The following is a 60,948-nucleotide window of genomic DNA, read 5'->3' on the forward strand; positions in this document are numbered from 1 at the left end:
GTTGGGACGTGGTAATGCCTCTTTGATACACCCAGGCGACTGTCGGGGCTTCTGTGGGGACGACAGGGGTGTGTTGTCGTCTTCAAATGTGACCCAGTTGGAGTGATTAGTAGAGCACATGGCTGATGGCACTTCAAACCAACAGCTGCTGCTTTGTTGTGTCAACACTGAAACCTTGTCTCATCTGCAAGGAAACAAAGGCGAAGAATTACAAAATAAATAATCAAGCCATCAAGCCAACGACAACATTAAAAATAACAAACTATCTTAAAATCCTGGTTTAGGAGGCAAGCACAATGCAATGTATTCTTTTAGGAGAACACGTGGGAGAGAACTCCTTGGGGATAAAAACACAACATATGTTTCCTTATTTATGAGAAAATGAACTTGAAAGGTATATAAAGGCAGATGATGATATATTCTGGGGCTCACCTGTCAAAGCTGTAACAGGGAAAGTATTAACCAAATGTGTCAAGCTCAGTTGCAAAACAGCAGCCAATAACCGAGACAAGTCTGGGGTTACTACACTGTTGTACTGTGATGTCTGCCAGTGAGGTGATGACTGTTGAAATTAAATAAGCCCTAGTAATATATATAGGTATGTTTGTCCACCAGGTTTTATTAATGTTGATTCCGAAATTGATCATCCATGAGTGAGATCCACCGATGCTAATACTGATAATGATCACATGTATTTGCTGTAAATGTATTTATGGGGGATGGTATTGACGGTTAAACTATATCAACAATATTTAAAATAGTTTAATTACTTTTATTACATACAATTGTTTGAGCACAATAACTAAACAAAATCAAAAACAATTATCAATCATTTAAATCTATTTGCCCTCAAAGTCCTCCTGTGTTTAGGGAATCTTTCCGTGATTTTGTAAACAACACGAAATTTATCCCCCAAATTTTTTTTAGAAAATTAAAATATCGACCTAATTAGTATCACTCATATATTGATTGTTATATTATCTTGTCTCAAAATTAGTTGTATATGTATTTATTAATTTCCTGTTAAAAGCTGCTTACTTTCTGCTGTAACGGGGTTCCATCTACACTTTTTAAACTTTACTAAGCACTCGGGATAAAAATTGTTACAATTACCAATACCAATATCAATATTTCTAATCAATATCGGTATTCACCGTTACTCTTATTTGTACGATAAGTAATTTATGGAAACAATTTTTATAAGCATTTGTATTAGCATTGTGTTTCTATTCATTACAATTACACTCTGGATATGTATCCATACATTTTTTCTACCACTTGTCCCTATAGCTACATTTAAATCAATAATTATAAAATAATAAATATTAAAGTAAAATAAGATTAATGTATCGTATTTATATTCAGTCACAGACTTAAAACATGATATATCATTTCAAATATATATAATGAATCAATACAATAAATTAGCATGTTAGTGTCAGTGGGTGTGCATTTTGTAGCAATACGAATTAATATCCGTGTTGTGGAAGTTAATTTTGTGTCTTTATTGCTAAATCTTTCTTTTTACACTGAATTTATGTACAGTGGGGCAAAAAAAGTATTTAGTCAGCCACTGATTGTGCAAGTTCTCCCACTTAAAATGATGACAGAGGTCTGTAATTTTCATCATAGGTACACTTCAACTGTGAGAGACAGAATGTGAAAAAAAAATCCAGGAATTCACATTGTAGGAATTTTAAAGAATTTATTTGTAAATTATGGTGGAAAATAAGTGGTTGTTGGTGCCTATCTCAGCTACAATCGGGCAGAAGGCGAGGTACACCCTGGACAAGTTGCCACCTCATCGCAGGGCCAACACAGATACAGACAACATTCACACTCACATTCACACACTAGGGCCAATTTAGTGTTGCCAATCAACCTATCCCCAAGTGCATGTCTTTGAAGGTGGGAGGAAGCCCACGCAGTCACGGGGAGAACATGCAAACTCCACACAAAAAGATCCCGAGCCCGGGATTGAACCCAGGACTACTCAGGACCTTCGTATTGTGAGGCAGGCGCACTAACCCCTCGTTTACCGTGCTGCGGAGTTGCTTCCTTATATGTTATTATTATCAATCACCTACCTGTGCGTAGTAGAGGAACTTGTACTGAATGTGACAGAGTGTCATGATTACGAGTCAGCTGGATAAAAAAAAAATACTGATCATTACATCACATCAGTATCATTAATCCAAAATTTTATCGGCCTTCCTGGACCGACCTAATTAGCATCCATTACCAAAAATTACCGGTACACGGCATACATCTCTACTAGGCACTTATTTATTCCTCTTTTTTTTTTAAGCTAGCTTAGCAGTTAGCTTAGCTAGTAGCATGCATGTTCATGGTTTGCTTTCTGTGTGTGATAATGATACTTGAAAATGATACTTAAGATTAGAGGTGGGAATCTTTGGTCAACTCACGATTTCGATTACGATTCGATTAAAAATCGATTATTGATGAATCTATAATTTATTAATATTATTGCGGATTTACATTTCTTTTCTAATCACTGAATAAGCGTCTATCAAAACTTGAAAAAAAGAATAATTTGAAATTAGAAACAGTCAATTAATTCCCACAACTGGACTTAAAGCGTCATGATTAATAAAAGGAGCTGGTCTGATCTCCCGGTGAAGTGGCTCACTATCCATCCATCCATCTTCTACCGCTTATTCCCTTTCGGGGTCGCGGGGGGCGCTGGCGCCTATCTCAGCTACAATCACTACAATCTGCCAAATTTCATAACTGTCTGCATTACTTTATTTACAATAAATAAACCGATTATTTTACAATCGTCATTGCGATGCATCTAAAAAGCGATTATTTCCCCCACCTCTACTTAAGATACTAACAAATGCAGTTTATTTGCTGTAATGGAAATTAATATTATGGAGACACATAATTAGCATTTAGCTTCTTCTCATTCAGGGGACTAAAACGTAATTCAGTGACATCCAGAGGGGATCGGCATGTGCAATCAGCATTAAAAGGCATTAATTGGCAATGGCGATCACATACTTTTTCATGAAAATCATCTGATAGTGATTTAAGGGCAATCTATTGACACATCTCTAAATATGTTTACTGGAAATGGTACGTAGTAAAAAAGTTGGTACCAGTAATTTAGACATTTTTCAAGATAAATTACCACTTTTATGTAATCACTTTGTGGCCAAATTGGCAGCAATAAGTCTACAATAATTTTATACCTCCCCTTTCTGGAACATGAAGGGAACAGCCCCAGCCTCATAATTTTAAAACCCTTGTTTTAAAAGAATTGTCATAGTTGTTGTAGACAATACTTCACTTCTGATTTGTTAAAGTTAAAGGCAATGTCAGCTAGATGAATATTGGGATTTCCACTGAATGACTGAAGACTAAAGTCCACTCAAGAACCACTACAAAAATGTAAACATGCTACAGTCTTTGTTCTGTCAATCAGCATACATTTGAGTTTCAGAGTAGGGCTGGGCGATTATATGATCGTGAGCGTTGATCGTGATTAGATTGAGTTTGATCACGGTGATCAGCTGTTAGCATATTTCCTTGATCAAACATGGAAATGTCTGTTAGACGATACTGCAGTAGTAAACAGTAGGGAAGCAACGATACTTGGTGTAATCCTGCACGCAACAATCTCACAAGTACACAAACTCACAATCTCTATGAGTTGGTGTGCTTTGGCGTGTGTTTCGGTGAAAATGTTTGTGTTGGTGTGTGCGCGACAATCCCGTTCCACAGTCGCAAAAGTCAGTCTTATCATGAGGTAATTAATGTTCAATCTGTGCCGCTTTCCCCTTACACAGCTGAAAGTGCAGCCCAAAAGAACAAAATAAAGAAATATTACTAACACTAGCAAAGAAGTTCAAACACAACATTGATTGCAGACTTGTAGGCATTCACAAAACATATGCGTGACTGTATTGGTCCAGACTTGGAGAATCAACACACCCACTAATTTAATCAGCAAAGACATACCAAAATATTTTTGATCAAACCAAATCAAAATTCCACTCCTCTGACATAAAATGTACTTTAAAAAAAACTTTGCAGAGGTGTGTTATTGTTTAGGGATAGAAAAAAAGAATTTCTTTAAATAATCATTTAACGTGTTTTATGTGTTGGCACACATTATTTAACAGTACCTTAAATTCAAACTGCACTTTAATATATTTCCATTCAATATAAGATACAGAATTTGAGGTTTAAAAACTTCACAATTTGGGTCACCACTTAGTAGTTTGCCACTGGTGAGAATCACTGATGTATACAAGTAATCAAAGAATGCAAACAACAATTTACCATTTAAAAGTGTTGTATAGTAAATATTAACTTGAAATAAAAGTCTTATAGTGGTTGATAGATACTTTGCTTACTGCAGAATGTTTCTGATAAGCAAAAAAAAAAAAAAATCATTTTGAGAAGAAAATATTGTTCTCTTTACCCCCACAAAACGTACCGAAAAAGCAAAACCTTGTCCCTAAAACCAGGTACAGACTGTTGTGTAGGTTACCTGTATTATTGCACCACTATTAAGCACAATTGTATTTCTGAACACAATGACAATTGTCAGCTGTTAGCATGTATTATTACCTCAATCAAGTATGCTGCAGTAGTAAACAGTAAGAATGCGGCGCTCGGTATAACCCTGCATGGGACAATCCACTTTAATAATAATAATAAAAAGTTGTGATATTAATCAAGATCGGATGATTCAAAAAACTAAATAAAATTTGGATAATTTATTTTGCCATATTGCCCAGCCCTATTTCAGAGGCTACAGGAAAGCCAGATTGAATTTCTTGTATCGTCCTTAACTTAAAAGCAGCAAGCCTTAATTACAGCCTGCGTTCTTAAGGAGACTTACAGTGGGTACATCCATTCAGCGATAAACAAACGAGAAAGTCAAAGTTCAGATCTAGACACTTCCTCAGTCAAACTCTGGAATATATCAGACTAATGGGAGGATGTTGTCAAAAGTGCACACATTCTCCTCCCCATGGAATGGAACGTCTCTCTGTTGTGTGATATAAAGGAACATAGACTAACATGAGTCTTGATGGAAAGGTTTGCTGAAAAATCCCTGATTATGTTTTTTCCAGGCAGAACTTCTGCTCACGAGGCGGCACAAAAATGAGAAGCTGCTAAATCAGTGGCGGACAAAATAATAAATTCCACACATTCCTCTGGGACAACCAGTTTTGCCACACAGGAAATAGTATTATGCTCGTATTTATCTGAAGCCACAACAAGTATTGTTCAAATCATTGGTTCTCAAAAGTACCACCTCAGAAAAACTTGGCCCAAGTACCACCACATTGATCAACATTAAAATACAGTAGCATGGTAGGCCTAAGTACTCATTAAAAAGAGGGCAGAGGTTTTATTAAACATGTTAGGGCATTGTAACATTACCCACAGTTTGATCAGTAACACTGTGTTTAAATATAGGAAAATAAAACATGGTATTTTAATCAATTGATTCTTTGGAATACCACAGTTTGAGAATCACTGGTCTAAATCAGGTTTGATCAAGTGAGAAAAAAAATCTCCACAGTGTTCCATGCAAAAAAGTTATACAGGCAGTATTTTTGTAAAATAATGTGCCAAATATGCAGGAACACATAATAATAGAGTGCGGGGTCGGACTGAGTCAAAGTGGGTCATAATATGGCGCCAACGTGTTTTTAACTCAGCCAGATTGTTTTTTGACATGCGAGTCATTAAAGCTACTTTGTAAAAACGGAGCATGAGAACGTCATGCGCTGACCGCAAAATGCTAAATCATGTGGCGGGTTAAAACAAGCCGCTCAAAATAACGCCAAGTTCAATTGAAGCGCGTAAGTGGAGCAGTAATTGCGCGCCAAAACAAAGAAAAGGCTGCGACAAAACAACCCAATCAGACTTGATTGCCTTTGGCGCATGTCGGCGTGACCACAGTGGCTATAATCAAGTGCAACGCTTTAGAATGCGATGACCCATTTCCAGAGGCAAATTGTCGACTCATCAAACAGAGAGCAGAAGAGAAACTGCTACTCAGCACACACAGGACGCACATCACTAGCTAGCAGACATTGTTTTTGTTAGTCAGCACAAACCAATGGGAAAAAAAGGCAATCATTGAGGCTAGTTGTACCCTTTAAACACATCATTTTAAAAAAGCTTTTTTAACTCACAAAATTCTGGCAATATTTTTGTACCATTCAGGGTTATATTTTCAAACCATTTTGGCTGTTTTGAATGAATATAAGTGCCAGAGGATATACATTTTATAAAACATTTTCGAACAACCATCTTTGTTACTTAAATTTACCTAAAATAGTAAACCACACATTAGTTTCTTGCAACAAAAAAAACATTTCCCATTGAAAATGACATTTTAGATTCCACATTTATCTTAACAGAATTCTATTTGGAATAGTTTCTTTCAGTTTGTCCACCAGATGGCGCCACATTTTTAGATTAAAAGCATGCAGCAAAATGTCTGATCTTTTACTGTTCTTAATCCATATTTGTAATGGTGTGTATGTTAAAAAACAAAAAGTGTGTTTTACTATTGGATTTTTTCTTTTCATTAAAAAAAAAACAGTGGAGTTACATAAATGTGAATAGTTACATTGTTTATACAATAAAAAAATGTACTTGTAAAATACATTTGATATGTAAATTAGGGCTGTGGTAGATTTAATAGACTTCCATCCATCCATCCATCCATTTTCTACCGCTTATTCCCTTTCGGGGTTGCGGGGGGCGCTGGCGCCTATCTCAGCTACAATCGGGCGTAAGGCGGGGTACACCCTGGACAAGTCGCCACCTCATCGCAGGGCCAACACAGATAGACAGACAACATTCACACTCACATTCACACACTAGGGCCAATAAACTAACACACAAAATATATTTTAAATTATATATTTGTTCAACAGTTTTATCATAGCTGACATTTCTGTCGTCAGTATGGTTATCTGTCTTGGTTGGTTCCCCCCTTCTGTGCGTATGGGACAGTGCCGAGGGAGTGGCAGACTGGGGTGGTGGTTCTCATATTCAAAAATGGGGACCAGAGGGTGTGTGCTAATTACAGGGGTATCACACTACTCGGCCTCCCTGGGAAAGTTTACGCCAAGGTGCTGGAAAGGAGGGTCCAGCCAATAGTCTAACCTCCGATTCAAGAGGAGCAATGTGGATTCCGTCCTGGTCGTGGAACAACTGACCAGCTCTTTACTCTTGCGGGAATCCTGGAGAAGGCCTGGGAGTATGCCTATCCAGTCTACATGAGTTTTGGGGATTTGGAGAAGGCGTATGACTGTGTCCCCCGGGAGATCTTGTGGGAGGTGTTGATGGAGTACGGAATGAATAGAACCCTGCTGAGGGCCATCCAATCTCTGTACAACCAAAGTGAGAGTTGTGTCCGGGTGCTTGGATGTAAGTCGGATCCATTTCCAGTGGGGGTTGGTCTCCGCCAGGGCTGCGCTCTGTCACCTATCCTGTTTGTGACTTTGGCAGAGTCGTGACCATGGCGGAGAGGGTATACGTCTCGGAGGGCTAAAGGTTGCGTCACTGCTTTTTGCAGATGATGTGGTCCTGATGGCACCTTCGGTTCGTGACCTTCAGCTCTCACTGGATCGGTTCGCAGCCGAGTGTTCAGAGGCTGGAATGAGGATCAGCATCTCCAAATCTGAGGCCATGGTTCTCAGCAGGAAACCGATAGTTTGTACAGTCAAGGTAAAGAACGAGACTCTGTTCCAGTTGGAGGAGTTTAAGTATCTCAAGGTCTTGTTCACGAGTGAGGGAAAGATGGAAAAGGAAATCACCTGGAGAATCGGAGCAGCTGGGGCAGTATTGCAGTCTCTCTGCCGCACTGTTGTGACGAAAGGAGAGCTGAGCCAGAAGGCAAAGCTCTCGGCCTACCGAGTTATCTACATTCCTACTCTCACCTATGGTCATGAAATGTGCGTCATGACCGAAAGAGTAAGATCGCGAATACAAGCGGCCAAAATTAGTTTTCTCAGAAGGGTGGCTGGCATCTCCTTTAGAGATAGGGTGAGAAGTTCAGTCACCCGAGAGAGACTCGGAGTAGAGCCGCTGCTCCTTCGCTTGGAAAGGAGCTAGCTTAGGTGGTTCGGGCATCTCGTGCGGATGTCTCACGAGCGTCTCTCTAGGGAGGTCCTCGTCGCACGTCCCACTGAGAGAAGACCCTGCGGCAGGCCAAGGACCAGATGGGGGGATTACATCTCCTCTCTGGCCTGGGAACGCTTCGGGAACCCCCAGGAGCAAGTTGCTAATGTTGCTCTGGAGAGGGAAGTCTGGGGGTCTCTGCTGGAGCTGTTGTCCCCAAGACCCGATTCCGGATAAGCGGTTGAAGATGGATGGATGGAGTATTGTCATCCCAATCCCAGAATTTCAGCAGTCGATACCAATAATTAGATTCTCTATACTTAGTCAATACAACAATGGAAAAAAACTGAACCAATGTACTTATAAATCCACTAATTTATTGAATACGGTTTTAAAATGTCAATGTGCTTTAACATATTTTTGTATGGAAGTTAAATTACAGTAGCAGCTGCCAAGAGCTAACGTACATTCAAAAAGAACTGCATTGGACTATAGTCTTCCAGTAGATCAAAACAACAATGTGCTGATGAACATGGTCATAAATACCAACAATAATTAACTATTTTACATTCTAGAAAGAACAGCAGTGGAGAGGAAAAGCTAAACATACTGTAGAGGATAAAATAAGTTATGCTAATTACTAACAACAAGCTTGAGCTCTTGAACAAAATGGGTGGATCGATACAAATATTGACTGCAACGATGCCTAGTACAAGAGATATTGTCAATACTACAATGATTAAATTGATATTTTTATCATCAAAAAATCTTTTGTCATTTTTGCTATTGTTTAACCACTTAGGAAAAAATTTCCCGGACACAGGACTTTAAGGGCAGAAATCAAGGGATTTAAACCAGAGCTAATAGTAGGAAATAATTTCAAGTAGGGAAAAAATGTATATTATTACACCGCCATGCTGTGTTTTTGTCTAATTATAATTTTGATCAAAAATGTAATCACTCAATTCCGCCTAGCCCCAATAACGAGTACTGATATGATGAATACTGTCCCTGAAACTACTTGGTATTGGATCGATACCCAAAAATGTAGTATCCAAACAACAGAAGAATAAGTACCTATTACATTATAACACTGTAGATAGAACCATGTTACAACAAAGTAACTATACTAATTATACATTAAATAATAGTTTTCAGAAAATTATACAACCAGAAATGACGCAACATGTTACCGCATACGTTAGCAGTCAAATTAGCCGTTCTGATATAATTAAATCAAAATTTACGTACCAAATAGTATATTGTGATATACATCGTTAACGCAGGAGGCTGCAATATGTATTGCAATATAGATTTTAGGCCATATCGCCTATCCCTATTGGCAAACTATGCCTGTTTAAGGTGAGTCGTGAAGCAGAGTTACGCCACACTACAACAGTTCCATTATAATTTGTTTACGCACGAGCGTGAACAGGAAGCATCAAATCCCCATTTGTGGCAGGCCTCCACGAATAAGTAAATACAGTGTATCCGGAAAGTATTCCAAGCACTTAGCTTTTTCCACATTTTGTTATGACACAGTCTTATTCCAAAATGGAATATATTCATTTTTGTCCTCAAAGTTTTACACACAACACCCCATATTGACAATGTGAAAAGTTTTTGTTTTTAATTTTGAAAAATGTATTAAAAATAGAAAACTAAAAAAATCAATTGCACCTATGTATTCAGGCTTTGTTTTTTGGGGAGTTTTGCCCATTCCTCTTTGCAGCACCTCTCAAGCTCCATGAGGTTGCATGCAGCTTTGGTTTCCATCCATTATGTATGTAGTATGTACATTGCTGCATTCATGCAAAAGAGTTCAATCTTTTTCTCATCAGATCAAATAATTTTGTTTCTCATTATCTGAGTGTCTTTCAGGTGCATTTTGGCAAACCTTTTACTAAGAAAAGGCTTCCATCTGGCCACTATACCATACAGGCCTGATTGGTGGATTGCCGTAGAGATGGTTGTCCTTCTGGAAGGTTCTTCTCTCCACAGAGGAATGCTGTAGCTCTGACAGAGTGACCCTCGGGTTCTTGGTCACCTCCCTGACTAGACTAAGATGAATGCAGCAATGTACAAAGACATCCTGGATTAAAACTGATGCTTCCCATCTAACCTGATGGTGAGGTGCTGCAAAGAGAAATGAGTAAACATGCCCAAAGCTAGGTGTGTCAAGCTTGTGGCATCGTGTTAAACAAAAATGTGCATCTGTAATTGCTGTCAAACATGCATCAGCAAAGTATTCAGCAAAGGCTGTGAATTTTTTTAATAGTATATTTTTAGTAAGTTTGCAAAATAAAAATAAACCAATGTTATTACGGAGTTATGTGTGTAGAATTTAAAGGAGAAAATTGAATGTCTTTCATTTTAGAATATGGCTGAAACATTACAAAATTTGGAATAAGTGAAGCCTTGTAAATACATTCCGGACACACTGTAAAGAAACACTGGTTAATTTTTTTTAAGACAAAAGGTGTTGTTTTTGAGAGCTGACTCAGCATTTACGCTCAGAATTGAACTCTAACTTAAAATAATAATAATTCACCCCTATACTATATCATGCCCTAATACCCTACTGTGCAATACTACACTTTGAGTGCAATACGTCTGACACTGATTGTTATTTATTACTTCGGTACTCGTCTTGTTCTGTATATTGTACAGTATTTTGTATTTTGTACTTCTATAATGTTTTGTATATTGTACAGGATTGCATATTATTTTTAATGGATAGTAGTCTGTTGATTTCAATTGTTAGTTTTTCCTTTTTACCTCTTATGTCATTTATTTCACCCCATATTTGTTCCCACTACCGCACCTTAAATTGGAGTCTTTAATCTCGTTATATGCAAATATAATGACAATAAAGTTCATTCTATTCTAATATTGACACAGCTCACCGAGGAAAAATTGTGGCAGAGTAGGCCTGGGCGATATGGCCTTTTTTTCACATCGCAATATTTTTAGGCCATATCGCGATATACGATATATATCTCGGTATTTTGCCTTAGCCTTGAATGAACACTTAATACATATCATCACAGCAGGATGATGATTCTGTGTGTCTACATTAAAACATTCTTGTTCATACTGCATTATTATATGCTCATTTTAAACTTTAATGCAGAGAGGGAAATCACAACTAAATCAATTTACCAAAATTTATTTATTAAAGTGACTTTTCAAATGATGCTACATATTAGCAGTAATGCTACTTTTGGTAGCAACGCATGTGCCCCACACATGACAAATTAAAGTTGTCTATTCGACATATTCCCGCTTGAATCCGAACCACTGCAAGACGATGGACCCCGTGCTGTTTTTCTTGGGAATTAATTCTTCCTTCATTTGTTACAAGATTCGCATATTCTTTCGCACCTTCGCGACACTCCGCTAGCATCACGGCTAACGTTAGCCACGCTGCTACTTCTCTGCTGGGCGAGGGCGTATACGTATGTGACGTATGACGTGACAGCATGTGACGTGTGTAACAACCTGCGCTTACACTCTGTGAGAAGGAGACACAAGAAGGAGTGGGAAGAGCCTGTAGTGTAATGCCCACAGCTAAAAACAACTGCGTGAGAACATATACTCGAATATTACGATAAAGTCATTTTCTATATCGCACAGAGACCAACCCGCGATATATCGCATATATCGATATATCACCCAGCCCTATTGCAGAGTATTCGGTACTGACAAGAGAGAAAAAAGCAGGTATCTATGTAGATTATGCATGTTGATATTGACCTATTACCAACGTATAAATACGTTTGGCAAACCTTGGGGTAAGAGTTAAATGTTTTAGTGTATTTCAAGGACTTTGCTATTGTTTTTTTTAAATCATACACTCAGACAACATACACAAACAACAACAGTTTGTGTATGTTGTCTGAGTGTATGTTGTTTGTGCTTACGCACCAAACAGCAGTTCAGAATACCCACCCTTTTTGGGTACACTCGAGGGAGTACTGGAAAGTGCTCCTCCGGGTGATTCCCTTGTCCTACTGGGAGACTTCAACGCTCATGTTGGCAACGACAGTGAAACCTGGAGAGGCGTGATTGGGAAGAATGGTCGCCCGGATCTAAACCCGAGTGGTGTTTTGTTATTGGACTTTTGTGCTCGTCACAGTTTGTCGATAACAGACACCATGTTCAAACATAAGGGTGTCCATATGTGCACTTGGCACCAGGACACCCTAGGCCGCAGTTCCATGATCGACTTTGTAGTTGTGTCATCGGATTTGCGGCCTTATGTTTTGGACACTCGGGTGAAGAGAGGGGCGGAGCTTTCTACCGATCACCACCTGGTGGTGAGTTGGCTGCGATGGTGGGGGAGGATGCCGGACAGACCTGGCAGGCCCAAGCGCATTGTGAGGGTCTGCTGGGAACGTTTGGCAGAGTCTCCTGTCAGAGTTTCAATTCACACCTCCGGGAGAACTTTGAACATGTCACGAGGGAGGTGCGGGACATTGAGTCCGAGTGGACCATGTTCCGAACCTCTATTGTCGAGGCGGCTGATTGGAGCTGTGGCCGCAAGGTTGTTGGTGCCTGTCGTGGCGGTAATCCCAGAACCCGTTGGTGGACACCAGCAGTGAGGGATGCCGTCAAGCTGAAGAAGGAGTCCTATCGGGTTCTTTTGGCTCATAGGACTCCGGAGGCAGTGGACGGGTACCGACGGGCCAAGCGGTGTGCAGCTTTAGCGGTCGCGGAGGCAAAAACTCGGACATGGGAAGAGTTCGGGGAAGCCATGGAAAACGACTTCCGGACGGCTTCGAAGCGATTCTGGACCACCATACGGCGCCTCAGGAAGGGGAAGCAGTGCACTATCAACACCGTGTATGGTGCGGATGGTGTTCTGCTGACTTCGACTGCGGATGTTGTGGATCGGTGCAGGGAATACTTCGAAGACCTCCTCAATCCCACCAACACGTCTTTCTTTGAGGAAGCGGTGCCTGGGGAATCTGTAGTGGACTCTCCTATTTCTGGGGCTGAGGTCGCTGAGGTAGTTAAAAAGCTCCTCGGCGGCAAGGCCCCGGGGGTGGATGAGATCCGCCCGGAGTTCCTTAAGGCTCTGGATGCTGTGGGGCTGTCTTGGTTGACAAGACTCTGCAGCATCGCGTGGACATCGGGGGGGGACATCTGGATTGGCAGACCGGGGTGGTGGTCCCTCTCTTTAAGAAGGGGGACCGGAGGGTGTGTTCCAACTATCGTGGGATCACACTCCTCAGCCTTCCCGGTAAGGTTTATTCAGGTGTACTGGAGAGGATGCTTCGCCGGATAGTCGAACCTCGGATTCAGGAGGAACAGTGTGGTTTTCGTCCTGGTCGTGGAACTGTGGACCAGCTCTATACTCTCGGCAGGGTTCTTGAGGGTGCATTGGAGTTTGCCCAACCAGTCTACATGTGCTTTGTGGACTTGGAGAAGGCATTCGACCGTGGCCACGGGATTAGGTCTCTGCTTTTTGCAGATGATGTAGTCCTGATGGCTTCATCTGGCCGGGATCTTCAGCTCTCACTGGATCGGTTCGCAGCCGAGTGTGAAGCGACCGGAATGAGAATCAGCACCTCCAAGTCCGAGTCCATGGTTCTCGCCCGGAAAAGGGTGGAGTGCCATCTCCGGGTTGGGGAGGAGACCCTGCCCCAAGTGGAGGAGTTCAAGTACCTAGGAGTCTTGTTCACGAGTGGGGGAAGAGGGGATCGTGAGATCGACAGGCGGATCGGTGCGGCGTCTTCAGTAATGCGGACGTTGTATCGATCCGCATTACTGAAGCTGAGCCGGAAGGCAAAGCTCTCAATTTACCGGTCGATCTACGTTCCCATCCTCACCTATGGTCATGAGCTTTGGGTCATGACCGAAAGGATAAGATCACGGGTACAAGCGGCCGAAATGAGTTTCCTCCGCCGGGTGGCGGGGCTCTCCCTTAGAGATAGGGTGAGAAGCTCTGCCATCCGGGAGGAGCTCAACGTAAAGCCGCTGCTCCTCCACATCGAGAGGAGCCAGATGAGGTGGTTCGGGCATCTGGTCAGGATGCCACCCGAACGCCTCCCTAGGGATGTGTTTAGGGCACGTCCAGCTGGTAGGAGGCCACGGGGAAGACCCAGGACACGTTGGAAAGACTATGTCTCCCGGCTGGCCTGGGAACGCCTCGGGATCCCCCGGGAAGAGCTAGACGAAGTGGCTGGAGATAGGGAAGTCTGGGCTTCCCTGCTTAGGCTGCTGCCCCCGCGACCCGACCTCGGATAAGCGGAAGATGATGGATGGATGGATGGATGGACAACATACACCTGCACAATTTAATCATCTTAATGAATAGTGATAATTATGTCTATCTATTTAAATTTTATTATGAAACATTCCAACTATGGCTGTGTTTTAAATCACACTACTGACTGTCAGATTTTGACAGTGTAGTGTGGTCCCAAATCGATTGCTGTCGTTGCGCACTTACCGTAAATGATGATTGCAAAACTTACCATTATAAGTAAAAGTACCAATGATTGTCAAACACACACTAGGTATGGCGAAATGAATTGTCTGCATTTGACCCATCACCCTTGATCACCCCTAGGAGGTGAAGGGAAGCAGTGGGCATATATATATATATATATATATATATATATATATATATATATATATATATATATATATATATACATACATATATATAAATGCATACACACGTACACAATTAGTTGGAAGGAGCCGTAAAAAGAATTAAGCATGGTTGGTTCCATGAACAAAAGTTTCTTGGGTGAATAATGTAAACTCACCACACCGGTATGTTTTAGCGTTTTCATGGAGACTTTACTGACATATATAAGTATGAACTTTACACTACTTTATATTAGAAATTGCAACATCGGAGGATGAATGTCTCATAAGAATATAGAGAAATCGACTACGGGTTGGCGCGGACTACAAAGGCGGACGAGTACATTTTTTCAGGATTCATGCAGATCCCAAATACAGATCAGCAAGTATTACAAGGTAAGAAAAGTGAAACAAACCGCCAGATAATATGTCTTACTGTATATACACACCATATTAATACATGTATGTTTAATGCGCCATAACGAGTCATCCAGTTTTTCATTCTTCTACATGTACAGACGCTTGTGGAAATCACACATGAATACCTTAAGAGAAAGCGATTGCAGCTATTTGGGATACAACACTTCTCAGACGGCAAGAGAACTTTCCAATGTCCAGGTCAGCTGTGATTCTACTTACGGAAAAACTTCATCCATTTTTCGAAGGAGAGACAACGAAAATGTGGGCTCCCGTGGATGTGATAAAAAAGGTAGCGTGTGGTTTGTATTACCTGGCCGCCGAGGGAAGACTACGGAAAACATCGAATGCATTTGGACTGGCAAAGCAGACTGCATCAGTTAGTGTTCGCTATGTATGTCGCGGACTTAACGTCTAGGTCCAGAGTATATGAAGTCACCAAAAATTAATGGACAATGAAGGTGAAGGCAAAAGAGTGAGTATTGCCTGACCAGATATCTAGATCCCTAGTTTGATTGTTGTAAAATGTTCTTTATCACATTGTTTATGTGTCTAATAAAGATGTGATTAATTTATGATGGCTTAGGTTTGTTTCACTGCAATAGGGCCCCACAGTACACTGAATTCTTGTTGAATCATTGTTTACCTGTATCTCAGCTTTTTAGTAAGGGACGCCAGAAGTTAGCAGACCCGTCACCGATCCTGTTCTGTCTCCCTGTAATGTTTGTCTGATTTTGAATGGGATTGTGCTGAAAATTTTAATTTCCCCTCGGGGATTAATAAAGTTTTTCAGATTCTGATTCTGGTTCATTAAAATACCACAACACTGGATATTGTTCAGATAAGTACAATTTTATTTAAGAATTTGCACACAAAGCAACACTGGAGGTGACTATGACGTGCGTATTTTCCACACACGCATAGTAGGTCGCGTTGGGGATGGAGAGAGGGAGGGGGTCTTAAACGACCATTGTGTGGGTGTGGACAAGGATAAGGTTAGGTTGGATTTACCCTGGATAACCTTAACCCGGCTTAATGTAAACGGGGCCTCTGGTTTCTCCTTATTCACATTTTCACAATTGGCACTGTTTTGTTACAATTCGATTGATTGATTGAAACTTGTATTAATAGATTGCACAGTACAGTTAGGGCTGGGCGATATATCGATATAATGCGGGTTTGACTCTGTGTAATAAAGAAAATGACTATCGTGATATTTGAGTATACGTTCTCACGCAGTTGCTTTTAGCTGCGGGCAATACATTACAGGCCCTTCCCACTCTTTGTTGTCTCTCTTTCTCACAGACAACAAACGCATCTTCTTACATACGTCACATATGTATACGCCCTCGCGGAGCAGAGAGGGAACAGCCTGCGTAACGTTAGCTGTGATGCTAGCGAAGTCGTGCGAGTGGTAATACGAGAGAGAGAAAGTGCAAATCTGGTAACAAATGAAGGAAGAATTAATTCCCAAGAAAAACAGCAGGGGGTCCATCGTCTGGCGGTGGTTCGGCCTCAAGCGAGAATTTGTCGGATAGACAACTTTAATTTGTCAAGTGCGGGGCACAAGCGTTGCTACCAAAAGTAGCATTACTGCTGATATGTAGCATCATTTGAAAAGTCACCTGCTAGAGAATGAAGAGTGCTTACTCCGCATTTCAACATCTTCATTCAGTGCCAAACGCCCACACCATCAGAATGCCGAGGCAGACATTTCCACATCAACACCGTATGAAAAAAACAGTCAACAACAAAAGGACATAATATCCACAGTAAACTACCACATTGCAGAGGACATACACTATTTGATTTCCTATTATGCAGCTCATTTTTATTTGGCACTTATTGAAATATCTTGAGTGACATCATGCACAAAAGTGCACTATGTTTTAAACTATTGTAGTGACGTTCTGTACAAAAAGTGCACTTTTAATTCAGTGTTGTTTTGATATGTCATCTTTGTGACATCATGCACTAATGTTCACCAATAGCTTGTTTTAAAATGTCTCTGACAATCTTGCACTTTCAGTTTTGGAAATGACATGAATGTTTATGCTACTGCTTGATAACTGTTTAATAAATACAGTTTTGGTCAATTGACTTAGTTGTGATTTCCTTCTCTGCATGAAAGTCTAAAATGAGTATATAATAATGCAGTATGAACAAGAATGTTTTAATGTAGACACATAGAATCATCATACTGCTGTGATTATATGCATCAAGTGTTAATTCAAGGCTATGGCAAAACATCAAGATTAGGGCTGGGCAACGATTACAAATTTTAATCGAAGTTAATCGCACTATTTCTCCGATTAATCGCGATTAACTGCATTGTATACGCAAAGCCCACTAATGAATTCAAAAGTAGTGTGTAATGCACCTTTATTGGAATATTCTCCCACATGAACAAAAGCACCAAAACATTAGTTGTGCAAACACAATTTAAATCTGTCCTTGTTAAACAGTAGCAGTTAAATAGCATATTTTATGAAAATTAACTCAAAAAATGTAAATACAAACATTTAAGCTTATTGCCACTGCCAGGGTATTTAAGTTATCCTGTTTGTTATGGAAAATAAATATAATCTACATACAAATCTCTGAGCCACAATCATAACATCTGAACAGGCAATTTCTGAGGTAACAGCAGAAACATTTTTTTTTATCAGGGATCTTATGTTTAAAAATCCTATTTTAGGTAGTGGGCTGTTTTAGGGAATTTTTGATCAAGTTATCTGTAGTAGCAATATTAATAATGTTGTGTTTATTCTGCGTAGTGCACTTAAAATAATTATGACCATATCTAGGAATTGATATGATGGGAATTTTCCGATTGTTTGCTTGGTGCTTTGATAAACTGAACGCATCATATACATGGTACTATATTGTGATGTTATGAGCCAGGGAAATAAAGAACTACCCTACCCAGCATGAAACAGGAGTGACGAGCATGCGCGGTAGCCCGGTATAGGTTGTGTCGCCATGACGGCATCTTGTATGTTGTGATATGCATTCTCTGAAAGCAAACGTTAAGAACTCAGCCAAAACTCCTCGTCTGCATTATTCATAAATAGACAGACAACACATATACTCCGCTGCTTCACAGGCCGCTGGATGTAGCCGGCAAAGTATTCCCATGCTAGCTAGCCGGTCTAGCAAGCACGCGTCATTCAGTCCAAAACGGCCCGATCTATCCACATTCAGAATTGCCTGGCGGTCGTAAGTGACCCCGGAGTGACCACGCTGTAAGCCAGACATGAAATTTGTAGAATTGTCCGGTATTTTTGCCAAATGTTGCATCTCTACCAAGAGCTCCTCGATGCCGAAGCCCATCCGGGCGACGCCATCTTGTTAAGAAAAGGCGTTAACAAAATAAAAGCATGTGAACAACGTACGCAAATGCGCTTTAAAATAATTGTCGGCGTTAATAGATTGATGAATTAACTCGTAATTAACGCATTAATTTGCCCACCCCTAATGAAGATATATATTGTGTATTGCGATATGGCCTAGGGCTGAGCGATATTGCCTTTTTTTAATACCGTGATATTTTTAGGCCACATCGCGATACACGATATATTTCTCGGTGTTTTGCCTTAGCCTTGAATGAACACTGGATACATATAATCACAGCAGTATGAGGATTCTATGTGTCTACATTAAAACATTCTCGTTCATACTGCATTAATATATGCTACTTTTAAACTTTCATGCAGAGAAGGAAATCACAACTAAGTCAAATTAACAAAACTGTATTTATTAAACTTATTAGCAGGTGACATTTCAAATGATGCTACATATTAGCAGTAATGCTACTTTTGGTAGCAACGCATGGGCCCCACACATGACAAATTAAAGTTGTCTATTCGACATATTCCTACTTGAAGCCGAACCACTGCAAGACGATTGACCCCGTGCTGTTTTTCTTGGGAATTAATTCTTCCTTCATTTGTTACGAGATTCGCACCTTCTTTCTCTCGCAACGACCCGCTAGCATCACAGCTAACGTTAGCCACGCCGCTACCTCTCTGCTGGGCGAGGGCGTATACGTATGTGACGTATGACGTGACAGCATGTGACGTGTGTAAGAAGGTGCACTTGCTGTCTGTGAGAAGGAGACACGGGAAAGAGCGAGGAGAGCCTGTAGTGTAATGCCCGCAGCTAAAAACAACTGCGTGAGAACGTCCACTCAAATATTACGTTAGTCATTTTCTATATCGCACAGAGACAAACCCGTGAAATATTGCGTATATCGCCCAGCCCTAATATGGCCCAAAAATATCGAGATATTAAAAAAAGGCCATATCGCCCAGCCCTATGTACAGTGAATATTCTGTACAATTGACCACTAAATGGTAACGCCTAAATAAGTTTTTCAACTTGCTTAGTTAATCATTTCAATTTCAATTTAACTTACATATTCCTTATTTTTGCACCTTCATTGAAAGAGGTTGTTGTTAAGTGTTTATTGTGATTTTAGATGTTTCCATATGAGTTGGGAAGTTGTATTAGATGTAAATATAAATGTAATACAATGATTTGCAAATCATTTTCAACCCATATTCAGTTGAATATGCTACAAAGACAACATATTTGATGTTCAAACTGATAAACATTTTTTTTTTGCAAATAATCATTAACTTTAGAATTGGATGCCAGCAACACGTGACAAAGAAGTTGGGAAAGGTGGAAATAAATACTGATAAAGTTGGGGAATGTTCATCAAATACTTATATGGAATATCCCACAGGTGAACAGGCTAATTAGGAACAGGTTGGTGCCATGATTGGGTATAAAAGCAGCTTCCATGAAATGCTAAGTAATTCACAAACAAGGATGGGGCGAGGGTCACCAATTTGTAAGCAAATTGTTGAACAGTTTTAGAACAACATTTCTCAATGAGCTATTGCAAGGAATTTAAGGATTTTACCATCCACGGTCCGTAAAATCATCAAAAGGTTCGGAGAATCTGGAAAAAAATCACTGCACGTAAGCAATGATATTACGGACCTTTGATCCCTCAAGCAGTACTGCACCAAAGACCGAAATCAGTGTGTAAAGGATATCACCACATGGGCTCAGGAACACTTCGGAAAACCACTGTCAATAAATACAGTTGTTCGCTACATCTGTAAGTGCAAGTTAAAACTCTACTATGCAATGCCAAACCCATTTATCAACAACACCCTGATGGACTGATGCAAAGTGGAAAAGTGTTCTGTGGTCTGACGAGTCCACATTTCAAATTATATTTGGAAACAGAGGACGTGGTGTCCTCCAGAACAAAGAGGAAAATAACCATTCGGATTGTTATAGGCGCAAAGTTCAAAAGCCAGCATCTGTGATGGTATGGGGGTGTATTAGTGCCCAAGGCAGGGGTAACTTACACATCGGTGAAGGCACCATTAATGCTGAAAGGTCCATACAGGTTTTGGAGCAACATATGTTGTCATCCAACCAACGTTATCATGGACGCCCCTGCTTATTTCAGCAAGACAATGCCAAGCCACGTGTTACAACAGCGTGGCTTCGTAGTACAAGAGTGCAGGTACTTTCCTGGCCCGCCTGCAGTCCAGACCTGCCTCCCATCGAAAATGTGTGACGCATTATGAAGCGTAAAATACGACAACGGAGACCCCGGACTGTTGTACGACTGAAGCTCTACTGCAGTTTCTTTTCTTTTTCTCCTATGTCCCACTCTCCCTTGTGGAGGGGGTCCGGTCCGATGGCCATGGATGAAGTACTGGCTGTCCAGAGTCAGGACCCAGGATGGACCGCTCGTCTAGAGTCGGGACCCAGGATGGACCGCTCGCCTGTGTATCGGCTGGGACATCTCTGTGCTGCTGATCCGCCTCCGCTTGGGATGGTTTCCTGCTGGCTCCGCTGTGGACGGGACTTTCGCTGCTGTGTTGGATCAGCTATGGATTGAACTTTCACAGTATCATGTTAGATTCGCTCAACGTCCATTGCTTTCGGTCCCCTATTGGGAGGGGTTGCCCACATATGTGGTCCTCTCCAAGGTTCTCATAGTCATCATTGTCACCGACGTCCCACTGGGTGTGTGTTCCTTGCCCTTATGTGGGCCTACCGAGGACGTTGTAGTGGTTTGTGTTGTAGTTTGTGCATCCCTTTGAGACACTAGTGATTTAGGGCTATATAAATGAACATTGATTGATTGATGATTGATAAAACAAGAATGGGAAAGAATTCCACTTTCAGAGCTTCAACAATTAGTTTCCTCCATTCCCAAACGTTTATTGAGTGTTGTTAAAAGAAAAGGTGATGTAACACAGTGGTGAACATGCCCTTTCCCAACTACTTAGACATGTGTTGCAGCCATGAAATTCTAAGTTACTTATTATTTGCAAAAAAAATAAGTTTATGAGTTTGAACATCAAATATCTTGTATTTGCAGTGCATTCAATTGAATATGGGTTGAAAAGGATTTGCAAATCTTTGTATTCCGTTTCTATTTACATCTAACACAATTTCCAAAATCATATGGAAACGGGGTTTGTACATTAATTGGGTGATTTCCATGGTTGCCTTGACATTTCCTGTCCTTCCTGCTTTAATAGCTGAGTGGATTACAATCAAAGGAAGATTGCATTAGAAATTAAACTGTTAACACTTAACATATTGGTCTATATTTTACATAAGTCTTGCAAAATATCAACTATTGCCAATATAGACCAATATAAAAACGTGTATGGTGATACAGTTTTCAGCCATAGATTGACCCCAGTCAACAGTGGTGAGATTGTGCAGGTGTACCTATTGTTGTGGCCGGCATTAGTGTTTGCACTGTAAAGTTGAGTAAATATTGAAGTTGTGCTCCGAAACATTGAGTACAGTAAATCCATTTTCTACAGCTTGTCCCTTTCGGGGTCAGGACAATAATAAAATCACATTCTGTATTGTCAACATTAGCGGGGCTCCAGCGTGTGGACAAGGCGACACACTTCAAACAGAGGCCGCTCGCAGCGCTAGTTTACGCCGATGTTTTGACGGCGGCGACCGGCGTGGACTTTTCCGCGTGTTCCAGCAAAGTCTCGCCGTTTTCACGCCATTCACGGCCCACGGACGCCAATTGACTCAATCACGGCAACACACTTTGTCCAACTTCGACACGCGAGAAAGAGACTTTTTGCTGCTCTGTGGCGTCACGCAAACTACCGAAACTCGACTGTCGTGTGCGCGGACCGAAGGCTGACATACTTACGGGTTCACCGAGAGAGTGCATCGCTCGTGGACATCGCTTCAAGTTTGACGGACGCGGATGTTCAAAATGGCAGAGAGTGAATCCCGGGAGTGTTCCACTGTCCTCGGACGGGACACTGCAGGAAGGAACACCGCTGCGGTGCGTTCGTGTCTATCGGAAATCGTGCTACTCGGGGATAAACACGCACGCCTGTTCGTTACTTTAACCGTTAATAAAATAACGGTTGAAAAGTGACTTTGTTAGCTAAGCGCTTTACCACTATAAACAAGTGAATATATCACAAATGATATGTGTACAATATACGGAAACAGTTTAGAGAAGGCAATTTTACTGCACAAAGTGAGGGCCGTAAATGCACCGTTTGATGAGTTGGGTGTGGAAGAACTTGGAAAATGTATCAGCAAAGGTGTGCAGAGTAGCCAAAAATCTAACTTAAAGGCCTACCGAAATGAGATTTTCTTATTTAAACGGGGATAGCAGGTCCATTCTATGTGTCATACTTGATCATTTTGCGATATTGCCATATTTTTGCTGAAAGGATTTAGTAGAGAACATCGACGATAAAGTTCGCAACTTTTGGTAGCTAAGAAAAAAAGCCTTGCCTGTACCGGAAGTAGCAGACGATGTGCGCGTGACGTCACGGGTTGTCGAGCTCCTCACATCCTCACATTGTTTACAATTATAGCCACCAGCAGCTGGAGCGATTCGGACCGAGAAAGCGACAATTTCCCCATTAATTTGAGCGCGGATGAAAGATTCGTGGATGAGGATAGTGAGAGTGAAGGACCAAAAAAAAAGTTAAAAAAAAAAGTTTTAAAAAAAGGCGAGGGCAGTGAGAGCGATTCAGATGTTCCATCCATCCATCCATTTTCTACCGCTTATTCCCTTTTGGGGTCACGGGAGGCGCTGGCGCCTATCTCAGCTATGATTCAGATATTATTAGACACATTTACTAGGATAATTCTGGAAAATCCCTTATCTACTTATTGTCCATCCATCATCTTCCGCTTATCCGAGGTCGGGTCGCGGGGGCAGCAGCCTAAGCAGGGAAGCCCAGACTTCCCTATCTCCAGCCACTTCGTCCAGCTCTTCCCGGGGGATCCCGAGGAGTTCCCAGGCCAGCCGGGAGACATAGTCTTCCCAACGTGTCCTGGGTCTTCCCCGTGGCCTCCTACCAGCTGGACGTGCCCTAAACACATCCCTAGGGAGGCGTTCGGGTGGCATCCTGACCAGATGCCCGAACCACCTCATCTGGCTCCTCTCGATGTGGAGGAGCAGCGGCTTTACGTTGAGTTCCTCCCGGATTGCAGAGCTTCTCACCCTATCTCTAAGGGAGAGCCCCGCCACACGGCGGAGGAAACTCATTTCGGCCGCTTGTACCCGTGATCTTATCCTTTCGGTCATGACCCAAAGCTCATGACCATAGGTGAGGATGGGAATGTAGATCGACCGGTAAATTGAGAGCTTTGCCTTCCGGCTCAGCTCCTTCTTCACCACAACGAATCGATACAACGTCCGCATTACTGAAGACGCCGCACCGATCCGCCTGTCGATCTCACGATCCACTCTTCCCCCACTCGTGAACAAGACTCCTGGGTACTTGAACTCCTCCACTTGGGGCAGGGTCTCCTCCCCAACCCGGAGATGGCACTCCACCCTTTTCCGGGCGAGAACCATGGACTCGGACTTGGAGGTACTGATTCTCATTCCGGTCGCTTCACACTCGGCTGCGAACCGATCCAGTGAGAGCTGAAGATCCCGGCCAGATGAAGCCATCAGGACTACATCATCTGCAAAAAGCAGAGACCTAATCCCGTGGCCACCAAACCGGAACCCCTCAACGCCTTGGCTGCGCCTAGAGATTCTGTCCATAAAAGTTATGAACAGAATCGGTGACAAAGGACAGCCTTGGCGGAGTCCAACCCTCACTGGAAATGTGTCCGACTTACTGCCGGCAATGCGGACCAAGCTCTGGCACTGATCATACAGGGAGCGGACCGCCACAATAAGACAGTCCGGTACCCCATACTGTCTGAGCACTCCCCACAGGACTTCCCAAGGGACACGATCGAATGCCTTCTCCAAGTGCTTATTGTGTTACTAATCTTTTAGTGAGATTATATGGTACCTGAAAGTCAGAGGGGTGTGGTCACGGGTGTCTCCGGTGGGAGGAGGTAATAGTCCACAGCTGCAGGAGGACGCAAGCTCCGCTCATGTCTACAGTAAGAGCCGACTTATTGCCACAAATTTCTCACCGAAACCTGCCGATTGACATGTGGTCGGGATCCATGTTTGCTTGACCGCTCTGTTCCATAGTGAAGCTTCACCTTCGGGAATTTTAAACAAGGAAACACCGGCTGTGTTTGTGTGGCTAAAGGCTAAAGCTTCCCACCTCCATCTTTCTACTTTGACTTCTCCATTATTAATTGAACAAATTGCAAAAGATTCAGCAACACAGATGTCCAAAATACTGTGTAATTACGCGATTAAAGCAGACTACTTATAGCTTGGATCGGGCTGGAAAAAAATGTCTGCTACAACCGGTGACGTCAAACGCACGAGTCATCATATGCGTCATCATATGTGTCATCATACCGCGACGTTTTCAACAGGACACTTCGCGGGAAATTTAAAATTGCAATTTAGTAAAATAAAAGGCCGTATTGGAATGTGTTGCAATGTTAATATTTCATCATTGATATATAAACTATCAGACTGCGTGGTCAGTAATAGTGGGTTTCTGTAGGTCTTTAAGAATACCGTTACTTTAGAGCAGGGGTCGCCATCCCAAAAGGTTGAAAGAGCTATATTTGGACAAAAAAAACAACAAATCTATCTGGAGTCGCAAAAAATTAAAAGCCGTATATAAAAATTATAATGAAGGCAACACATGATGTAAGTGTCTATAATAGTTATATTAGCCTACTATCAAAATGACTTTAAAAGTCTTATATAAGTCTTACAATGAAGGCAACACATGACGTAAGTGTCTATATTAGCTATGATGGCCTATTATCAAAATGACTATGTGGCTGAAGGAAATCTTCATTGACAGAAATGTTGAAATGTATTATTTATTCTACACATTTTTACAACATCAGAAACCATTAGTAAATCAGAGGCTACTCAGAAGGTGAGACAATTCCTGGAAATTCCTGGCTTTAATGGCCAAATGTATAGGTGTGTCCAAGTTAAAGAAAACAGCAGGCTGTCTTCTTTTAATAGATATATTACAATCTTTGGCAAGCTCGGTAATGTTTGCTGTGGTCTGGAACAACATGGCACACAAACAACGATCTGAAATGCAGCCAATATTACACACAGATAATGTGTCATGAGACATGCATAACTAAATTATACAAAGACGATAAAAGTAAAGGATATTAAATGAGCTTAAATATACCTACAAATGAGACATAATGATGCCTATGTAGATACAGCTAGCCTAAATAGCATGTTAGCATTTATTAGCTTGCAGTCATGCACTGACCAAATATGTCTGATTAGCACTCCAACAAGTCAATAACATCAACAAAGCACACCCTTGTGCATTCACGGACAGCATAAAATGTTTGGTGGACAAAATGAGACAAAGGAGTGGAAGGCCCATAATAAATTCATAAAAGAACCAAACATTCATGAAGTTTGGTTCTTTTATGAATTTATTATGGGTCTACTGAAATTGTGAGCAAATCTGCTGGGTCAAAAGTAAACATACAGCAATGTTAATATTTGGTTACATTTCCCTTGGCAAGTTTCATTGCAATAAGGTGCTTTTGGTAGCCATCCACAAGCTTCTGGTTGAATTTTTGACCACTCCTCTTGACAAAATTGGCGCAGTTCAGCTAAATGTGTTGGTTTTCTGACATGGACTTGTTTCTTCAGCATTGCCCGGACGTTTAAGTCAGGACTTTGGGAAGGCCATTTTAAAACATTAATTTTAGTCTGATTTAGCCATTCCTTAACCACTTTTGACGTGAGTTTGGGGTCATTGTCCTGTTGGAACACCCAACTACGCCCGAGACCCAACCTCCGGGCCGATGATTTTAGTTCTGGTTTAGTCCAGAAGAATTTGGAGGTAATCCTCCTTTTTCATCATCCCTTTTACTCTCTGTAAAGCACCAGTTCCACTGGCAGCAAAACAGGCCCAGAGCATAGTATTACCACCACCATGCTTGACAGTAGGTTTGGTGTTCCGGGGATAAAAGGCCTCACCTTTTCTTCTCCAAATATATTGCTGCATATTGTGGGCAAACAGATACATTTTTGTTTCATCTGACATCACGTGGACAAAGATAACACCTTCTGGAGGAAAGTTCTGTGGTCGACTAATACTAATACTCATCAAATATCATCCCAGAGGCCGTAGATAATTAATTTGAGGGCCGGATCTGGCCCGCTGGTTCTTGACTTTGACACCCCTGCTCTATGAGGACCGTGCTGCTGTTTTTAATAAGCATGCTCTGGTGTTTTTTTTAGGAAACTGGTAACATGTCAGTTCTTCCAAGTTTTGAGCTGAACCCAAAACTTTTGAATGTTTTGTCGGTAATGGTCTGGAGTTGGTCCTCTAGCCAAATTGTAGCGTTTTGCCTACAAAGTGCTGGCCTGAAAGAGAAAGTGGATGCCGTATAGAAGCAGAATGATTAGATCTTATTGCTTATAATATGCATAATAAATAAGGTCAAAATGGATGTTTCATTGCATGAATTGATTAACGTGGACCCAACTTAAACAAGTTAAAAACGTATTCGGGTGTTACTATTTAGTGGTCAATTGTACGGAATATGTACTGTACTGTGCAATTTACTAATAAAAGATTCAATCAATCAAAAGCAACCGGTGAAGAAGTTTATGCAACGGAAACATTGCATACATGGTCATAAAATACACCTGTCATTATCATAAACATCAACACAATCACAAAATAACATTGTTGTCTACTACAGGGCTACGGGCCAACAGTTCCACTGAATTAGTAATCTTACTATTTGATTCAAATCATTTTAAATGTTTATATGTAATCTACTTAGCTTAATAGAATAAACATTATTAAATGATATGAAATCATGTGTTAATTTCAAATAATAATATCAAGGCTTGGGTCAGGCTGATTAGAAAAATAAATACAAATAAAATATACAGAAGGCACTCATGAAGATTGGAAAAAAAAATAATTTACAATTACGCAGTGCTAAAATTAATTCTTAATAAGATAATACCAAATAATGCTTCAAAAATAGCTGTAAATAAAATGTAAGTGCAAATAGAAATACAGTCACGGATTTTTTTCTGTTGGATAGTGTCATTACTGCCCCAAGTGGTGGAAAAAGTGTATGACAACTGGGTACCATAGCTGAGAAACTATTTTTTTTGGGTGACCGTCAAAGAAACACTGGTCTACATACACCAATGTAACATGGATGCATATGCAAAAGTGCAATATATTCATCTGTATATTTATCCTGCACGACAATGAGCTAATGCAACAAAATATCGTTCTTATCTGTACTGTAAAGTTCAAATTTCAATGACAATGTCATCATCCGCTACTCGGATCATGGCAAATCCTGGTCTTGTTCTGTATCACATCCTTGTATTTCACTCCATAGTTCCTGGTGGGACTTCCTGTTTTGTTTCCGTTGTCATAGTAACCCATTTGTGTCACCTGCCTTTGGTTTATCACACGCACTTACTTGCTTTTTGATTATCCCATCTATTCAAGCCTGCCCTTGTTTTTCATTCGGTCTCGGATTTTCATTTGCTTCCACGCAACAGGTGACGTCGCTATTCCCGCATTGTGGTAAAGACTTTGGTGTACTTTAGCTTCCATGCTATTCTGTTGTTTGACCATAGCTCTTATGCTAGCGCTTTCCGTTGGTTTTGTTTGTAGTGCCTTAGTGCAGGTATTTTTGGTTCTTAGTCTGTTTTATAGTAAAAATAAATCTTCATCCCTACCTTTATGCTGTGTTCCATTCTGCTTGCATCCATGAGAGAACGCAACCACACCACGATGCCAACCAAGCGTCACTAACAATAAAGGAAGTCTAAGTCTAAAGGAGTATCTGGCAAAACCCAATATCGACAGCCCCAAAAAAGCACTGGACAAAATTCAAGCACTTGAAACGTCAATCATCAGAATCTACATAAAGTTAAATGGAGACATATTAACATTTGCTAATCTTTAATAGTTTTAATAATACTACATTAAGTGCAGCCAAAGTACTTAAATGCATATTGAACTACTACAAGAGCATACAGCATTTGTGCTCCTCCTTTCTATTGTTTTGGATGCAATTTAGGTCAAGTTCAATTTCCCAGGGGTCAGGGTGGGTCTATGGATTCCTCTCAATATTTTAGGTTTTAAAAAACAAAACCTGACACAAAATCAGATGTTTCAGCTTTTTATATGGATTCTCCTACGAAGGTTACAGACTGTGAGGCTAAGTGCTGGTGAGCAGAGTAATACTGGTGAGCGAGTCTTCTCTATCATGTCACAACAAGCCAGAAACTGTAAACTGCTCACCTACGCACCGCGTCAAGAGTTCAGGGAATGACGCATCATATTACACAAACTTTATGGGACATGCCCCCCAAAAAATAAGTCAACTCTCCATTTTGTGAGAAACATTTATATGCACAAGAATGTATATTCATTTAGATTAAAATAGTGATATGAATAAATGTATGTTTTTATTCAAAACCATGATGTGGATTTACACTTATTTTGGTGCTAGAAAAGGAACAACTGCTGCAAAGTAAGCTCACACTCACTCACATTACAAGCTCCAACATGTTCGTTGTAAACACATTCTTCCATGTAAACGCCATACAGAAAATAAGTTGGTGCTTTCATTTAAATGTCTTCAGAATGAGGGATAGATTCACGTCTTTCCATTGGTAGTTGATTGTTGGAAGCCCTTCTGAAGACCATGTAGGTGTTGAAAGTGAAATGCAAAAAAAATGTCCGAAGAAGCGAAAGCTTCTTTCACACATATGCCTTTTGATGGCGGGGGGGATGTGCCGGCCTTTTTTTCCTGTGTCGCTGTTTTGTGTGAATGAGGGGCGATAAGAGTGGACCTGCAAATGTTCCGTCTTTGGAGGTAGTATCAGAGCTGTAACAGGGGCGGGACGGCAGCTGTGTGAAAGGAAACAGGCTGTGTCGTGTTGAACGCCACTGGGTGTGAGTGCGCAGACATTCACAACAATGTTTTCAGTCTGGGAAATGCTGAGGATTCACATTTCTGAGCCCCCAATTAAGTGGAGTCTGTGTGTGAGAGAGGCGAATGTGTCCGTGGTGAAACAGCTGCATGGACATTGTGCGTCCTCTCCCACAGATAAGCAGAGAGAACTTGGTGTCATTTTTTTCCAGGAAAAAAAAACCGAAGGCTGTCTGATGAGTTCCGTCTTATCGACTTCCTGCGGGTAATTTTCTATTCTGCTCTGGCCAAAAAGTTCAAGTTACGTGATGCTGTGTCATGAGGAAGGGGAAAAACCTTTTTTAGTCAGTTTGCAACTTTGTATTGACACCATTTTGAATCGTGAGGCTCTGCTAATGGTCTGGTTTGGTGACAGGAGGGGGGACACTTCTAGCGGCCTTTGTTCTTCTTGGCATTTCCCTACAGAAAGAAAAAAAAATAACAGCTCAGTTTTCATACACCGTTAAAGATCCATGCTTGAGTTATTCCACTAGACATGGGAAACATAATCAATACAAGAAGTGAGTTGATTGTGTGAAATTGATCCATCTTAAAGCAAATGAGGCAAAACGGAGTGCACTACTTGGCTGCAACCAGCAGAGGTGCTGTTGATTTAGTCTCAAATATCTGATGGTTCACAGAAGAACAATATAATGTTCATAACAATGTGTCGATCGATCGATCGGCCACTGATAAGTATCAGGCGATTTTGATATAAAACAAATGTTCCTTTAAACCAATTTAATTTACGGAAAAAATATCTGGATATATATTAGATATCAGCCAAAATATATTGGGATATGAGTTTCAGTCCATATCTCCCAGCCCTATACTAGTGTTACCGATAGTGCAAGCCAAGTTTACAGGGATGTTCTCAGTGTTTGAAGGTTGCAGTATGTCTTATGACGGCACTGTGTTTTGTATACACGAGTGCACGTGTGATACTGTGTACATTGTTTGAGTGTTAACAATAACCTTGTGTTATGTAAAGGTGCCATATGTAATAAGTTAATGTCAAGTCATCTTTAAATGGCCCTCATATGTCAAAAGGCATTAATAAATCATGTTCTTTTCGAATACCTTAATACGGTAGTTCAGCCGCGATATGCCAATTTCAAAATTAGATTTACAGCCCCGAAATCTTGTTATTGTTTTCATTTCGATACCCTCCCCTCTACTGTTTGACCAATTAGAAAGTCCGTGAGTGTGTCACATCCAGGTTGCCAGTTACGCACTACCACCTTTGTCTAGCTACTGCCACTGGTAAAGTTACTAAACATGTCAGACCTTATTAAATCTAAAAGGCGTCGTTACGATTCTCAACTTATTCATGACAAAGCCAGGAATAAATCGAGGATTTGAAAGATGGAGACGATTAAAGGCGGAGAAGACTTTTTCATCTGACACCAAACTTGCTAATTTCTTCTGTGATAGATAAGCATGGCACTTACATTTTCTTATTACTTTGAATACATGGAAATGGACATTTCATATGTAAACTATATTGTCCAATAAAGTCTATTATCTTGTCTAACAGAGCTTGTATGTTTGTGCAATGAATGCTTAGCATGCTTGCCCGGTCAATGACACATAGGCTAAAAGGGGAAATATATGCCCGTTAGCCTGCATGTCGATGTGTCATCCAACTGACAGGGCAAAATATATTTTCGATATATAAAACCTATGTGGATATGGGTAGTGTCAGTGCCTGATTCGTTCTCAATAAACTGAATGCTTCAGCCATTTCAGGTGACTACCTCTTGAAGCTCATCGAGAGAATGCCAAGAGTGTGCAAAGCAGTAATCAGAGCAAAGGGTGGCTGTTTTGAAGAAACTAGAATATAAAACACGTTTTTAGTTATTTCACCTTTTTTGGTTAAGTAGATAAGTCCACATGTGTTCATTCAGTTTTGATGTCTTCAGTGACAATCTACAATGTAAATAGTCATGAAAATAAAGAAAACGCATTGAATGAGGTGTGTCCAAACTTTTGGCCTATACTGGGATTTTTTATATATATATATATATATATATATATATATATATATATATACATATATATACATATATATATATGGATTGATTGGCAACACTAAATTGGCCCTAGTGTGTGAAGGTGCGTGTGAATGTTGTCTGCCTATCTGTGTTGGCCCTACGATGAGTAGGCGACTTGTCCAGGGTGTACACAGTCTTCCGCCCGATTGTAGCTGAGATAGCCGCCAGCGCCCCCCGCCACCCCAAAAAGAGAATAAGCGGTAGAAAATGGATGGATGGATGGATGGATGGAGATATATATATATATATATACATACATATACATATATATATATACACACACACACATATATATATATATATATATATATATACACACACATATACATATATATACATATATATGTACACATATACAGGTATGTACATACATACACATATATATATACACACACACACACACACACACACACACACACACACACACACATATATATGTACACACATACATATGTTTATATATATATATATATACATATATATGTGTAAACACTTATGTATGTGTGCATATACAGTATATATATGTATATGTACATATATAAACATATATGTATATAAACATGTAAATGTGTGTATATATACGCACATACACACACACACACACACACACACACACACACACACACACACACACACACACACACACACACACACACACACACACGTTACTTTGCATGCAGTCCGCTTTCGGCCTCCGGCCAAATTTTTTTAAGCCCAATGCGGCCCCCCAGACAAAAAGGTTAGACACCCCTGAATTAAATGTTTTTGTAATTGACAGAAATCAATTATTATTTTAGGCAGCACAGGTGAATTAGTGCTTATTGCTTGGTGGTTTCATAAGAAGCAAAGGGAGACAAAGTGAAAACTAGCGTCCATATTTCAAACATGACTTAGCATTCCTTTCAGGATTAGGAAACATGCGGGGTATAGTTTCTGCCCTTGCAGCAACTTCCATAACACGCATCTTGTGTCTCATCATTCAGCAACGAGCGCAAAAAGCAAGCAGGAACATGCACACCAACAACTGACGTCTTATTGTGTGCAGTTCAGACCTAATGGGTTTGTCACATGGTGTCGGCAGTTGCGTTTGCCATCTGTCTTTGAAGCAAAGCACGCTGTGACTTCTGACCTCAGCGTCCAGCTTCTCACCAGCAGAATCTTTACAACATCACGGCTCCCGGGACCCCACAGATTCTCATCACTTGCTTCTCAGATCTTTTGGTTTTAGTTCTTTAAGTTGATAAGAAAGAAATAAGGACGTGCGCAGCGTACCTTGCCGCCCAGTTTGAGCGTGTCGATCTCCTCCCTCTGTTTGCTAAGTGTCTCGTTCATGCTACACAGGTGGTCACTCATCGTGCTTAGCTGGTTTTCGTAGCTCCTCTTGGTCGTGCTCAGTTCATCCTGTGTGGCGAACAGCAAACTTTGAATGGAGTGTGAGCCACCAGTCTGGGGGACTGTTAATTTTTGGAGGAGGATGCTGGTGAAGGACTTGGACAATGACAGTTGATAATATACCTGCAGGTGGGTGATCTTCTGATTGGCCCGCTTAATGTCCTCCAATAAAGTCTCCCGCGATCTTTCTGCAATGGCTAATCTCTTGGCCAAAGCGCGACACTGGAAAGATACACAAAAAATATAAGGCTTCAATATTTGGCACACAAAAATATTGAATTTTTTTCATGCATTTTCGTCTTTCATTTTTACTACTGGCGCTCTTCCACTTTGTATGATTAATTAATGACTTAATTCATGAAATTAATGAAATCGTTAGAATTAACATTATTGTTGCCATTGCTACCCGTAAGGAATGGGCAAAACGGTCGAAGATTTATATTGTGACGTAGATTGCAGCCTCCTGCGGTAACTATATAAATTACAATATGTTAATTTGTATTTACCTGATAATAGAAGCATTTCAAAATGGGTAACAAATGCTCCTAAATTGGCTGATGACATATGCAATAACATACTGCATCATTTCTGGTTGTATTATTTTGTTAAAATTATTAATAATTTACTTGCTAATTTACTCTTAATATCTGGCTATTTTGTGTTGTACCACATTTGTAACTGCACTTCTGTTAAAATGTATTAAAAACTTATTCTTCTGTTGTTTGGATACTTTACTTTAGTTTTGGGCGATACTACACATGTGGGTATGGATTCAATAAGAAGTAGTTATAGGAGCAATCAATATTGGCCATACCAATGCTGATACATCACATTTTTAAGATCATGGAATTATTTCTGAACACAATTGTAATCAGACAAAAACACAGTGTCAATAAAATATTGAAATCACTTCCTACTATTGGCTCAGATGTGTACTGGGACTTATTTCCTGAGTTTGTAAACAATGAAAAAAATATATTATTATGGTAAAAGATATTGATCTAACCACTGTAATACTGACATTTTACTGATAATATACTTGGTATCGTAACTGTCGATATTTGTATCGTTTTAGAACGCAATATTTTTTAACTAAGGAAACTTTACGTATGTTTAGCTTGTGTGTTATTGTGTGCTTAGCGGGGTGTGTTTGTGTAGGTGCTAGCTCCTAATAGCCTACAGTAGATCCTTTAATGTTTACTTTTTTGTAAATAACGTCACTAAAATAAAGGAAAAGGCACATATACTTAATGTGCTTATTGGTGGACATTTGGATGTTAACTGGCTGCCCAACTTTGCACAGGTAAACACGCTCTAAGAATGTTTGTAACAGATTTTACATGTAAGGTGGTGTCACCTAAAGCTTCTTTTGCTGATATCGGCAAATATCCATATCGACTTGAGAAAACCCCTCGTCACAACGTCATTGAAAAAAAACAGACAGCCCTTTAATTAAATTGTAAAATATTTCCTTGATCTAGTAGAAAGAATAGTCGATTTAGCATGTCTTGAAAATTTTTGTAAAAAATTTATTACACAACTAGGCTGCAATCAACAGAGGTGATTCGCCCACCATTGCTCCATTTAAGTGTTGCATGGTTAGCTAATTCTCGTCCTCCAGTGATAACACTACTTGTAAGAAAGAGTTTATTTGCCGTCCTGGAGGTGACTTAGAAGTGGTTTTGCAAAGTGGAGGGACATTAACTGCTAGCGAGGACGTGATTGTTCACTCGTCGCTGTGAAATATGCAGGACACAGCGAGAATGTGTCATCCACATGCATCATCACAATACAACCACAGCATTAAAAGCTCTATCGACAGCCACATTTATATCATGCAACACTACACTCTGTTTTGAGTCAAAAACAAGCAGCCATGTAGCCTAAAGCTGGGTCAACAAACCTGACTGAAAGGGAGTCACCTTGTTTACTTCATCTGCAGGATATTAAAATAAGACATTTTCCATCCTTAACTACTCATGTCAACCCAAAATAAACTTTAAAAGGTCATGTTTAACACCCTATGATATTTTCTACTTGTCGTCCTACAGTTTATGCTTCAAATATCCGGAAGGAGCATATACAGTATTGTACTGCATTTTTAGTTGACTTACAAAAAGATAAAGAGACAAGGTTACGCCTTTTAGAGCACACTATAAAAATTGAAGTGCAGTCTTCACCTCAGAGTGGAAGTGCACTGCTTTGCTGTCTGACACCTGGAGCTGAGTGGTGAGCTCTCCCACTCGTGTCATGTAGTGAGTCTTTATCAGCTGCTCCCTGGACTCCTCGTCTGCCACCTGCAAAATACACGCAATACGATGCAACTTGGAAGAAAATATCCTGTTTTGAGCTTTTTCACCTGAATGCATGGTCACTTACATGCTCAGCCGAAGGTACAGTACATAACATGCCGACCTGGGGAGAAGAGACGTAAACACAGCTGTTGAGTAGACTGCAACAATCAAAGTTATCTATTCTAAGCCTGGGCAGTGAGGTAACCATTTTGGATTGTGAAGTGTTTGTTATACAGTGAAACCTTAAATTAAGAACCTATCATTATAATACATTTTCCATTTAAAACCCACAAATTGAATAAACTATGATATGTTGTAGAAACCTTGTCTCCCTATATGAATGTTTCATCCACCCATTGTGTTCCTTGCAGCCATTTTGTGCCAGGCATCACATCCATTGTGGGTAGGCTTATCGGGCTCCGGTGCTCTCTCAGTCAGCACAACCCTGCTGCTCTTAGCCACTGTGCTGAATGCTACTTTGTGTGTTTTTAAGCCTTAAACAGCATTTTTTTTTGGTTTACGAGCTCAATCTGAGTCCTAAAAAAGCAATGGAGAAGCGATGTGTGGTTTGAAACAACTAGGAAGTATCCAGAGCATTGTCAACTCCGCCCCCCTTTCTTCGGTTGCACACCAAGAAGATTAACCATCAAAGTAATGTGGGTTTTATTTTTTTATTCCTAATCATTGTAGCAACCTGTTAAAGTTAAATAGTGCTAGTGACAATGTGTGTGTGTGTGTGTGTGTGTGTGTGTGTGTGTGTGTCGGTGGAGCGCCTGACAGTGAGGAAAGGTCACCTCTTGTTACTGTTTTGACTTTGTTATTAAATAGGAAGTTGATTCGTCACCCCATTGTTATGATTGTTAAAGTACCCATGATTGTCACACACACACATTAGGTGTGGCACAATTATTCTCTGCATTTGACCCATCACCCTTGATCACCCTCTGGAAGGTGAAGGGAGCAGTGAGCAGCAGTGGCGGCCACACCCAGGAATCATATTTGGTGACTTGATGCTATGTGCCAAGCAGGGAGGTAATGGGTCCCATTTTTATAGTGTTTGGTATGACTCGGCCAAGGTTTGAACTCACGACCTAACAATCTCAGGGCGGACACATTAACCACTTGCTATGCGGCACGTAATACCGTGTTCAAATTGTACCAACTTTTTCTAAAATATGGACTTTTGTCAAGGCTGGAACCCATTATCATATTTACATTGTTTCTTATGGAGAATTTTCAATATTTAAATTATTTCTCTTTACGAACACTGTTCAAGAACCAATTCAGTTCGTAAATCAAGGATCCGATGTAAGTTCCTCCTAGTCTGCCAGAGAGTAAGACGACGTAGCAGGAGGGATCGGTGTTGCCAACTTGGAAACCTTGTCTAGTGTTTAGACTTCTTGAGGTTGTCATTTTCCCCCCAAAAAAGTGACTAGAAACAATTTTTTTTGTTTTATTGTAGATTTTTAAAGACTGTGTGCTCCCACACGCCTCAACTTTTTATGAATAAAAATCAGCAACTACTGCGATGAGGTGGCGACTTGTCCAGGTTGTACCCCGCCTTTCGCCCGATTGTAGCTGAGATAGGCACCAGCGGAATAAGCGGTAGAAAATGGAATGATGGAAAATCAGCAACTATGAAAAATAACATGCATAACGGTCAATTATGCAAATTAGATGATGCCAATGCCTACACTGAGTTCTCTCTATTGTGCTGCATCAGCATGTTGGGAACAAAGAGTTGTATCATATAAAAGTAGAGTGAGAGCTAAAAGCCAATAACATATTTTGTTACAGAAAGTGATACACTCGATCCCTAAGAAGCAGTAAAGCAGTGACAGTACCAGGCTGGTGCACATGGTCTCCTTCCCAGCAGCCTTCAGACCCGTCTCCTCTTCCTCGTGGTTCTGTGTGACAGTGCTGACCGCACTCGTCTGCAGGTTCGGACTTCCCTCCAGAGCTGCCGCGAGCTGCGTTTCCAAGTCCGCAATTCGCTGGTTCTCCTTTTCCAGGCGCACTTTCCCCAGTTGAGCTTCCAGGAGCCAGTGTTCTTTTTCCTGCTCCAGACGAGTAATCTTCTCCAGACTCTGAAGCACCTGCAGGGGGAAAACAAAGACAGTCAAACTGAGGTCAAATTAAATGTAATCACATCATTTATAAAGTTGGATTTGGCTACCCTAAGCTAATTTTGCACTACCTTCTAAAATGGTAATCATCTTGAAATGTATGGTCATCATGTTTTGCATCACTACATGATTTATGAAAGCACACAGAATCAAACATACTTGCATAGCACTAAATGATCCAAAGTCATCTGACAGACGTGATTCAGGAGGAATCATACCTGCTGAGTGAGACCTTCTCTACTCTCAGTAGAGCTGGTGAGTATGCGGCGGTTGGACAGGGCTTCTGTGTATGGAACAGACGGTGGCCTGGGCTGAATATGAAACAAACAATATGATTGATTACTAGACAAAAAACCTATACGCGATGACAAAGAATTGATTAAATAGAATGCATTGTAAATGCTCCAATTAACACCTCTACAGCAAATTACCGCCAGGTCATCAATGTGGGCCCAGTCAAAAAATATTGGTATTAATAGCTGTGGCTCTAGACAAGCTACTGACTACATTTTTATTCACTCCACAAAATACAACTAACAACATTTAAAGCAGGGGCGTCAAATGTATGGCCCAAGGGCCTGATGAGGTTTAAGCCGGCTCGCGGTCCACAAGATGAGTTTTCTAAATACAAAAATGAGCTGAAATTTTTAAATGAAAGAAATCTGCTGTTCTAAATAAATCCATTGGATGTGGAAATAACAAATCTGTTAGGCAAACAAATGGTTTATGGTGGGGTCAAGCAAGTATGCCAATAGATATCTGGGAGTATGCCAAGCAAGAGGTCCAGAGGTGCACAATAAAGTGTAGCTTTGGCTCCTCCCCCTTGACACAAATGAAACCTAAAACTTTCCGTTTTACGCCCACTGCTTTGAACACATTGTGCTTTGACACACTCTCATTGCCCCAAAATGTTTTGTCAAAAAAAGAGAAAAGTTTAGTGAATTAGATATACAGGTGCTGTTCATATTATTAGAATATCATGAAAAAGTTGATTTATTTCAGTAATTATATTCAGAACGTGAAACGTACAGTTTATATCAATTCATTACACACATAGTGATATATTTGAAATGTTTATTTCTTTAAATGTTGATGATTAGTACTGACAATTACTGAAAATCCCAAATTCAGTATCTCAGAAAATTTGAATATTAGTTACGACTAGTACCAAAAAATATTTTTTAGAAATGTGGGCCAACTGAAAAGTATGAACATGGAAAGTTTCAGCATGTACGGCAATCAATACTAAGTTGCAGCTCCTTTTGCCTGAATTGCTGCAGCAATATGGCGTGGCATGGAGTCCACCAGTATGTTGCACTCCTCAGGTGTTATGAGAGACCAGGTTGCTTTAATAGTGGCCTTCAGCTCTTCAGCATTGTTGGGTCTGGCATCTCGCATCTTCCGCTTCACAATACCCCATAGGTTTTCTATGGGGTTAAGGTCAGGTGAGTTTGCAGGCCAATCAAGAACAGGGATACCACGGTCCTTAAACCAAGTAGTGGTAGATTTGGCACCGTGTGCAGTTGCCAAGTCATGTTGGAAAATGAAATCTTCACCTGCATAAAATTGGTCTGCGGCAGGTAGCATAAAGTGTTCTAAAACTTCCTGGTAGACTGCTGCATTGACCCTAGACCTCAGGAAACACAGTGGACCAACACCAGCAGATGACATGGCACCCCAGACCATTACCGATTGTGGAAATTTGACACTGGACTTCAGACAACGTGGATTCTGTGCCTCTCCTGTCTTTCTCCAGACTCTGGGACCTTGGTTTCCAAAGGAGATACAAAATTTACTTTCTTCTGAAAACATAACTTTGTACCACTCAGCAGCAGTCCAGTCCTTTTTGACTTGAGCCCAGGCGAGACGCTTTTGACGTTATCTCTTATTCAAGAGTGGCTTTACACAAGGAATGCGACAGCTGAAGCCCATATCTTGCATATGTCGTTGCGTGGTGGTTCTTGAAGCACTGACTCCAGCTGCAGTCCACTCTTTGTGGATCTCCCCCACATTTTTGAATTGGTTTTGTTTGACAATCCTCTCCAGGGCGCGGTTATCCCTCTTGCTTGTAAACTTTTTTCTACCACATCTTTGTCTTCTCTTCGCCTGTCAATTAATGTGCTTGGACACAGAGCTCTGGGAACATCCTAGCTCCTTGGCAATGACCTTTTGTGTCTTGCCCTCCTTGTTTAAAGTATCAATGGTCATCTTTTGGACAGTTGTCAAGTCAGCAGTCTTTCCCATGATTGTGTGTCATACAGAATCAAAACGAGAGACCATTTAAAGGCTTTTCCAGGTGTTTTGAGTTAGTTAGCTAATTAGAGTGTGACACCAGGTGTCTTCAATATCTGACCTTTTTACCATATTCTAATTTTCTGAGATGTTGAATTTAGGGTTTTCATTGGTTGTCAGCTATAATCATCTCCTTTTTGGCAAAAAACACTTGAAATGTATCAGTCTGTTTGAAATGAATGTATACATTCTACAAGTTAGACTTTCTAAATGGAATTAATGAAATAAATCAACTTTTTCATGATATTCTAGTAATATGACCAGCACCTGTATATAGCGATTTTGTCTAGTGACCCCCAACATCTAAGTTGCATTTAAATAAGTGTGGGTGTCACTAGGAGCAAGTGGGGTAAGTGTCTTGCCTAAGGACACAACAGCAGTGACTTGGATGGTGGAAGCAGGGATCGAACCTGAAGCCCTCCAGTTGCCAGCAAGGCCGCACTACCAACCAAGCCACGCCCATCCACAAGTGGATGTAAAGTGTATAAGTCAACCTTCATGAAAAGGGTCCGTGTACGTCAAGCCATCCGTTTTACTTTTAGAATAGAAAAATAATTTAACATAAACATCAACTTTCCCCGTAAGATTGATAATAGATAATCTATTATCCGAATGTATTAATGTTTGAAAATCGAACATGGGACTTTAAACGAGTGGAAAACTATTTTGTCTATTCCCCGTTCAATTTGTTTGGAGGTAGAGGTGGATTTCGCATGTGCTTAGTCTCTTTTCAGGATCTTAGTCCGTGAGTGACCAGGAACAACAGAAGAAGATGAAGACAAAGAACGGTGTCAGTGTCGTCCATAAAATTTTGTCTCTTTCAAAAGTTCCCTTCTAATTTGTAATGTCCAGAGACATTAGAAGTGACACTTTTTTTGGTTCTCTTGATTGGAACGGCGTGGCTCAGTTGGTAGAGTGGCCGTGCCAGAAACTTGAGGGTTCCAGGTCACTCATTAAACTATAAACGGATGATGGTGACATACACGGACCGTATTTGATGTCTAGAATTGTTTTTTTTTATTAATATCATCATCTATTTCTTATATTGTTCGATCCCAGATTGGCTGTAAATTTAAATTTGTTGGCTTTATGGATACACTTGGTTGTGTTTTTTGAAACAAAACCAATTTTTTCCTCAGAATTTTCAACTAACTTGAAGTGTTTTGTCAAGAGGATTGATTATCTGGGGACGGCGTGGGAGCGGCCATGCCAGCAACCTGAGGGTTCCTGGTTCGATCCCCACCTTCGACCAACCTAACCATGTCCCTTGTGTCCTTGAGCAAGACACTTCACCCTTGCTCCTAATGGGTGGTGGTTAGGGCCTTGCTTGGCAGCTCCTGCCATCAGTGTGTGAATGGGTGAATGTGGAAATAGTGTCAAAGCGCTTTGAGTACCTTGAAGGTAGAAAAGTGCTATACAAGTATAACCCATTTACATTATTTGTGATATGTACATTTTCAGAATGTAATTGTTCTATTTTTGGCCGAAGTAAAACAAAAAAAACGATCATACGTTATTATTTTTTAATTCTTATGCCATGAGTTTACCAGTATGGCCCACTTGGGAATACCGGCCCCTGAGCTAAAATGAGTTTGCCACTCGTTTTTTAAGTAGGGTGTGTGGTGAGCATCTAGTACCTCGGCTGTCATGTGTGTTGCCTCATCAGCTGTATTAATGCCGACTGATCAGTTTGCGCCTTTAGGAGGTCATATTTAAAACACATATATACACATTTAAAACACTTCCTTGTGGTCTAAATAACATGTGATGGTGGTTCTTTGGTCAAAATGTTGCAAATATGTAGTTTTACAGACCATCTTCAAACCGCTTTCTGAAAATCTCTTCAGGATGCGGCGTTTTGTGGGCGTTCTTATTAAGGCTTCATCCAGGCCAAGACCCCTTTGACTGTGTCTTCTCCCCGTCAGCCATGTTGTAATTTTAGTACTTCATATGGAGTCTACTTATCGATGTAAGTTCTAAATAATGCTACATGTTATGAGAAATTGCAACAGCGTAGGATTTTAGCATGCATGTACGAGCCAGTCTGGCCCACAAAAAGAAGATAGAACAAATAAAACTTATTGACTACAACTGAAAAAAAATGGCAGACTCCCACAAAGCTCTTCATATATGATGATATATCTTCATATATCATCAGATATATATCTTCTATAAAGATACATATCCGATGATGCAACTTGGGCAAAATACATCACTATCATCTAAAATTCCAAACAGCTAATTTTCGAAAGAGGCAAAAGTGTGTTAAAACTATCTACACTACGCTTCAATGGTTCGGATGAAAATTTTCACAATTACACAGTAACAGGTAAGAAAAGTTGGTTTAGCATACAATGACCCTTTCTACATTGACCAGGTGGTCCAAATTCCACTTCCTCATGCACTCCAAATTATAATTAAAGTAAAATAATTACATTGTCGTAAATTATGAGTTTTAAATATTGGAAATAACAGCAGATTTAGGTAAAAAAAAAATAAACAACGTCCCAGCTATAATTAGAAGGTCACAGTGTCACAGTTCTTAATATTTAGACCCCCTCATGGAACTAAATCATCTATGCATAGTAATTGTATATCATTGCAGACTACAACCACAAACACAAAAAGAAACATATTGTTCCATGTCTACCTTGTTGCAACTGTTGTTCTGTCCAATAACCACATTGGACAATTAACCACAATTTTCACCACACTTACCTTCCTGAGAGCGTGTATGTAAGCTGCTGCTTTCTTTTTATTAGAAAGCATGCTCTCAGCTTGCAAAGGATTGAGTACTGCTGTGCTTCCTTTGGGACTGTAGCCTGACGACGTAAAGAAGTCCAAGTTGTTGCTGAAAAACGTGGCGAGCTGCAGGAAAACCACAGAAATTAAAAGTCATAAAAAAAAAAATCCTAAGCATCTTCTGGAGCTGGAAGGAATTCTGTGCTGACTGAAAATAAATGTCTGTAGAAGTAAGACTTGGTCTCAAATAATCCCTTCACACAAATTGTGCCAGCATGTGTTCAGTCCACTGCACTGGGCTTCCTATCATACAAGTCTAGATTTAAAAAGAGAGATCGCTTATCAGCAACTTTGGCTGGGAGGCAGCTGTAAAAAGGGTGATTGGAATAGTGGTTTTGAACATTTAACTGCTGCCCACCTGAGTCCTGCCGCTCAGATAGCGCTCGCTGAGGCGGCAACTCAGCATGATGATGGCACCGCTACAGTGAAAACTCAGACCTGAGCGTGAACCTGACTGCCCACTTCTGGTCGTACCTTGCCAGTGCTGCTGGTCAGTGACCCCAGAGAGCCCAGCAAACATTCTGTGGTGGTGAAGAGTTTCTGTGTTGCAGTGGGGAGCTCCTGCTCTAAGCTGGCCTTCTGGTTGTAGTGCTTTGACATCTCTGTACACACACAAGATTAAATACAATACATTTATATCTAAATATATAACATATACAGTATATACACATTAATACACATGTACATATTTATTTTTTGCACACGTGTGTGTGTGTGTGTGTGTGTGTGTGTGTGTGTGTGTGTGTGTGTGTGTGTTATAGGATGTGGTTTACCTGCTCAGAGCTGGAGGACTGTGGGATATAATGCTTACAACACATTCAAAAGTTAGGGCCCTCTGGGCAACCATGTAAAGTAGCAAACAACCCCTTTAGGGAAACTTAGTATGTATGTATAGTAGGGGTGTGGGAAAAAATCGATTCGAATACGAATCGCGATTCTCACATTGTGCGATTCAGAATCGTTTCTCTCTTTTTTTTTTTTTAAATCAATTTTTTTTCGTTTTTTTTTTTTATGTCAATCCAACAAAACAATACACAGCAATACCATAACAATGCAATCCAATTCCTAAACCAAACCTTACCCAGCAACACTCAGAACTGAAATAAACAGAGCAATTGAGGAGACACAAACACGACACAGAACAAACCAAAAGTAGTGAAACAAAAATGAATATTATCAACAACAGTATCAATATTAGTTATAATTTCAGCATAGCAGTGATTGAAAATCCCTCATTGACATTATCATTAGACATTTATAAAAATAAAAAAAAGAACAATAGTGTCACAGTGGCTTACACTTGCATCGCATCTCATAGGCTTGACAACACACTGTGTCCAAAGTTTTCACAAAGATAAAATAAGTCATATTTTTGGTTTGTTTAATAGTTAAAACAAATTTACATTAGAGCAATCTGTTGATGATAAATTGTCCTTTACAATTATAAAATATTTTTAAAAAACATCTACTACTCTGCTTGCATGTCAGCAGACTGGGGTAGATCCTGCTGAAATCCTATGTACTGAATGAATACAAAATCCTTTTTTAATCGGAAAAATATCATTTTTGAATCAAGAATCACGTTGAATCAAAAAAATCAATTTATAATCGCATCGCGACCCCAAGAATCAATATTGAATCCAATCGTGGGACACTAAAGATTCGCAGCCCTAATGTCTACTTTGTACCAAGCTGTTGTGTAGCTGCTGGCTCCTATTAGCCTATAGCGTACCATGTTTACATTTTGTAAATGACTTCGCTAAAATAAATGAAAGGACCAATTATGTGCGCTTATTGAAGGACATGTAGATGATAACTGGCTGTTGAGCTTTGCACAAGTAAACGTGCTGCAAGATTGCTTGTATCAGAGATCATATTCACTATTTTTCGATGAAAATCTAATATCTGATGCTTGTTTTGTTTAGTTTTTTTTGCTGGTATTGGATCTGACACTCCTAAAGACCATTGAGACCTGCATGAAAAAGAAAGAAAACGACTAAAGGACTAACAAGTTGACTTCCCACCATTGTCCAGAAAAAAAGAGATAGGTGACTGGGATGGGAGTGCAAATCAAATAAGGTCATGGTTAATACTTACAGTAGTTTCTGCAAATGTGCAGTTATCACTATACACTATACATCCCCTCAAGAAAGCCAGGTATTTGTGGGTAAATAGGCAGAAAAAGCCTACATATTGCAGTCGAGCATTAAGATTAAACTCTTGAAGACAAGAAAAGGGATGCAGGTTCTCCTCAGGCCAGACTCAAACAGTTTGATATTCAGTTAAAGCCAAATTTGGACAAAATGATACTTTTACAATGTCTAGTGTCCACAGAATTCATGTGGCTAAAAGGGTAAAAGAGGTGTTCAAGACGTTAACAACTGTATTTGACTGACAGAAAAAAGTCTGTTCACCTTTAACAGCATCATGCAGACTGTGCAAGCAGGCAGCCAGTTGTGTAAAGACAGTTGAGGTGCTGCTTTGTGGCATGGCATCCAGACGAACACCTGACGCACAAACAGCATTTGTTTAAATGTCACAAATACTTATGTGAGGAATAACAATCCAAAATCAATCAAAAAGTTAGAATAATCAACAGTAACCTACTGGGTAGTGCCAAAAGGTTGATGTAACTCAGCAGTTTCCCAAAGACTGAGGTGACTCTCCTAATATCATTCTGAAGCTCTTGATTCTTCACTATTAGGGCAGCAGAGCAGAGAGGAGTCTGGCACTCCTCCTCTAAACTGAAGAGGAATTGATGATATCAACAACGGTGGCAACCGTGCTCTGTCGTCTTTACCACACACATACATGCAACAACACCGCTGACCTTTTTAGTTGATAAGGAAGCAGCTTTTGGAGAAAACGCGTGTACAAGGAGAAATGATCGGTGAAGTTCTTCAGCTTGTCTACAGTCTCCTGCAATTTAATCACAACAGGAGATAAATGGTGACACGTCTTGAAGGTGTTAACACAATGGCTTTGTCCTGGAAGAGCTCACAAGCATTGTGACCGTGTCTTCGGTGATGCTTTGGTGCAACTGCATGAAACTGTCCTCAAGGGGGCGCACATACACTGCATTCTCATGCAGATACTGAGAGAACTGGAGGAAGAGTTGTGCACCATCATAAGCAAACACATATTAAATGTGAGTGTTAACATTACTAACCTTCTGGTTCAGTGGAGAGATAGGCTCAATGGAGGAGTCCAGTGGATAAATGTGGACTCTCTGCTCAGTGTATGAATGCAAGTTTAGCAGGCCAGCCACCAGGTCCTGAATGAAACTTAAGGCCTGGCCCGCCACATCCCGGGCTTTAAGCTGTATTTAGCAAATAACATGTATATAGATCAGTGTCAACTCATAGTTACATCTTCATTTTGCTTTGCATTGATGCAGTGGTGATTATTATCAGCTGCACTTACAGATTTAAATACAACTAACTGCACAGTGTTAACTGAAGCGTGGCGTAGAATTGCAGAGCATTTTGATTACAATTAAAAATACCTTACAATATGGTTTGACACCAACATCATCAGGAGCCCAGTCTGAGATTTTATTTTTTATTTGTAATAATCCTCCCCCAGCGTCTACCTTTTTCCCAAGTGGCGACCCATCAGCGTTCCCATTTTCTGTAACCCTGTACAGTGCCTGTTTGTCTAATCTTGAACGCGTTTGTGCTGAAAACAACACTTTGTTGTACTTGTGCAATGACAATAAAGATCGATTCATCCGATATAAACTACCTAAATTACTGACCGAAATATATGACAACAACTTATTCATATTTTCGGAAGACATTTTTTTTAAAACACATAAAATAAGAACTGGTAAATTGCAGTAAACATATTACATTTCTTCGCCTCCTTAACACCTTTTGAGTCACTTTTTCTTTTCACTGTGTCGCCGCCACATCTCTTAAGGTCACTGGTGTGAGTGACAAGAAGAAAAGCTCTGATTCGTCTGAGGCCAGCTGCTTGTTTGCATTTAAAAATCTCTATAGAAACCGAAGAAACTCACATTTTTCAGACTTTTTTCCTAGAGGAAAATACAGGTGCATTTAAATAATTTAGAACATTTCACATATTTTATATTTATTGCAGTAGCTCGACTCAAAAAGTGAAGCTTAGATTTTATTGATTCACGACACAGAGTAAACTAATTCAAGACTGTATTTCTTCATAAAGTTGATGATTACAATTCACAGCTAAATAAAAACCCAAAGTTAAAAAGATTGATCTACAAAAACTTCAATTGATATTTTTGTCCTAATTCAATTACTGAAATCAAATCCATTTTGCACGATATTCTAATTAATTGATACAGTATGTGCCTGTATCGAGATCAATTCGGAAATACCTCCCGATTGACAGTGTCATTAAAACAAAAAGTACAATTATGGATTATCTTAGTAATAGATTAGTTTGATTAATCGAGTAATCAGATAAAACCTACTTTATAGTCTCAATGTGTATTTTAGGGATAATTGTTGAAATAAAAAAAAATTCTGATTGCATAACCTTCATTTTTTTTCCGAATAAATGCACACCATTAACATTTAAATTGCACTTTGCACGTGTGTGCATTAATAAAAATAAATATCTCAGCTGTTTTCCACCACACAGATCACGGCACACAACACTTATGTGCGCTCTATTGCAGCAGCCGTGCCGAAACTATGTCCGCATATTAAAAGTCTCTGGCAATTTATCAATTTGTATTAGTTACTCTCATTAAACAAATCATTGAAGGAACAATATAAATCAAGGCTTTTTGTAATAGAATTCATTCAATAATTGTAGAGTTCAGTGGATTGTGAGCAATGTGCAAGTGGACAATGCACTGAAGTTAGCATTCAAAATGCAAAGTTAAAGAATACATTTTAGGTGAGACAGCCGCCATCAACACCCACCTGATGTCTTCGATTGTGTGGCGGCACATTTAGACTGTTGTAGTCACTAAATTCTGCAGGATTAAAGGAACAAAGAACATGTTCACCTCCTGTGCATCTTAAGTTTTGTCGATGTCTGTTTTCAAGTAATGAATACTCACTGGTGTCGTTAAAGGGCACTTTCTCTTGGATGACGCTGCTGCTTTGTTTCAATTGTCTGTTGAGTTCTGACTGGCATCGCCTTAACTGTTGCTGACTGTACAACAAAAAGCACAGCTGATCAACTTGATGACTAACAAGGAGTAAGTCAAAAATCCTAAATTAAAAGAAGACAAACATACCACTCTTCTGTTTTCAATCTGCATTCTTTCCTTTCCATCTCCAGTGTCTGTGTTTTAACCTAACGCACACAAATAGATCAAGTAAACGAACAATCTCATAATGACTCAAGTTCTTGGCCCATCCTCACCTCCAGTCTTGCCTTGTCACTCTGCAGCCTCTCGATGGTTTCCGTGGACTTGGCGGTGAGTCTGTCCACAACAGCTTGGTGCTGCTGCGAGTCTCTTTCTAGCTCCTCCAGACGCGCCCTCATCTCCGCCTCCTGCCTCCTGTGCTGCTCATCTGCCTCGTAAAACTATAAGAGCAAAAGGGAGAAGCCAAAAATACACCGAATCCTTTACTTTGAACGTTTCCAAAAATATTAAATGAAATCTTTACTTGAATGTGAAGCCTCTCGTTTTCTTCAATCTTTTTCTGCAGGTCTTCATCAAAAACACTTTGTGTTCGAACGCCATGGTGTGAAGGGGAATCTCCTTTATTCTGAAGAACGAGAGCATTTAATCATTATTATACTGTCTAAGTGTACCTGCAATAGTTTGTGTGATTCATTATAACGTTACTGTGCATCTATTATTCTTCCACCTGTTTTAATAGTGTGTTATCTTCGTTCAGCAGTGGTCTTAAAAAGGGGGACCCCAACCCCCAGGTGGTCTGCGGAGGTACTGCATAGTGGGTCATGACATTTTTGGCTAATTAGGCTTTTTTAAATATATTTAACTGTATGTATTTCTCACAAATGTACTGGGGGTTTTTTTTAACGGACCATCAGCCGCTAACTTTTTCTAATGTTTTGAATGGGTAATTTATGGATTTTTCTTCGCTAATGGCCGTTTTTTTGTATTCAACAAAGATTTTTCATATCAACCCGACAAGAGTGTTATTGTTTGTGTTAAGGCTTCATCTTTTGGACGCATTTGCTCACTGCAGGTGCTGCGGGTTCACAATGTACTTCTTGTTTCATGCCGGAAGAATAATTGTCCATAGAATTTCTTCTCGAATGGCTTTTCATTTATTACTCCAAGCAACGTTTGTAGGTTTTACAATAGAACTAACACAATACATACTTACTAAACAGTCGATGTGTGATGTCTGTAGGAGTGTTTTAATGCATATTTGTTCATGCTATTGTAATGTATTCAAGCTTGCGTCAATGGCATTAGCGAACATGTTGTTATTAACTTACAGTGGGATTCTTTTTTTTATTGTTTCAGTTCCATAAATACAACAAAATGTGACTCTGAAGTAATTGAGTCTGTTTAGCTGATAGGAGAGCCTGCTTACGCAGCTAATAGGTCCATGACGATGACTTCGGTTTTGTTTGATCAGTAATTTTACTGCCGTGTTTCAGGCACCGTATGGAAACAATTAGAGTCTGTAAATAAAAATTTATAAAATCTTTGGTACCAGTGTATATCTGCGGCTTAAAGTCCAGTGCAGTTAATATATAAACATTTTTTTGGGGGGGGGAATTTGGTGGTGTGGTCACCAATATTAGTCGTGAATGTGTTCTTAGGCTGCACGATTTTTTGAAATAGAATTGAGGGTATAATTACTGCGGTTATTAAGCGCAAGAGGCTGAAGTTTTTGGTTTTTTTCCCTCCCCCATTGACCTGCATTTGAGTGACAGACATGTTGGCCAATCAACATCTTTGAGTCTCGCGTTTGTTCATATCACGCTTCAAACAGGAAGAAAGACGTCTAACTTTGTGCATCGTTCTCTGCACCTGCACGTGTTTATTCAACATAGCTGAACAGAGTGACACCTCTTATCAGTCAGTAACAATCTTTGTCTCGGCGGAGACGAAAGCGGGGTGGCGCCGCCGACACACTCACAGTACAGAGAGCCTTTTGACTCGCCGGTGAGAAATGCAAACTACCACAAATTAGGAGGAAAAACATTATAAAGCCAAATGTCATGTCGTTCATAATGAGGATTCATAATATTCCCAAGGCTCTGTTTAAGTGCAGGCTGGTTTTAAAGATAATGTACATGTCATTGTGCATCTAGTATATTCAAATAAACATTATAATAACAGAGGTTTAATACCACTAAGTTAGCTGTGGCTGCATTTCCAGGTTTCTGATTGGACAAAATGTGCATCACAGCAAGTGTTGCGTGTATACATAGACAGTTTTGAAACCCCACTTGTGTTGATGGAGATTGCTTTAACCCCAAATATGCGTTTTTGAAACTATCCTTGTTCACGTGGACATGGCCATAGACTCTCCCGAATAAATATGTATCGTTTTTGCTCGGGTAGGGTTGCATTTCATGATTTAACTTAGCGTCTACTGATGTTTGTTTCTCTTGCACACGCCATTTACGAGTAGCGTGTTTGTCCCCGTCTTTAAGAAAATATAACTATAGATGTGGACATTGCGTATGTGCTAAAAGATTAATTTATGATTGCTGCCTTTGGTAAAAGCTTAATTCTTTTAGGTTTTGCTCACATTTGCTTTCTTTTATTTAGACATGCGGAGTTGGTGCCTTTCGAAACACTCGTAGCAAACGTGTTTAAGAAATCTAAATAATATCAAGATAATACTTTAAATGGGAAATAACTGTGATTACAAAGTGATCACTGCAAACTCATGCATTCTTCAACTCCGCTGCCTTGGACTAGAGTGTGAGCTGCATGATTTTCTCGTCGTCGCTTCCACAAATTTTGCACTTTTTCGCCATTTTTGAGAACTTCTCGAGGATCTCTGAAGAAACGGTAATCCTCTCCGCGATTTGAACGGTTCGTACAGCTGAAAACAACACAAGCAACGGACATTTTAACCATTAAGCCTTTAAGAAGGCTTAATGGTGCCTAGTACCCATTGAAAACACAGGTACCGTGACCACCACCAATATTCATTGGGCCAGACGTGACGTCAAAAACATCCCAGCAAAACACTTACTATCCACTGAAAATGACTGCCATTATGGTCTGAAGAGCTAGCAACAATAGTGATTACCAACACAATTGTGCCTTGCCTACGATTAAGAACGGTGGTGGTGGTAGCATCACAGTCTGTGGCGGTATGATTGCTGCCGGCATTGGGTAGCAGCGGTTCACTGAGAGAAACATGAATTCCTATACGTACTTTGGCATTCAGTAGGAGAGCATAATCCTTTGTATGTGATACTTGATAACAATACTTGAGATATTTAGAAATAAAGTTATTTGCAATGATTGACTTAATTATTATTAGCTTATAGGAGCAACTCTACACTGCGCATGGACACACGCTGCTCGCCTTTTGTCTTTCGGGGGACTAAAATTAAAAAGTGTCAGCCAAAGGCGATTAACGTTTTTGATCGGTACTAATCGGCAACGACAATCACATACTTTTTCACAAAAATACTCCAATACTGATCGGCACATCCCTAGTGATATTGTATCATGCAATTTGATTAACACAAGATTTACTCCTACAGGAGATAAACAACGTAAGGTATTAATTCCTTGTCTTAGACAGAAACTACACTATATGATCACCTTTCCCTTTTTGCCCTTGGCTTCACTGGCAGCCAGCTCCTCTTGAAGCAGCTCCACCCGCTTAGCCAGCTGCTGGTTCCGGAAGCTGAGGCTGTCCATCTCCTGCTCCTGCTTCCTCAGGCTCTGATCCCTCTGCTTCAGCTGCTCCTGAAGATTAAGCATTGATTAAGTATAGATCCTTGTTTGAACCACATCTAAATTACTGCAATATCTTATGGTGTAACACGTATCCAAGTTATCTAGATAGATTACAAATCCTTCATAAGAAAGTAATACGATCCATAACTTGGTCAGACTTTAAAGCTCCCTCAAATCCACTCTTTTACAAGACGACACTTCTGAAACTCACTGAGAGTAACTTTTAACTTCTTCCACACAAACACATTATACGAGAAAAAACAGTGGCTAAAGGGCAAACGCTGTAAACTCAAAGGCACAAGCTTTAGTATAATGTGTTAAGGCCCAAAATATCTACAATGAACTTGACAGTCCAATCACACAATTTACAAAATTAAGAAAATTTTTAAAACTTTTGAAACATTAATAATTGCTACATTATAACACACTATGAACCCCAAAAGATGAAAAACAATACCAATCATACAAAGCAAGAAATGTATTATTTTTTTATTGTAACATTAAATAATGAACATCTATCATTATAGTATGCATACTGAAATAGATGTGCACAATACTGGCAAATTACAATCTGCAAGACTACCAAATACCAGAAAATGAATTAATTACTACAAATTAAAACTGTAAGGATGTGTGAATGTATGAAATGATTTAGGAAATTGTTTAGGTTGTAAGCATGTGAGAATATTATTAATGCTGTACCTTATTATCTTACATGTACTGTATTGGGGCCCCCGCTTATAAGATATTACAGCTTCCTGGGAGTTTTCCCTTTTACAAACCCCATGCAAATAATAAAGAATGGTTAAGTGTATAGATTTTTATAATGTTTTGTAAATAAAGAAAGAGTTGATGAGATGATGAAACAGTAAATGAAATAAGAATCATGCAGCACACGAATGTGAGGTGCGATTAGCACAGAATCATTGGCAGTTGTATTACAGTTATAAACTGTGTGAGAGACTGCAACACGATGTGGTAAATGGCAAAAATAACCCCAAAGATGTACATTAATGATCACACTTTACTTTGAAGGAAGCTGAGTTGGCCTGCTCATCAACAACCGCTTTCTTCAGCACCTGGTTCTGGGCACGGAGCTGTAAAAATAGAGCCCACAGTGGCACATCTGAGTTAAAACTGTCAGAATGTATTACCTTGTGCCACTTGTTTTTCACTTTTCAGTGACTAGGCACAGAAATAAAACCATAAAAGAGACTAGAATGTTGGTGTGTGAGTAATAACAACATAGTCAGCACTTTGTGACTAAGATATGGCAGTTTACTAACGGGAGAGATCAGAGTGAAACAGGAAACAGCACACACTGGATGTGCAGTCAGCTGACATGGAAACAAAGGGCACTCACGAGAAAACAAACACTTAACTGTCATTTTAAACCAAAACACCCTATAAAAGGTTATAAACAAATATGTTCTAGTATATCTCATGTTTGAAATTACACAAAACGTTTGAAAGTATATCTTAAAGACTAAGCACTCATTAGGTCTCCTTGCATTAATCCTTCTCTCTGATGAGTTCCAACACAAGAGTGCAATCTAAAAGACAGTAATGCTAAACAATCAAAACTACAGTGCATCTAAATCAGGAGTCCTCACATTTTGGTGCAAGAGAAACACTGATTTTATAGTGCATAATGTGTGTGAGTTTTAAGCTTTATAGTTACAGTACTCACTTACTGTTGGAGCTAAAAAGCACTTCATTTAAACATAAAACTTAATGTATTAATCACAGAATGGAGAACTGGGAGTGGGATAAAATAAATGATCTTCTTCCCACTACCATTCCGGCAAAACTGGACAATCATGCTTGCATACTGTACATTACCTTTTACATTATATTAATTTATATCAATAAGTATTATCTACCTTGTACTTTTTTTTGTAATGTCATTGCCTGAAATAAATGAATAAATTAATGAAAAAAAAATGAAAATTAGCTAAACTGGTTTGAAAGACATTTATTTGTTGTTGTTTTCACAGACTGCTCAAGTCTACTGCAGCCTTTCACAGTTCTAAATTATTTCATTTTTTAAAAGTATAATGCATTTGGCACTGCAAATGCAATCCAATAAACTATTAAATCACAGGCCGTGATAGAATAAATATATATTTAGGGGTTATGTCCACCTGTAGATCCGTTGGTGTTAATTAGATCAGTGATTCTCAAACTATGGACTCTTTCTATCCATCCATCCATTATCTACCGCTTGTTCCTTTTGGGGTCACAGGGGATGCTGGAGCATATGTGAGCTACATTCGGGCAGTCGGTGGATTAAACCCTGGACAAGTCGCCACCACATCACAGGGCCAACCCAGATCGACAGACAACAGTCACACTCACATTCACACAGTAGGGCCAATTTAGTGTTGTCAGTCAACCTATCCCCAAATCCATGTCTTTGGAAGTGGGAGGAAGCCCGAGTACCCGGAGGGAACCCACACTGTCACAGGGAGAACATTCAAACTCCACACAGAAAGATTACGAGCCCATGATCGAACCCAGGGCCTTCGTGTTGAGGCACATCCACTAACCTCTGTATCTATATAGTGTACGCCAAATAATCACTTGATTAAAGTACAGTGTTTTATTTATCTGTATTCAAACAGTGTTATTGTTAAGACTTTGTGTAATGTTACAGAGACCAACATTTTTTAGATATAATCGTTAAATAAAACCGCTGCCTTGTTTTTAATGGATACTTACGCCTATTACGCTACTGTATCTTACTGTTAAGCATTAGGGTGGTACTTGGACAACCAGGTTTTTCTGCATTGTTGTACTTGGTGAACAAAGTTGGGAGAACCACTGAATTAGATGCACAGTGTTGTTCTTAAAACAGCCTTCACTATGTTAGTAGCATCATATTATTTACAGATATCTTGATCATGTATAAACACTCTAAATAGACATTAGTTTATTTTGTTTATTTATTCCATTTACATGTATTTATAACATACTGTAATTCATCTTGATGGATTAAAAATCAACACCAATGAGTTGACCGATTAACATTACCACGTAAGGTGTTTTGAAAATATAAATGGTAAATGGGTTATACTTGTATAGCGTTTTTCTATCTTCAAGGTACTCAAAGCACTTTGACACTATTTCCACATTCACCCATTCTCACACACAATTACACACTGATGGCGGGAACTGCCATGCAAGGCGCTAACCACGACCCAACAGGAGCAAGGGTGACGTGTCTCGCGCAAGGACACGACTTGTGTCTTGCGCAAGGACACCCCCGTGATCCCGAATGCTGGAGCCTATCTCAGCTACAATTGGGCAGAAGGCGGGATACACCCTGGACAAGTCGTTATCTCATCGCAGGGCCAACACAGATAGACAGACAACATTCACACTCACATTCACACACTAGGGCCAATTTAGTGTTGCCAATCAGCCTAATCAAATGTATATACTTGTCTTATGCTTTCTGAGCTCACTATGTTCACTACTCGCTGTACAAATCCTACGAAGTCAGACTTACACTGTTTCAATGTCCATTTCTTAGATGATATAATTGTTGATGACTGAAGTGCTGATATCAACCAAACCTAACCCCCTCTTACCCCAAACCTCTCCACATCCCACCCCCCGGATTGTAAATATTGTGAATAACTCAATGTATATACTCTGATGATTAACTTGTGTGACTGTTTTATGCTGATAGTATATATTTGAACCATGAACGGATTTAAGTGGACCTCAACTTAAACAAGTTAAAAACTTATTTGGGTGTTACCATTTAGTAGTCAATTGTACGCAATATAAGGGAGCACGGAGGAAGAGGGGTTAGTGCATCTCCCTCACAATACAAAGGTCCTTAGCAGTCCTGGGTTCAATCCCGAGCTCGGGATCTTTCTGTGTGGAGGTTGCATGTTCTCCCCGTGACTGCGTGGGTTCCCTCCGGGTACCCTTCCTCCCACCTCCAAAGACATGCACCTGGGGATAGGTTGATTGGCAACACTAAATTGGCCCTAGTGTGTGAATGTGAGTGTGAATGTTGTCTGTCTATCTGTGTTGGCCCTGCGATGACGTGGCGACTTGTCCAGGGTGTATGCAGCCTTCCGCCCGAATGCAGCGGAGATAGGCTCCAGCAACCCCCCGCTACACCAAAAGGGACAAGCGGTAGAAAATGGATGGATCGATGTACGGAATATGTACTGTGTAATCTACTAATAAAAGTCTGAATCAATCAATCAACCGAGCTATGCTGCTCCTTGTTCTGTTTTTAAAAATAAATCTGAAGTTGTGTTTATTTTTAAAGGCCTACTGAAACCCACTACTACCCACCACGCAGTCTGATAGTTTATATAGTAATGATGAAATCTTAACATTGCAAAACATGCCAATACGGCCGGTTTAGTTTACTAAATTGCAATTTTAAATTTCGTGCGGAAGTATCATGCTAAAATGTCGCGGTACGATGACACGTGCGCGTGACGTCATTTTGTTCCAGCACCTTTCCCAGCTATAAGTCGTCTGTTTTCATCGCATAAATCCACAGTATTATGGACATCTGTGTTGCTGAATCTTTTGCAATTAGTTCAATGAATAATGGAGACGTCAAAGAAGAAAGCTGTCGGTGGGAAGCGGTGTATTGCGGCCGCCTTTAGCAACACAAACACAGCCGGTGTTTCATTGTTTACATTCCCAAAAGATGACGGTGAAGCTTTACTATGGAACTGAGCAGTCAAGCGAACACGGTTGGATTGGACCACACACACAAAGTGCAGTGTATTATGCAGCGATCATTTCCAAAGATCGTGTTTCGAAGAGGGTCCCTTGCGGAGGGCAGAGATGGGCATCGCCACCACCCGTCGACTGGTGCTGAAGAAAGGTGCGTGGCCAACCTTCAGGTTGTACAGGTACGACCATATAATCTCACTAAAACACTAGTAACACAAGCAGATAAGGGATTTTCCTGAAGTCCATCCATTTTCTACCGCTTATTCTCTTTGGGGTAGCGGGGGGCGCTCGTGCCTATCTCAGCTGCAATTGGGTGGAAGGCGATGTACACCCTGGACAAGTCGCCACCTCATCGCAGGCCCAACACAGATAGACAGACAACATTCACACTCACATTCACACACTAGGGCCAATTTAGTGTTGCCAATCAACCTATCCCCAGGTGCATGTCTTTGGAAGTGGGAGGAAGCCGGAGTACCCGGAGGGAACCCACGCAGTCACCAGAATTGTCCTAGTAAATTTGTTTAATAACATCTGAATCGCTCTTTCTTTTTTTGTAGTCCTTCACTCTCACTTTCCTCATCCCCGAATCTTTCATCCTCGCTCAAATTAATGGGGAAATCGTCGCTTTCTCAGTACAGGCAAGGCTTTTTTTATCAGCACCAAAAGTTGTGGACTTCATCGTCGATGTTCTCTACTAAATCCTTTTAGCAAAAATATGGCAATATCGCGAAATGATCAAGTATGACACATATAATGTACCTGCTATCCCCGTTTGAATTAGAACATCTCATTTCAGTAAGCCTTTAAGTTATCATGCTGTGATTTTACTGGTCCGACCGACATGTCAGGACATGATCTCGAGAAATTAATCCACGCCTTTATCTTGAATCGTTTAGACTACTGCAATGCCCTGTATGTAGGCATTAGCCAGGCCTCCCTCGCCCGCCTGCAGCTCGTCTGCTAACACAGACCCGCAGACGTGAGCACATCACCCCTATATTAGCGTCCCTTCACTGGCTCCCTGTGCGTTATCGAATCCATTTTAAACTCCTTCTACTTGCTTTTAAATGTCTAAACAACCTGGCGCCAACATATCTCTCCGAACTCCTTCAGCCTTACTGCCCCACTCGATCCCGATCAGCTGCTACTGACGGTCCCTGACACAATGCTGAAACGTAGAGGTGACCGAGCTTTCGCCGCTGCTGCTCCCAAGCTCTGGAACGGCCTACCTCTGAGTGTTAGACAAGCCTCCTCTCTTCCTGTTTTTAAATCTCTCTTAAAAACATACTTTTAATTCTTGGCTTTTAACACTGAGTGATATCCATCCTGCAATTGCGCCCCATTATACACCTGCTGAGAACCTGTTTTTATGTTTTATTTTTTATTCTGTTCTGTTTGTGTTGTTTGCTCGGTCCTCGTATTATCTTTTAACCTGCCCATTGTACAGCACTTCCCCTGTGGTAAATTTTAAATGTGCATTAGAAATAAAGTTGATTTGATTTGGAAGTAGATTTTTCTCCATGTGGCCCCCCCATCTAAAATGAGTTTGTATGTTGCACTAGTACTAGTATATTGAAGTACAGTATAAGTTGCATTACCTTGGAGTACTCCTGTGCCAACCTGCTGTATTTGGTCTGAAGATCCGTGACATTAGCCATTCTCAAGGGAAGATGTGAGTTTGAGAGCGGCGAGTAGATCTTCTTAGTTAGAAGTTGAACAACACTAGTCTCCACTCAGCTGGACGGAGGCTCACACTGTGGCTAGCTCAGGTTAGCCAGACCACACTTATTATTGTTACCTTCTTGAGCGCAGCTCCTCGATGCGCGACGGGACCGAATTGGCTCGACGAACATTGCTAAAGATGTGCCGTCGAGGTTTCCGGACACGAAAGCGCGGCGGTCATCTGATTTTCAGGCGGTGTCGGAAGGGCGGATGTTGTTGAAGTTAGCATCTTCAGCGATGACAGCGCACAGTTAGCCAAGTAGCTCAGGAGCCGAAGAGATTATCTGACATTAATATAGTCAAATATTAAATTTAGCTGCTGTTAAATTGTTAAAAAGCCTTGACAATTTATCCATCGTCCACAATTGTTTAATTTTATTATTTTTCGTCGGTCCGGGCAGGAACAAGCTGAGAAGTCAGAGGTCAAGGAAACACGGAAGTAGTTCGCTCATTCTTTAAGCGCGCCCTCTAGCGGTTGGAGGAAGGGAACAGATTTGTCTGCCTTTCTAATACGTTTTAGTAAGTGGAGTGGGTTATTCATCATTTTATCAATGTAGCGGAGTCTATGTATATATATATATATATATATATATATATATATATATATATATATATATACATATATATATACATATATATATATATATATATATACGTATATATTGTAATATATAGATATTATATACATACAAACATATATACACACACATATATACATATATATATACATACATATATATATGCACACATACATACATGTATATCGGCTGGGGACATCTCTGCGCTGCTGATCCGCCTCCGCTTGGGATGGTTTCCTGCTGGCTCCGCTGTGAACGGGACTCTCGCTGCTGTGTTGGATCCATTATGGATTGAACTTTCACAGTATCATGTTGAACTTTCACAGTATCATGTTAGACCCGCTCGACATCCATTGCTTTCCTCCTCCCCAAGGTTCTCATAGTCATCATTGTCACTGACGTCCCACTGGGTCATTATTGTCACCGATGTCCCACTGGGTGTGAGTTTTCCTTGCCCTTATGTGGGCCTACCGAGTATGTCGTAGTGGTTTGTGCAGCCCTTTGAGACACTAGTGATTTAGGGCTATATAAGTAAACATTGATTGATTGATTGATTGATTGATACATATATATACATATATATGCACACATACATACATATATATATATACATACATACATATATATATATATACATACATACATATATACATATATATATACATATATATATATATATATATATATATATATATATATATATATATATATATATTATATATATATATATATATTATATATATATATATATATTATATATATATATATAATATATATATATATATATATATATATATATATATATATATATATATGTAAAAACACACAAACCCTGTTTCCATATGAGTTGGGAAATTGTGTTGGATGTAAATATAAATTGACTACAATGATTTGCAAATCATTTTCAACCCATATTCGGTTGAATATGCTACAAAGACAACATATTTGATGTTCAACCTGATACATTTTTTTTTGCAAATAATCATTAACTTCAGAATTTGATGCCAGCAACACATGACAAAGAAGTTGGGAAAGGTGGCAATAAATACTGATAAAGTTGACAAATGCTCATCAAACACTTATTTGGAACATCCCACATATGTGCCGGCTAATTGGGAACATGTGGTTGCCATGATTGGGTATGAAAACAGCTTTCCAAAAAATGCTCAGTCTTTCACAAGAATGGTTCCGGCGAGGTACACCCCATTTGTCCACAACTGCGGGAGCAAATAGTCAAACAGTTTAAGAACAACGTTTCTCAAAGGGCAATTGCAAGAAATTTAGGGATTTCAACATCTACGGTCCACAATATCATCAATAGGGTCAGAGAATCTGGAGAAATCACTCAACGTAAGCGGCATGGCCGGAAACCAACAATAAATGACCGTGACCTTCGATCCCTCAGACGGCACTGTAACAAAAACCGACATCAATCTCTAAAAGATATCACCAAATGGTTTCAGGAACACTTCAGAAAAACCACTGACACTAAATACAGTTTGTCGTTACATCTATAAGTGCAAGTTAAAGCTCTACTATGCAAAGCGAAAGCCATTTATCAACAACATCCAGAAACGCCGCCGACTTCTCTGGGACCAAGATAATCTAAGATTGACTTTCTGTGGTCTGAAAAGTCCACATTTCAAATTGTTTTTCGAAATATTCGACATCGTGTCATCCGGACCAAAGGGGAAGCGAACCATCCAGACTGTTATCGACGCAAAGTTCAAAAGCCAGCATCTGTGATGGTATGGGGGTGCATTAGTTCCCAAGGCATGGGTAACTTACACATCTGTGAAGGCACCATTAATGCTGAAAGGTACATACATGTTTTGGAACAACATATGCTGCCATCTAAGAGCCGTCTTTTTCATGGAAACTCCTGCTTATTTCAGCAAGACAATGGCAAGCCACATTCAGCACGTGTTACAACAGCGTGGCTTCGTAAAAAAAAAAAGAGTAAGGCTACTTTCCTGTCCCACCTGCAGTCCAGACCTGTCTCCCATCGAAAATATGTGGCGCATTATGAACCGTAAAATCCGACAGCGGAGACCCCGGACTGTTGCACGACTGAAGCTCTACATAAAACAAGAATGGGAAATAATTCCACTTTGAAAGCTTCAACAATTAGTTTCCTCAGTTCCCAAACATTTATTGAGTGTTGTTAAAAGAAAACGTGATGTAACACAGTGGTGAACAGGCCTTTCCTAACTACTTTGGCACATGTTGCAGCCATGAAATTTTGCACAAAAAAAAATAAGTTTATGAGTTTAAACATCAAATATCTTGGCTTTGTAGTGCATTCAATTGAATATGGGTTGAAAAGGATTTGCACATCATTGTATTCCGTTTATTTTTACATCTAACACAATTTCCTAACTCATATGGAAACGGGGTTTGTGTGTGTATACACATATATATATATATATATATATATATATATATATATATATATATATATATATTCAGAACAATGCACCTGTCATTCCTCATAATTTTTGTTTAATTGCACTGTTTTGTATTTTATTCCTTTATTTTTTTCTATTATCCTGTTTTATATTGCAC

At 40.1% G+C, this 60,948-nt stretch overlaps 2 protein-coding genes across 2 annotated transcripts in view; both read right to left on the reverse strand.

The window, feature by feature from the left end:
- LOC133559088 (stonin-1) overlaps positions 1-22,520 on the reverse strand; it is a 32,101-nt gene extending 9,581 nt beyond the window's left edge. Inside the window, exons 1-2 of the mRNA XM_061910461.1 lie at positions 22,361-22,520; positions 1-184 (exon numbers count right to left, since the gene is read on the reverse strand). The exon at positions 1-184 is cut by the window's left edge and continues 1,729 nt beyond it. Coding sequence (XP_061766445.1) covers positions 1-120 — 120 coding nt within the window. The 5' untranslated portion in view covers positions 121-184; positions 22,361-22,520. The remainder of the gene's footprint in view (positions 185-22,360) is intronic.
- A 6,225-nt stretch (positions 22,521-28,745) lies between these two features.
- Positions 28,746-58,243, reverse strand: ppp1r21 (protein phosphatase 1, regulatory subunit 21). Its single transcript, XM_061910465.1, has 22 exons — positions 57,682-58,243; positions 52,396-52,464; positions 51,230-51,376; positions 48,123-48,224; positions 47,875-48,039; positions 47,747-47,805; positions 47,567-47,661; positions 47,427-47,479; positions 45,686-45,835; positions 45,518-45,619; positions 45,347-45,435; positions 45,124-45,260; positions 44,931-45,023; positions 42,991-43,118; positions 42,433-42,582; positions 37,641-37,733; positions 37,141-37,392; positions 35,382-35,417; positions 35,183-35,299; positions 33,126-33,224; positions 32,883-33,011; positions 28,746-29,976 (listed from the first exon to the last, which is right to left on the reverse strand). The coding sequence occupies exons 1-22, from the start codon at positions 57,739-57,741 to the stop codon at positions 29,947-29,949; spliced, it is 2,355 nt and encodes a 784-aa protein (XP_061766449.1). The 5' UTR covers positions 57,742-58,243; the 3' UTR covers positions 28,746-29,946.
- Between the last annotated feature and the right edge of the window lie 2,705 nt (positions 58,244-60,948).

This window comes from Nerophis ophidion, linkage group LG09 (genome assembly GCF_033978795.1).
Source record: "Nerophis ophidion isolate RoL-2023_Sa linkage group LG09, RoL_Noph_v1.0, whole genome shotgun sequence".
Taxonomy (NCBI): domain Eukaryota; kingdom Metazoa; phylum Chordata; class Actinopteri; order Syngnathiformes; family Syngnathidae; genus Nerophis; species Nerophis ophidion.

Excerpts from the sequence above, each read along its gene's own strand:
- ppp1r21 (XM_061910465.1), bottom strand. The coding sequence starts at position 57,741 with ATGGCTAATGTCACGGATCTTCAGACCAAATACAGCAGGTTGGCACAG. Across the intron at positions 43,119-44,930 it reads TCTGCATGATGCTGTTAAAG|AGATGTCAAAGCACTACAAC; the intron begins GTGAACAGACTT and ends GTGTGTGTACAG. Across the intron at positions 37,734-42,432 it reads ACATACACGCTCTCAGGAAG|CCCAGGCCACCGTCTGTTCC; the intron begins GTAAGTGTGGTG and ends TTTCATATTCAG.